The 72,089-nt window shown below is 39.4% G+C and overlaps 4 protein-coding genes across 4 annotated transcripts in view; 3 read left to right on the top strand and 1 right to left on the bottom strand.

The window, feature by feature from the left end:
• LOC140242550 (homogentisate 1,2-dioxygenase-like) overlaps positions 1 to 6,830 on the top strand; it is a 25,693-nt gene extending 18,863 nt beyond the window's left edge. The window contains exons 11-13 of the mRNA XM_072322291.1: positions 4,342 to 4,394; positions 5,575 to 5,703; positions 6,512 to 6,830. Of these exons, the coding sequence (XP_072178392.1) occupies positions 4,342 to 4,394; positions 5,575 to 5,703; positions 6,512 to 6,655 (326 nt within the window). The 3' untranslated portion in view covers positions 6,656 to 6,830. The remainder of the gene's footprint in view (positions 1 to 4,341; positions 4,395 to 5,574; positions 5,704 to 6,511) is intronic.
• Positions 6,831 to 16,456: 9,626 nt separating this feature from the next.
• LOC140242497 (small ribosomal subunit protein uS9m-like) lies at positions 16,457 to 25,840 on the bottom strand. Its single transcript, XM_072322229.1, has 10 exons — positions 25,751 to 25,840; positions 24,503 to 24,623; positions 23,647 to 23,750; positions 22,528 to 22,701; positions 21,484 to 21,569; positions 20,892 to 20,967; positions 19,710 to 19,835; positions 18,979 to 19,130; positions 17,993 to 18,162; positions 16,457 to 16,624 (listed from the first exon to the last, which is right to left on the bottom strand). Exons 2-10 carry the CDS (start codon positions 24,537 to 24,539, stop codon positions 16,533 to 16,535), a joined length of 1,017 nt encoding a protein of 338 aa, XP_072178330.1. The 5' UTR covers positions 24,540 to 24,623; positions 25,751 to 25,840; the 3' UTR covers positions 16,457 to 16,532.
• Positions 25,841 to 29,028: 3,188 nt separating this feature from the next.
• Positions 29,029 to 62,584, top strand: LOC140242486 (nuclear pore complex protein Nup107-like). Its single transcript, XM_072322218.1, has 24 exons — positions 29,029 to 29,194; positions 30,716 to 30,807; positions 32,808 to 32,902; positions 33,958 to 34,074; positions 34,863 to 34,957; positions 35,423 to 35,570; positions 36,313 to 36,469; positions 36,849 to 36,990; positions 39,626 to 39,786; positions 40,809 to 41,092; positions 41,927 to 42,072; positions 43,999 to 44,144; positions 46,137 to 46,185; positions 46,531 to 46,600; positions 47,144 to 47,301; positions 48,072 to 48,168; positions 48,705 to 48,758; positions 49,798 to 49,907; positions 51,215 to 51,317; positions 52,103 to 52,263; positions 53,513 to 53,641; positions 54,697 to 54,810; positions 56,872 to 57,039; positions 59,245 to 62,584. Exons 1-24 carry the CDS (start codon positions 29,042 to 29,044, stop codon positions 59,350 to 59,352), a joined length of 3,057 nt encoding a protein of 1,018 aa, XP_072178319.1. The 5' UTR covers positions 29,029 to 29,041; the 3' UTR covers positions 59,353 to 62,584.
• A 4,930-nt stretch (positions 62,585 to 67,514) lies between these two features.
• Positions 67,515 to 70,993, top strand: LOC140242788 (uncharacterized). Its single transcript, XM_072322545.1, has 3 exons — positions 67,515 to 68,448; positions 69,601 to 69,718; positions 70,774 to 70,993. Exons 1-3 carry the CDS (start codon positions 68,169 to 68,171, stop codon positions 70,961 to 70,963), a joined length of 588 nt encoding a protein of 195 aa, XP_072178646.1. The 5' UTR covers positions 67,515 to 68,168; the 3' UTR covers positions 70,964 to 70,993.
• The last annotated feature ends 1,096 nt before the right edge of the window (positions 70,994 to 72,089 follow it).

Here is a 72,089-nt window from a genome sequence, read left to right as displayed (position 1 = left end):
AAACATGTTGCTGATTGTTACTCTAAAAGTTGTTTATTCCGAAGGTTCGCTAATCTAAAACTTAAGAAATAAGAAACTTAATCTGGGAACAAATTCAATTCGTTTTCAGATTAACAAGCCTTTTCCCAATTTTCACATTACCCAAACTTCAGAATAATGCTACAAATGTTTGGATTAACAAACCCTCTTATATTTTCGGAAGAAAAACATTGGCACAGGGATTTTGCGTGTTTCAGATTTGGAATAACGAATTATAGAATACGTACAAATGTATCTCATGTCTTCTTCTTTTTCCATTATTTTAGGAATAATGAATACCGGACAAACAAAAAATTAAAGATGTCAAACTACGACATAAACTTATGAGAGAGAGAGAGAGAGAGAGGGGGGGGGGGGAAGGTTACTGGTCGTTACTTGAAAAGATCGTCACTCCCGACGGTTAATTATCCAAAAACTGAAAAAAAGGGTTCTTAAATCGAAAAGAGAAAAAGATGAAAATTAAGTTTCGTTATTTCGAAGTCCTGTTCACTCAAAAACATTCCATATTCTGAATGTTCGTTTATCCGAAAACGAAATAAGTAATTTCTTGCCGCGTAATTCAATTTCAGATAAACGAACTTTTCGAACCACAAATCAAATTAAACAAACCATAATTAAATTTGTCGGATTAACAAACATCCGCACATGCAATATGCGTGTTTCGAAATAACTACCATCGCGATAGTGATTCTTATTCTTTTTCGGAATAACGAGCACCACGCAAAGAGACGCGATGCTAAACTAAAATTCAAACCTATTTTTTCTCCTTTTTTACCACCCGTCTATACACGTTTTCTGAACATTTCCTTATGCCCGACTAAAAAAAATAATATTTGCACGTTACTGTGAAAGTTCGTTTATCCGAAAATGAAACAAGCTAGCTCGAGAGTCGATACTCTGAAGGTTTGCTAATTCGACAATGAAAAAAAGAAAAAAAAAGATGTTAATCTGAACGTAAGATTAGCTTTGATTTTCTGATGGTTCGTTAATAATAATAATGACAACAATAAAGAGGTTTTGTAACTCTTTTTTAGATTCATGTCCGGATAAACGCAGCTATGGAATCACAAACATTCTTGCATGTTTTGTTTTGTTTTTGGTTTTTTTTTTTTTTTTGGGGGGGGACGAATCATACTTCATTGTTACACTTGCGATCATCTACATTCATTAGACAGGGCTCAACACTAACTGTGGCCCGGTGGCCCGGGGCCACCACAACGCACGTCGGGCCGACAATATTTCAGAAATGAAGATTTTGGTGGCCCGATCGGGCCACCAAAAAAGTCGGATGTTTGCTTTTACTGTTGGAAATGAACAGCGGTAACAATCGGCTCCGTAAGATGCTAAAATAATTGGAAATGAATATCGGTAAGATTCAGCTCCTTACGATGCAAAAATTAATGTCAGATATTTGATTTTGCGTTCGGAAATGAATAAGGATAACATTCGGCTCAGGAAGATGCTAAAAGTAAATGTCGAATGATCCCTTGTAACGTTCGGAAATGAATAACAATGATATTCAACTCCGTACGATGATTAGATAAATGTCGGATGTTTGTTTTTACTTTCGAAAGTAAATAGCAATAACATTCGGCTCCGGAAGATGCTAAAATAATTGTCAGATGATTGCTTTTACGTTCGGAAGTGAATAGCAGTATTTATTCTGCTCCATACCATGCTGAAATAACTGTCGGGTGTTTGCTTTAAGATTTCGAAATGAATAACAGTAATGTTTAGCTGCGTTCGATGGTAAAATAGTTATTAATGTTTGATGTTTGCTTTGACGTTTGGAAATGAATAACAATAGTATTCAACTCCGTACGATGATGAAATAAATGCCGGATGATTGCTTTTACATTCGAAAGTAAATAGCAATAATATCAGCTCCGGAAGATGCTAAAATAAATGTCGAATGATCCCTTTGACGTTCGAAAATGAATAACAACAATATTCAACTCCATACGATGATTAAATAAATGTCGGATGTTTGCTTTAACTTTCGAAAGTAAATAGGAATAACATTCGGCTCCAGAAGATGCCAAAATAAATGTCAGATGATTGCTTTTACGTTTGGAAGTGAATAGCAGCAACATTCTGCTCCATATGATGCTAAAATAAATGTCGGATATTTGCTATAACATTTCAAAATGAATAACAGTAACATTCAGCTGCGTTTGATGGTAAAGTAAATGTCTGATGTCTGCCTTGACGTAAAAAAAAATGAAAAACAGTATAACATACGGCTCAGTACGATTTAGAGTCTCGACGATCAGTATGTACGATGAATGACGGCGGCGGTTTAGACAAAAAAAAAAAAAAATGTGGAAAAAGAAGTACTTCCTCACGGCTCATTCTTCCACCTCTGTAAGTAGCAATTCGCTTCGTAGAACAGTATACGAAATACACAGATTACGTGTGGCGAACATTACTCGTACAGTATTGAGTTTATGTTCATCCATTATTATTACAAACAAAAACATGCATAGAGAGCGAGTGATCAGCTGCAGGGAGTCTTGCGTCGAACGTCGAGGGGGCATGGAGCTGGCGCACATGTTCGAAGTACGTACAATCAGGGAGGTGGAACCACCTCCCTGGTACAATAGTAAATGTTCCCATACACACACGTTTTTACGCACAGCTCTCACTAGACCGAGGAAGAAATCAGAGCACGAGCACTACTGTAATATATTCACACACACGCAAACACACACAACGCAGTGCGAACCACACACCAGCACAGTGCATGAACAGCCGATGCAGACCAGCTGAGAGCGAGACGTACCATCCAGCTTGCTGTGACCGGATCTACTTTTTGAAGGCACGGAACCGAAATGCGGACAAAAACGTCTGAAAGAAATCTCGTTTATGCACCGCTAGCATTCACAAATTTCATACTTTATGAGGATGAAATGTAAGGAAAAACTGTGAACTACAAGGAGACATGCAAGAAAACTGCTAATAAACTAAATAATTGGACTTGCTAGGCTCCTAAACACAACACTGAAAACAATTCACGGTAGTAGTCTATGGAGCGAACGTGTACTTTCAGAGTACGAATCCAGTGCGTGACGTCATCTGGAAGGGGTATCGGCAGACCGTTCATCGGGGCATTTCGGGTTCACTTTTTCGTCCGATTTCAATAATTAATAAAAAATAGTTGGGATTGTTCTTTTCTCTCGATATTTTGTGTACACCTAGGACAGATGTTCAAATTCAATATTTTCTTCTCAAATTTGTGTTTCGTGCTCTTTGAATTTCTACTTTAAAGGTAGGGGATACCTTTTACAGACCTCCCAAAATGCAGCAAAACATTAAATATGAATCTCAGGGGACTTGTTTAGGCCACTGCTGAGAAATTTGGAAGTCAACAGTTATCTACAATTTGAATAATGCACAAAACTCAACTACTCAGTAGTTCTGTGTGTCAGCCACACTTAAGCCTTTTTGTTGCAGTCTTCTGTATTTTTTATCTATAAACACAAATCTAAAAGTATAAGAGCTGATGTAATAACATATAGAGTGTTTGGCAAGAATGTATATAGAAATGTTTGTAAGTTTTGATGAACTTTCTTCACAAAATATACATGATGGACACACATGCAGTGCATGGGTCTGCAAAGGTAGCCTAGTAATGTACTGGAATTTACGGTGAGCCCCGATAAAAATTCAATTCAAAATCTAACGGTCAATAAAAATGTACGAAATGTTACCTTCCACTTTCAATACTTTATGGGAGTTTCTAAAATAATACACTCTTCAACATATCACTGTATATATACAACTCTTCATTTGAGGCATGCAAATGGGATTCCCTACCTTTAAAGGTATACATTGAAGCATTTGCTTGATCTTCTTTGGAAATGTTTTCAAGTGCAATGGTTCAACGACAATTCTGTTACATGGAACACCAGCTTGTGTTGACCCATAGTTTGATCTGAATTATCATTTATGATTCTTTCTGCCGGTGTGAGCTCTTGATAAAGAGCAAAATAGACTTCACTCCATAGAATGTACTCCATAATAATAACAATAATAATACACAGTAATCATGATATAAACATAACGCGCAACATATCCATTCATAGGTGCTCAAGGCACTCACAGTTAATGAGTATGGATTTTTTGCGGTTGTCAGAAAATAGATTCAATTCAAATAAAAAAAAAATACTGGGTGATGTTAGGTACAGTATTGTAAATAGTAATGGTACCAGTGATTATGAGTGTCCAAGTTACAATGTGTTTGTTCATCAGGGAGTATGAAATTAAGTGAGCTTAATTGGGATGTATTTTCATTCTTTGCAGGAAACTGCATGAGTGAGTTCATGGGACTCATAAAAGGCAACTACGAGGCCAAAGTGAGTTCATTCTAATATGATATTTCTTTCCCGTTTTAGGACAAGTTTTTGGATTGAAATGATCTTATTCTGAATTACTGTTCAAAATTGTGATAACATGTTTTGAAAATTTTTTAAAGTATTGTGATTATCATAAAAAAGTATTATGATTATTATCATAATTATGGCAAAAAGGAAGTCATGTAAGGGCTGAATTGGCAATGGGATATCATCGCTGCTAAAATTTGGATGCAGATTGCAGTGTGTAAATCTTACAAACTGTGGAACCTTACAAACACGAGATGGCGCAGCACAATGCTGTAACCCGAGGTATGACAGTACCCCAGGATATGGCATGGTACATTGTGATTATGTACAATGGGTGATTTCAAGTTCAGTGCTAGTGCTACTTGTAGTGTTGGTGCTATTTCAACACTAGCAGCGGTGATAAAACTGTATTTGAAATCAGTGGGCGATGGGAGGTTGACCTAAAAATTATGAAGTACTTTCGGTAGCTGGTGTTGAATGTCGTCTGCTGAACGAAGCTCTGCCATTTGTGTTGGCAATTTATGTGTGTTTTTCCCATTGACTAACACCTAGCCCCTAGGGATTGTCAAATTGTCATTTCAAGTTCGGTGCTGGTGTTAGCGTTGCTGTGCGAGACTCACATTCACTTCCATAATATTGTACGTGCAGGATGTTCAATGCAAAGTCTATGCTAATGCAGTTGTCGCTTCACGCAGTGTACACAAACAGACTCTACACATTGCTATATAAATCTGAGCCTGGGAGCAAAATTAGGATTGTTGTGTTGTAAAGAAGGGATTAAATTTGTGGCATTTTAATCAGTCTTCCTCATTATATGTCTTAAACAAAGCAATCATGACAACATCTTTTAACTTTTACTAGAACCATATATGCATGCACCATCATTTTTTTTTTTTTTCGTCTCGCAGTGCTTGCAGATTTCACCCTGGTTTGATGCCAACACCTAGTGTGAGGATTGATAATGTGATTGGTATCACTTGCATTAATCTGACTATCAGTGTTGGAGCTGGTTTTAGGGCAATTGTTTGGGAGCATTTGCATGGGTGTGGAACTTTAAATTACCCAATAAGTTTAACCTATGGTAATTGTGAAAGTTTTAATGAGATATCTATTTTTCATACAACATGGTTTCCTTGTGTTGTCTTGAAACCAGGAGGAGGGCTTCCGACCCGGAGGAGCGTCTCTTCACAGCATGATGACCCCACATGGCCCAGACGCCACCTGCTTTGAGAAGGCATCCAATGCTAAACTGAAGGCGGAGAGAATTGCAGATGGCACAATGGTAAGAAATGAGAAGTTTTTTTTACCCCCTTCATATACATCTGCTTTTCAGTGGTTTGTAAGGTGAAAAAGTGTTTCTGTGCCATTCATGTCTCATAAACATATTCATGCAATGTAACAGCTACCACAAGCTATTGTATATGCCATGTATTTAGCAAGTCTTTAATTTTTCACAAATTTGGACTTCCCTACAATTTTGCAAGTGAAATATGCAGTTGTGGAAGACAGTAATGACTGGAGAAATATATTTGCATGCACGTCACATTCATGTCGAGTAATTTTTTGTGTTGTTAAATTTGCAAAAAGCAACCAACTTGCGGAAATCAGAAATAAGAACCCTGCAAAATATATGGCGTATACTGTATGTTACTGATTTTTTGTGCAGTAGGCTTTTGTAGTGGTTTCCAGGAATGGTTGAAATTTGAGTTTTCCGATTGGTGATTCACTGCTTTGCAAAGAAAGAAAAAAAAAATGTACAAGATGTAGACGCCAACGCCAATGCATGACTTGCTGCAGTGTTGGCAATGACAGGTTGGTTAAAGGAACTAACAACGATTATCAAATGTGTCCATTATTTTTCTGATTGAAAAAGATGTTGCCATCCTACTGATGGTGTTTTTGAATGACTGTTCAAAGACAGAAATCATCAGAAACTGCAAAGCAAGTCTTGCAGGATAAATATAGTATTTTAAGGACAAATTCACCTTAATATATGTGTGGATTGAGAGTGAATGCGGTAGTATTAGTAAAATGCATCAGTGAAACCTGCAGTCCTGTGTGTTCTATCTTGTGTCTGTGATTTCTTGCAGGCATTCATGTTCGAGTCCAGTCTGAGCATGGCGCTGACGGAGTGGGGAGACAAGACGTGCCAGAAGGTCGATCCCGGATACTACGAGTGCTGGCAGCCGCTTGAGAAGCGCTTTAAACCGAACAGCACGGAAGCCATGGCCTAGGGAGTGAAAGATCCCAAGAATAGGACGGTCCCGGGAGGGGTCCCAACGTTAGATCCCTCAAAGGATTCATTCTGGCAGTGGAATCTGGGATGAAATCTTGTCCCTGCAAGCAGATTCTCATCACCGCAGGCGACCACTTGTAACACTACTCTGTGATGATTGTTGTCAAATAGAATTTTATCACTTTAAATGATTCAGAGTGTAGTGTGAAACTCCTATCTTCCTTTCTCGTGCTTCACCCCACTCAGTATGTCCATCTTGAATGCTCATCAATTCAGTTTAAACAGACGTCATATATTTGCTAGCTGCATTCAAATATGACACTCGGAAGACACAAATCAATATGCATTTTCTTTGTCCATGTCAAGCATTATTGAAATGTATTAATGGTATTGACAATATCACATAACATTTGGTATCCAAATTATGTCTTCAAAAGAGATGGACCTTGCTATCATGCGGAGGAGAGGATCTTTTGCATTGATCACAAATGAACTTCCATGTAGATCTTTTTCTCTCATTCTTTTTTCTTTTTTCATTTTCAACTACCATACCATCATTATTAACCTTACACAGTAGATTGTGTGTCTTTGAGAACAAATGGAGCTTGTGCTTAGTCAACTTTGCCCCTTAAGAGAACCCTTTTGACCTCTGTGATGATACACACACAAGTAAAGATAAACCACAGCAGCTGTCCTCTTAGATGTGCATTGAATAGTGATTTGTAAATATATACCCAGTGGAATATAATGTCGAGGAGCTATAAAGAAGTTGTATACTATATAGTGCTGAGTCTAAGACTTGGATGACACATATACATGTATGTTGCAAGATGTGTGTGCCAAATACATGTAGGTTGCAGTACTTGGAATTATGTGTTCTTTCAGAGACCAATGTATTGAAGAGAAATGGCTTTGGTTGTTTCTGGTATAAACCCACGATTTGATTGAAATCTTGGCATTTGGCAAAATGTTTAGAGCAGTCCCATGCCCCTTTTAGTCTTGTTTTTCACTTGATCAAAAGCCCACTCCAGACTTTTTAGCTTTAGAGGACTTAACTGTCAGCTTCTGCAAGAACTATCTAGATTTGTGATGATCTTTCCAGCCATTTGCTCTTCTGTATGGGGACCATGTACAGTTGTTTGTACAGTGTACACATTGGCCCGAATTCATGAAGGTGGTACAAATGAAACCATGGTTTAAACCATGGACAAAAACCATGGAGCGCCAAGTGTCGCACAGAATATTTCGTTATGAAATCAGTCATTTTGTCGATGAAATGATTATTTTGTCGACGAAATGACTAATTTTGTAACGAAATATTCCGTGCGACACCTGGCACTCCATGGTTTTTGTCCATGGTTTAAACCATGGTTTCATTTGTACCACCTTCGTGAATTCGGGCCCAAGAGTCCCACACTGCACTTGATGGGTCACACAGGTGTATTCTGCTGATTTATCTTCAGGAGAACTTGTGGTACCATCTGATGAGGATTTTGAATTCTTAGAATGCAAAAAAAAAAAAAAATGTGTCTTTTGTTTGTCCAGATGGCATTCAGTAATTACAGGTGATGAAAGCAACCATTTGAGATCAGCAATGACGTATTCCGCAATGGGTTCCCCAGTATAGCTTTTTGTCTTTGAGCTGTTTGTCTGTTGTGCAATATTACACAATGTTTTATCACATCATACTACATCTTGGTCTTCCCAGTTTTTCTCTTGTCAAATTTGTCTTGTTTACCCAGACTTGCCACAAAAAAAGAAAAAGAAAAAAATCGGTCTTAGACAGAGGCTTTTACCCTTTTCGTAGTGTAGATTTTACCACTTGCTTTGAAATTTGCTTTGTGACTTGTTGTTGCATATTCTAAAGTTTTCTTTTCTCATGTTATGTTTGTGAATGAGCATAGATTTCATGCCTGTGGTAAAGCAGTAGATGTGTAACTTTTACTCAGAGAAGGAAATGGATTTTTCTTTGAATTTCAGTCTCATTGATTTTGGCCTACAGCTGTACATAGCTCTCTGATCATCTAGGAATGCTGTGCATCACAGCACTTGTGTCAAGTTGCAGAGAAGATTTTCCCGAAAAACCAGGGTACAGGACAAAGACTAGGCAGTCTAGTCTTCAGTACCAGACACTTCTATCGATCATGACTGTCTGATTTCAGTGCACCATGTTTCATTCAGGAGACTAATCATGAGGGAAAAAATGAAACAAAACAAACATATCAGTTGCATCATTACAAGCAATCAGAAGGGAGAGAGAACTTCCCTATTGCAATATATCTCATCATCATCTACAGGAATGTATCGTGTATTGAATGTTTAAGATAACAAGCACAGCATCTTATTTCCATGGTGATATCACTTATTACATTGTATCATGAGCAGAGGTTACTTCACAACCCAGTAGAGTTTTGAATATTGTGACCATGGCAGGTCCTCCATTATATTGAATTTTCTGAGACTGTTGGAATCTACAAACAAGCAGCAGTAATCAAATGAACCTTTTTCTCTCTAGCATTGACAGCAGTGAGCATGGCAAATTTGTATTCCTCTTTACACAAGTGAAGTAAAACTTAAATGTATTCAGGAGCAAAATTTGTAGTCAAATTAACAAAAACGTTTTGATGCCAATGCACTTTTGGACCTTCCCACGAAATTAAAAAGAAAACAAACCTAGATTTCTTAGACTTTGAATGTTGCTTTAGATGCTAACATTTTTTTATTTTAGCGAAACAGAATCGTAACAAGTCTTTGGGAGCACTGGAGTGTCCTTGTTATATTGGATATCTCATTATATCATGTTATATCAACTTCGCAATCATGCACACACATTTTGTCTTGTATGCAAAGATCTGCATTGAAGGAGATAGGGAAGTCCTGAAATAAATTTTCTTTTTGAAATATTTTTAGTATCTATATCAAGGAGTTAGTGCATATTATTGTAGTTGTTTTTAACATTTAGGTGTATTTGGGAATTCTTTTCACATGGATGTGGTATCTGTAAGAATCATGGAGTAAGTACATGTATCAGTTTCACAGATACTTAGCACATAACCAAGGTTAGTGAAGTGATTTTGAGTTATGACATGAATGTCTTTACTGCAGAGCAAAATGGCACAAACTCAAGTGTCTACTTTGATTAATCATTAAAGATAGTAGCCTGCATTTGCAGTCTCTTGAAGTTTTTTTGGCTTCATTTTGGCTGAAGATGTGATTTCACATTGGGCAGGCATTTATGAAGTTTGAGTTCAAAACTCATATAGCTTTTACATGTAAATTGTGAGAAATGGCACCCTTAAAGGACAAGTCCACCTTCATATACATAAGGATTGAGAGAATGCAGCAATATTAGTAGAACACATCAGTGAAAGTTTGAGGAAAATTGGACAATCCGTTCAAAAGTTACGAATGTTTTAAGTATCTGCGCAGTCACTGCCGGAAGAGAAGACTATTACAGTGTATGATGTCATATGCGTACAACTATATAAGGAAAATAAAAAAAGAATTTCACAAAACTTTACTTTTTGAATAAAGTGCACTGTTCTTCGACTTGCTACTGACGTATGTTAAGGTTAATATTATTCCCCCTGCCTTCTGAAAGAGAGAAGTCGCATGTTATTTTGTCATGGGAGAAAAATGGAAATATGTTGAATTTTCTTTATTCTTTCTTTATATCGTTGTACTCATGTGACATCACAAGCTATAGTAGTCTTTTCATCCAGCCGTGACTGAGCAGAAACTTCAAAAATTCATAACTTTTTAACGGATTGTCCGATTTTGCTCAAACTCTCACTGATGTGTTCTACTAATATTGCTGCATTCACTCAACCCACATGTCTATGAAGGTGAACATACTGCTTGGCAGTAAAAAAAAAAAAAAAAAAAAACTAACAAGAATTAAAAATAAAGTTTTGTGTATACAGAAGTTATATTTTTATTTAAAAAGTGGAAGAATGCACTTATCAAGCATGCAAAGTCATGACAAAATATTGTACAAAATATTTTATCATTCTTCATGAAAAAAAAAGACATTTGAATAAAGGCAAAAACAAACATTTCAAGAGTGTGCTCTGTTATGGTAGCTCCAGTTGCCTATGGAGCAATGATGGCTGTCATCATCAACTTGTTACACAATGTAATAAGTACTAAGGTGCATTGAATGTTTTGGTGTGCCTACCACAAGTTGAAGTGTTGCTATTAACCTGCCCAAGTATACTCGTGACTCGTCCGCAATGCGTTAAAGTTTCCTTGATAATTGCAGGAGACTCCCTGAGAAAACAAAAACAAAAAACAAAGATATATATGAATATCATTTTGTGTTTCAACAACAGAATTACAAAATGTATTTAGATGTCTGTAGCGTGCAAGAATCTCACTGACTTTAATGTGCAAGTTTTGGCAGCTGTAGAGGTGGCATGCTGAAGAAGGCTGACATTAGAATGGGTCCTGTGGTACCAACCCGGGATTCTCCTCAATTCAAATGTGTGCTCGGAAATTGGACTTTGCAATATTTGGAAACTTGATGAAGTGTACAATGTTATAATGTGTCGTCCAATTTTTACCACTAAAATGTGATCCTTCAAAAAACTACATGTATTGGTGAGCGAAGTGGGCAAGATTTTTATTTTTCAGTGTGTCTCTGTTTGATATTGCTGTGATAATTTCCCAACAAGAAAGCCCTCTAAATTCGTCAGGTGAGAATGAGAAGGGCGGTAAGTTGCCTTTAAACCCATAGTGTTCAAGACTACTTAATGCCCTTCTCATTCTCATCTGACGTAATGGTCAGTAGATGTTGTAAAACAAATATGCCGTAATTGTTTGCCAAACGCAAAATCACTTTTAAGCTTATAGGCTATTGACAAATTATAGACAATTATCGCAATTGATGTGTCAAACTGTAAAACTTCAAATTGTGGGTGTTAAAGACTTTTTGCATCCGTGGCTACATTTAGCCTGTCTGGTTTGCTGCATATGTATCTGTCAATAATGGACGAAGAGAATTTATTGTAATTATACCATACTAGTATACATGTACTATTCTTTGATGCATTTTCCGTCAGCACATTGGGATACTTTTCTCTATACATAGACCTGCCTCCGCTTAATATGGTAACCTGGCTGCTTTTACATATTTTGAATTTGTATCTGACATAAGGAACAAAAAGGTAAATATGTACACACTTTTATCATTTCTGGTCAGTGGGGAGAATTGTTTCAGGTTTGTTTATTTTTATCTTTGATGCTACTTTCTTTGTCTGTTCATTATGCTTTTGAGATTGTGTCTTACAATAAATAATTGGTGGTAGTATTACAGCCAAAGACAGAACTTCTGGAGCCCATTTCTGTATTATTTCACGTACATGTAGCACAATGTTACTTGTCAGAATTGTAATACATTATATGTGTACAGAATTCTAATTAACATAAGCTCTTTGATTTTCATCGAGGTACGGGTCGTATATTTTTATTACACACCACAAACTGCTGTATATATATATATATATATATACAATAATGTGTATATCTATAATATGTGTGTGGGTGTATGTATATACGTACTGTATATATATATATATATTTTTCTCTCTCTCTCTCCTTTCTATGGACAAACCTAAAATGATATTTTAAATACAAAATCAAGAATTTCCAGTATTTTCTGCCAGGATTTCAATGTAATCTTATATAATTATGTGGAAATGTTTACACAAAATTAATGAAGAATTATGAGATGAATATACACCCTTGTGAAGACACAAATGAGACTAAAGCAATGCTCTAAACAGGGCAATGGTAACATCATATTGAATTTCACATTTATTAATCATCATTAAATTCTAATACCATATGCCAGGCTGAAATGGTAGATATAACTGTCAAGAATATTAAAAGGTGTGTTCACTCCAACCCTATCTACCCCCCCCCCCTCAAAAAAAGAGATAGTGTATAGGCAAACAAGAAAACCAAGATATAAAAATGAAAATAAATACATAATTCACTTATTTTTTTCCCAACAGGAACACACAGAATCTATTATTGATAAATGGGAAACAATAAAAAAAAGAACAAATTTTAAAAAAAGACCAAAAATAATAATGGGTGAGCATCTTTTTGGACTATTACTTGCTCTACATGCTGCTGTCAGGTATGAAGATGGGTCATGGTCACGGTGACACAGTAGCCCTCTCTGCAGCTCTGAATACAGAAGGGGTCAGTTTGAGGGGTGACCAAGAGCTGACCCTGCGTTTAGATGTCGGGAGGCTCGGAGGCTAACGACATAAAGTAATATGTCTCGCGGGGCTGATTTTGTCCCTTGGTGTCCATCCCTTCATGCTAGCAGTGACTTTACTGCCTCGGCAAAATCACTCCTCTGAAATATCAACAAGAGACCCGCGGGTCTAGCGCTCACCTGAGTATCGCAAGTTCACCTTTCACGCAGTCACTAATCTAAATTATTCACAGCTCTACTAAAATTTGACCAGGCTTCTCAAGTAGAAGATGAAAATGTACAATAAGGGCCGAAATTTTTAAAGATTCCTTAATTTGGGGGGATTGGGGGCCCCCTGGGGCCCTCTGGGTGGGGCATGGTGCCCATTTTGATAAATTGAGATCCTGACCTCCTAGGGATGCTACCTGCCAAGTTTGACGAAAATCCATCATGAGGTTTTCAGGAAGAAGATGAAAATGTACAATTCAGGCCCCCATTTGGACCTTCCCAACCCCCCCCCCCCCCCCCCCCCTGCCCCCAAGAGGGGCACCCCTGGATTTGCTATGAACAAACTTGAAACTACAGTCATTAATGTACTCACTCATAGTATTATCTTAGCTCTATAACTTCTGATTCTAGAGAAGATTTTTAAAGATTCCTTCATTTTGGGGGTTTGGCCCCCCCTGGGGCCCCTGGGTGGGGCATGGTGCCCATTTTAACAAATTGAGATCCTAACCCCCTAGGGATGCTACCTGCCAAGTTTGGTGAAAATTGGTCATGGGGTTCTCAAGAAGAAGATGAAAATGTATAATTTAGGCCCCATTAGGACCCCTCCCCACCCCCTCCCCTGGGTCCCAAGGGGGGCACCCCTGATTCTGCCATGAACAAACTTGAAACTACAGTCATCAATGTACTAACTCACAGTATTAACTTAGCTCTATCACTTCTGGTTCTAGAGAAGAAGATTTTTACAGATTCCTTAATTTTGGGGGGTTTGGGCCCCCCTGGGGGCCCCCTGGGTGGGGCATGGTGCCCATTTTAACAAATTGAGTTCCTAACCCCCTAGGGATGCTACCTGCCAAGTTTGATGAAAATCGGTCTTGGGGTTTTCAAGAAGAAGATAAAAATGTAAAAGTTTATGCACGACGGACGACGCACGACGGATGCCGGACGAAGGGCGATCGCAATAGCTCACTTGAGCCTTTGGCTCAGGTGAGCTAAAAACTAGAGACTTCACAGAAGAGTACTGTAAAATAACAAACATTTGCCAATATGGAGCCGACGGCTTTTTCCGTGGCATGAAACTTTTGCGAATTGCCGACCACTGAAATATTATGAGTACACTTTATGTAGTGGATTGTGGAGGCAGAAACTGTCGCGTGCATTTTACTGTTGTGAATAGCTGCTCCTCACAAAATTCACAATGTTTTCATGCAGGCAAACATTTCTGGTATTACAGTATAACAGAAGCCACGCTGACAATACAGTGCACTTCCGTTATAATGAACACGGTTACAATGAAGTAAAAATTCAGGCCACAACGTTATCCATACTACTGTATAAGCTCTTATTTTCGCGAGGGTTTAATTTTCGCGAATTTTGCGAATCACAGTTGCATCGCGAATTTAACAACACGCGAAAATGTCTATATGCGCCCTGTTAATAGTGTATTAACATAAACGTCGACATCAATTTGCGAAAACAACATCTCACGAAAATGTGTATGGCCTCGTCATCCGTGAAAATATCTGTATGCGAAAATAAAAGTGTATACAGCATGTATTTTTATTGTTTATTTGTTCAGCTATAACGAAATTTCGATATAAAGAAAGAAAACTGCCAGTCCCGAGGACTTCATTATAAGAGGAGTTTACTGTATGTGCCCTGTTTAACTTGTACTTACTGATGTCCACAAAGCTGGCTGTTAGAGCCCATGTTTCATGCATGTACATAAGGGTGCATTCAAGCTCTCTCCTTAAGAGTACCATACTGTACTGTACTCATGTAAGAGGGGCGCTCAAATGCTCCTAGCGTGTACCGTACTGTACTATAGCCAGCCAAAAGTGGACCACTTCCCGATGTGCTCTGAAAGTGTACCAAAACTGTAACAGAATTTGGCATGAGAACAATGCCCACAACACGCAGATACAATGTACACTGTGTACGTCATAACGTAAAGCGTTAATTCCTTTGTTTGGGACATCTCACGTGCCAGGTGAATGACCCTCTTGCGACAAAATGTGTGATCCCCTCTAAAAATAACTCATGAGGTACTAGTATGCTTTCTCCACAAAGCACTTGAACGCCCCAAATCTGGCACAGTATGATACGGTACGCTTTGGATCGGTTCGATTTGGTTCACTTCTGAGGGCTCGAACACAGCCTAGGCCAGAAAAAAACTAGATATATCGCTATGGCTACTGATATGCCTCCGCCATAATGCATGGTTCTACTAATAGGTCTATAGTACAATGTCTTGACAATGTGTGATGACAGTTTCACACAATTGGCAAAATATTAAAATGACAGGTTTGACACAAATGTGCTGAATGTTCACTTTCCTAGAACTAGGTTCAATTGGATGAATGATTAAAATGTCAGAGTGCAGGTATTTGGGGAACTGATGATTTTTACTTGACTTTTGACCCTTTTATAAGTTTATGCATTGAGTAATTTTCAAGGTATTGAGAAAAAGTATAATTTCAGTATCAAATGGGAAAATAGCATTATCTAAACCTGGCCTTTGACCTTTGACCTCACAGTTCCAAAGAGAATCACTGTTAGGTTGAACATGCATAAATATGTAAGTTTCAAGATGACACCTTGAGTTACTTTAGAGATATGGAGGAAAAAGTGCAATTTAGCACTTTCACTTGACCTTTTACCTTTTGACCTTTGACCTTTTGGCAAGAAACTTCCCCAAAAATATATATTGGGTAATACATGCCATACATCAAGTTAAAAAAAAAAAAAACCTTCAGGCATATTTCATTTTAAGGAAAGTAGTGATATTTTGAAGAGTTGACCTTGACCTTTGACCCCCTGACCTTTGACCCATGACCCCCAACTTCCCTAGATAATCACTGCCCATCGGTACAAGCATATATACTAAGTTCCATGAAGATACCTTGAACCATTTGCGAGATATGGAGAAAAACATGAAATTTCAAATTTTTTTTCACAAAATAACCTGTGACCTTTGACCTTTGACCCTGTGACCCTAAAATCCACACAAAGTATTATCCCCCAAGGATATACCCTCATACCAAGCTTGATGTAAAACCACCACACGGTTCTTGAGATATCGACAAAAACAAAACGGGACGGACGGACGTACGGACGGACGTACGGACGTACGGACGGACGGACGGACGGACGGACGGACGGACGGACGGACGACCCGAAAACATAATGCCTCCGGCCACTTCGTTGCGGAGGCATAAAAAATCCTACAATCAGATCTGTCAGGAGCCAGTGCAGATCGACTCCTCAGGAATCCCTCCACGAGCAAAATATCAATCCTTGTCAGTCGTTAATTGTCACATGACCTTCCATTCCAGCTTGAAGTCAGTGTCCCATCCCATCCTGCATATGGTCACACTCTGGCACACAGTGAATGGGATTATAGCAAAAGTCTGATAGAATAACGGTCATCAGAAACTGGGCGGGGTTATCTCTTCTTCCATGTGAACTTCTTTCTGGCTCCGGCCTGTCCAGGCTTCTTCCTCTCCGTCAGTCGTGGGTCAAGGGTCAATAGTCCAGCTGTCAGGGATAGAGAAGACCAAAGCATTTGACAATTTCCCTCAAGAAGAATTTGTAGTTTCCTTTAACAATTTGCCAACGATTGCCTCACCCACCAAACAAATAACGGTCAAATATCAAATAACAAATAACAAACAACAAAGTAAAAATTTTCGTGGATGGTCCGTGTCCAAGCTACAGATATTTATGCTCACTTACAGATAGTTAAATTTAGTTATACAAATGTAGTTACTTGCGTAAGTCTGCATCTCTGGCCACTCCCTGTGAAATGTTGAAAATTTCAAAATTTCGAAGGCTTGGCACCGTAATTTTGTGTTTCACTACGGATCAGTTACAAACAGTTACATCTACTTATGACCCTGCGGATGCCTGCGTCCATGCCGTGTCCAATTATCCGTATCTATCTACAGCAGACATACATGTAACTCCATGTAAGCCACTGTGTGACTGGAGCTTCAAAATGTATTACCTTCTCTCTTCTAAATCACTCTTCTAAAAATTTGGACAACAATCTCACAATGACTGCTACAGAGAAATAGGCATTTCAACAAATATCAATGCTCAGTTCTCTAAGTATGTTTATACTTGCACTTCTAGAGTTTAACAATGAAAACATTTAACAAAAATCAATTTAATGGTCAATTTGACATCCAAGTGAAAACAAACGTACAAGGGAACCTCTATATAACAAGTTGTTTGGGACTACTGAAATTTCTTCATATTTTTTATCAGGCATCTCGTTATATGATGACATAAATGGTATCACAAAGTACCAAATAAAAATCAGCCATTTTGTTGAATTATTATTATTTTTTTTAAAGGTTGTACCCTGGGTGCCAAAAAGTGGGAAATTATTTTGGTGCTGGAGCTAGCACGCACTAGCCACTGCACTGCACTGCACTGCACTGAAGCATACGCTATATTGCTAGCACAGCATACCATGCATGCATAGTATCACATGCAGTGGCATGGGAATGACTGTAGACGCACACACAGTGCATGCATTTCTGTGCGGCTGTCTTCGAGTGGACGTGAGGTGGCGCTACACAACGTGGTACCCCGGGGTACTACGGTACCCCCGGGTAACGTGTGATGCATCATATGTGGGATAAAAACAAAATAATTTTTACAAAAAATGAATGAGACCTGCAAAATCATTTCATTACATCAGGTATCTCGCTATATCCAACCTTATTACAGCAGAGTTCCAATGTGTCAACCCTCTTACTACCATGGACAAACTATGTGTATGTAACGTTAATGGCTTATGAGTTGGCTGTGCTGTTAGGGTAACAAAATCAGAACATACACATGTAGAGGGGGTACACCGATCTCACATCCCCCCCCCTTCCCTTCTTCGAAGCTCACCTTGCCTCATCTGTTCAACCTGCTGCTGATCCACAAAGCTGCAGAGAGCTCTGGACGTGGCCAGCCTGATGGCCCCTGCCTGGCCGGTCAAGCCCCCATCCTCCACCTCGCACTCCAGGTCAAACCGGCCGAGGGTGCGGGTGAAGTGGAACGGAAACAAGATTTGCTCTCTGTCACACACACAATTCAGACACATCAACCAAAGAGAGAAAGAGAGACAGACAGCACTTTTAGTCTTGGTCCATGCTGTGTATAAATATCTAAATGAGATCTAAAAATCCATTTAATGAGGTTATTTTCTGTTTTCTTTAATCCTTTTTCAAAAACTAATGACTATCAAAGTTATGATGCTAAAGTATTAACAAAAATAAATTCAGTAAATAATATAAAGATCTTTTTTAATGCAGATAATGTGCTCTTGAACATATGATAAAATAAAAAACCCAGACTGACACACAGCTTGTCCAATTTTCATTGTCCGACATTCAAGTGATCCAGAACTATTTGGCATGTAAGTACTGATCATATTCTGAGATGAATTGTTTAATATCTGTTGTTAGTCATTAACATAGAAGTGTGGCTACTCTGGAGAAGTGTTTGATGTTGCATCACTGCTCAGAATCAGAGATAACATGATGAAACTCATTGTCCATCACTTACTCAGCACTGACGATTTTTAGGGGTCTATAAAATTTAGAAATAATTTATTGAATTTTTGTTGACTCTCATCACGGATGACACTGAGGTTTGTTGAAAAAATCGGGAATCAAAATTTCAGGTGATTTTGATACATGGAAAAAGCACAATGCGTATAGACTTGAGAAAAAAAAAAATTGAAATCAGATTTAAATCTACAGAATATCATGCCTGTCTCATAAAGATAGTACTGGGGCTTTTACGATGCTGTACCCAGATACAAGCACTCTGCTAGCTGCATTTCTAGGACTCATCTCACAATATTCCACCAGCCACTCGGAGACACTTACCGAACTCTGACCATGTTGAAGTATACCATGAACTCCTTGCCGTTCACCGTCACCTGACCCTTCCCATGATCCCTCAGGACGACGCTGGCTTTGGCCATCTTCCGCAATCCCTCTGCCGTACTGAACGGCCTCCCGTTTTCATCGTGCTGTATCTGGGGGGTAACAAGAAGAAGACAAAAACGACAAACTATCATAAATGATACCGATCATCTACAGCAAATGCAAACGTAGCAGGTGGTAACATGCCTTCGCAAAATAAAACAGTGAATGCAAGACTTATGAATCTATATGCATTGAGTGATGTCTCCTTCTTCTGGAAAGAAAAACAAACAATTCATAGGAGGTTTGTGCTCAAGGAGATGGAAGACCTGTTTTGTGATGACGTAATAACCTCTTCGAATGTCCACATGATTTTTTTTTAAACATCACTCTCTGTGGAAATGTGACACTTTTAGACTTCCATATCATCATTTTTTCTAAGCAAAACACCTCTCTGTCCTGTCCTGTCACAACACTTTGTGATACTCTTTTACTTTAAGTTACCGAATAAAAGGAGTTGAGAGTCCTGTTAATTGACAAGGCAGAACAACTTTGCAGCAGTGAACTGAAGGCTGTAATCAAGTGTCCACTCCCGTTACCAAAATTAGCACCAAGAACTACAGACCTGACTCTGTAAAGATCAAACAGTGACCTTCAAAGGCGGCACTTCCAACATTTCATGCCAGACTTACCGGAGGAATGACCTCTTTACTCAGTACAGCAACAAGCTCCCTTCTGAACCTGTGGATGTAATCAGCCACCTCGCTGGCATACGGCAGCTGAAGGATGCGCTCAAGTAGATTGATGAAATTTTGATACTGTTTGATTCACAGTTTTGTGTGAGAAAAGAAGGAGGAACAAAAAACAAGAAATTCAGGTAATTTTGGTTTCCTTTGTAATATGTAATATCACACGGCAAATACAGTGGAGGAAGATAATACAACATTGTCTAGATTTCATCTATCAAACAGTCTTATGACAATGAATTAGCAGACGAACTGGAAGCTAAACAATTTTGGTTGCAATGCCTAATAACAAAGAGAGAATGTGAGGTACGAATAAAGATGTTTTTATTTGAGGTTCACTGTCACCAAACAGCTGAACTGCAAAACACCCTATCAAATTAAAGAGTAATTTATATGTTTAATGACTTTCTATGTATGACAAAGTTAACTGAAACATGAGCACAACCGTTTTAAGGCTCAGTCACTATTCTCTTACATAATCATAGGTCTTGCTTAAGAAATATAACACACAAATATCTTTGGTTTGATCCTCACATACCTCAAAAACACATGACTTTTATCAAAACATTTGTCAAATATCATGTTGATGCATAATCATGCCATTCCATGAGGGAAAGAATGATCGCTCCACTTCATTCATACTGATGCTGCATCAATTTCATTTAAACTCATTACCAGCTGCATAAGCAGATCTAGAGGGGGCGCCTCCCTTTCTTTTTTTTTGTTAAAACAAAAGAAAAAAAAAATGAAAGGGAGCATGGCCACCCCCCCCCCCCCCTTTAATGTGTGAAAATACCATCTTTGTTAGTCGATTGTATTGGGAGCAGAAAATTGCGCTGAAGCCTTTGAAAAAAGCAGAACAATTGTGCGCGGAAGGGTTTTTTTTTTTTTTTTTTTTTTGCTTGTTAGCCGATGAAACCTGGAAGTGGCACCAGAAATATTTTTGCTGCCCCATCCCCTACCCCCCCCCCCCCTTTTCACAGAATTCCTGGATCTGCCCCTGAGCTGAGTTATGTTAGTATGCACAATTTCAAGAGTCAAGGATGATTCAGCATTGACAAGTTCAAGTACATCCAATATCTTGAAGAGTATTTTCTGAAAGATAAGAATTTGCTTTGTATGACTTACCTCTTTATCTGTCAGAGCCTCTACAACTATTCTCTCAACACTGGCTTTGTCTATCCACTCACTCCTTGCCAAGTTTCTGAGAAAAGAAAAGAGGTGATGACGTTAGAATTTGGATGAACCCCAAGGAAAGATGGTAGCTGGGCACAATCTTGCAATGGTGGCTGATTTTGGAGTCGGTTATCATACTACAAGCAATAATGGACAACACATTAAAATCATCCAATGTTTGGTACAACGGATAAAGTAATACGACCATAAGATAAAAAGTGGTGTCAGTTCTCCAAGCCAATGGTGGTGTTGACAAAAGGCATACATCTTTACATGCTTTTTATCGTTGCATAGATAATTCTATAATATTCTATAATTCACTCACAATCTACGTACAACGACCTTAACAGCACATACACGACCTTTCTTATGACCAAAGCTCATAGTACACCAAAACCAAGAACAAACAAAAACACAACACAAGAAGCTTTGCTACAGTTTCATACTTCCATATCAGGGAGAAAAAATATGTAATGTGCACCCAAGCTCTTCAGTTTAGCTGTAGCCTCGGCCAGCTCAGAAAATGGCTACCACAAAAACTCACACAGGCTCTGATTGGTGGATGAGGATCCCCTTAGCAACCATCTCATCCTCTTTAGCCAACACCTTCCTCATCTGGGTAGCTGTGTCCTGTGTGGAGAAGTAACAAAATAGCAATTCCACTGATTGAAACAAGGAATAATTGGGAATCTCAGCAACTCTCACTCCTATCTCCTACCAAAATGAATGAGAATGTGAATTACATAATAAATCTGAAGACTATTGAGAACATTTTCAATATTTGCAATTAAAAAAAAAGAAAAAAAAAATCAGTGTTAAAATTACTCTGCCAACTGCACGACTGCTGTTCTGACCGAGTCCATGAAAAAGAAAGATTACAGGATTATACTACATCGTGTTAATTGCACATTTTGTTCTACGCTAGGACATAGCCATTTTCATAAATTAATATTGAGCCTACACATGACCAAAGCTGCGAGAAAAAAGAAATAGGAGTAGTCTGCAATAACCAAAGATTCTGAATACTCTATTCTTGTCAAAAAATCTGTTCCATTGGGAACGTATATTTGATTTATCTCTTTCAAAGCCAGTATAGCTAGTGCCACTTTGTTTGTGTCCATTCAAGTCATTGAACCTACAACAACCACAATTATCATCTACAAAATGTACCAACATGCACTGATGACCTTTGACACTATGAACTAAGCATCAGCCAAGTGATTCTTCAATTCAGGTGGTGTTACCATCCATGCATTGTAGACAGTATAATAACAGGTAGAGCAGAATTACACATGATAAGAGGAAAATTAGAAGAAAATGTAGAAAAGGAAGAAGAAAAAGAAGAGAGAGATGAGGAGGAAGAAGAATGAAAAGAAAAAGAAGAAGAGAAAAAAGATGAGGAAAATGAAAATGACCATAATAATCCCAACCTTCAAATAAATCAACTTTGGCAAGCAGTCTCAATAAATCATTTCACTCCATGTACAGTACATAATTCCTTATAAATCAAGAATGGCTGATTTACACAAATAAGCATGTCTTATTACACCTTACTCATATTTGTGAGGAGAAGGAAATTCTAGCTTACGTGCATCAGGTTGAAATAATTTGGCTTCCCCGTGTAGAAGAGGCTGTCAAAGGGTCGACCATCCACCCCAAACTGGGCAGCCTTCTGCGGGGGATAGTAATCCGTAGGGGGCTTCATCATGGGTCTGGCTTTCTTCTCAAACAATCCAGAAGGAAAGAGATACTCTATGGCTCTCTGTAGGACAGAACAGAAAATCAAAACTTGACGTTTTCTATCAAGGTGCTACATAAGCAGTTGCCCAACTGCCAGGAGCAAGTGAAATCAGAGTCAGGCAAGTGTTTTTAAAACAATGTGAAAAAAAAAAGTACTTGTCTGAGTTGGGCAAGCAAAATGTTTTGAAGTCATCTTTTGTTTTCACTCCCCCCCCCCCCCCCACAAACTCACAGAGTCAACCATACAGAAGCCCAGACATAGTGACAGTAAAGAGATGCAACGCAAACTTGATTTTATTTCAGCAACTTTCCGACACTAATGCAAATAAGTCCCAATGCAATGCAACATCAACATTTGATCTTTAATTTTGTTACTCCAATGTGTTTAAGTATGCAAATTAATGTGTGCTTTTTATTCAAATGATTGTATTCAACGTACACAAAACTTTCTTTATCATTTTGTTATACTTCTGGACTTTCTTTATGGACAAGTGTTCTGCAACAATATGAAAATCTGCTTGCCTGACCAGGCAAGGAGTAAAAAAAAAAAAAAAAAAAAAAAAGTTATGAAGCACCCTGAGCATAAAGAAGCATTAATGGTTCTTTGTACGATTGTCTGTTTGTTTGTAATCTTTGGTGGTAGAGGGTTGGAAGTTTAAAAGCTAAATTGATTGACAAGATCAAATTTTTATATCTTTATATGTGCCTTCTTTGACTGTTCCCATCAGGGGCTGGGCTGCCCTTATAATCTGCCACTGAGCTTTTGCAGGTAATTTGTGAAGTAACAGCTGATAGTCTGAAATCAGCACATTATCAAATTTTAATAAAGCCTGCATGATACATTCACAAGATACCCCCAGCTTTTCTGATGCAATTTTGTGAGCAAGAAGATGTATGTGGACTACAGTTGTATGAGTTTATGCATTACATGAGATGGTGGAATCGATTACTTGGTAGATGTACTCACATCGACATCTTCCTGTGAAAAATTTTCAGGATCCTCTCCCATCATGTTAGCAAGGTGACGGCGCCCTCGCTCAAACGATGCCTCTTCTCGCTGTATGAGAGCATCTACAATCAAAGACGACATCAGAATTTTACACCATGGTAACAAATAACATACACTGTCACTTAATTCTCTTTAAAGACAAAATCTCCTGACTAATAACATCAAGTGACAAAAACAGGTTTCAAACCAAAAATAAATAAGTATATACCTTTCATCTTACTTTAAAGGTGCTGTTTACCAGTAAGACCACCTCCCAAATACAGCTTGTACCCTTCAACATTTCAGCAAGGAGCTTGTAGGAAAGAGCTTATACATCTAATTGTAGCAGGTGCATCAAGAAAAATTATACTTGTGCCTATTTACTTTTACACTCTTTGTCCAAAGGATTTTCCCATTCACATTTTGTATACTCATGACTCTTATTGAAGATTGTTTGCTCACTGCATGTCAATGCCATGCAAGAGTCTGATAATACCCTGTGCATAGGGCTATTCTGAATGTGGAGGAAGAAGAACACTTTTTGCTATTCTCTAAGACTGAAAGTATTCAAAGTACTGATACTCATACAGAGCTGCACTTTTCAAATCTGCAGATTTTATGTCACAGTGCAAACCACTTCATTTCTCAACTTCTTCGCAAACACTGAATTTGTTCTGACAGCGAAGAACCTGCAGAAATGAAGGAGAATATCTTCTTGATACTGTTTGGAAAGAAAAATTCAGGAGCAAATCATGGCAGACACCTAACCTTTTCCCTTTTCAAAATGCAGTAAGCCAATAAGGTCTGAGGAGAAACAGTTAGGGAGGATCATTACCATATGCAGTCCGCCGATCCTGAGCTGCTGCTATCATGGCGGCAAGAGAGTCTGACTGTTTTTGATCCTCCCTGCTGGACTGTGAGTCGGTCACCTGTAATCTGCATGGCTGATTCCTAGCCTGGAGGTTTTACACAGATGCAAAGAAAGAAAAAACAAACGAACTTCACTTTCACGACCAGTGACAGAATTATGTACTAACCTAAGTAGCGCAATAGCAGGTACAGCACATCCAACAAAATAAATACCGTAAACAAATGAATATTTGTTCCACAAAAGTCACAAAATATTTGTACTGGTGAAGAGTAATTGGAGTAGATTGTAGCTGTGTAGGAACGACTATCTTCACACTGCATCTGACAATCAACCCATACACCGACAGGGCTACATCCCCCATCACAGCTACAAAACTGTTGAAAATGTTCACATTCTACCAACAATTTTACTTTATATTCTCAAGGAGTAGAATGTTGGATTTGTGTATTTTAAGTGCTTGTGGTAAATTCATATCGGTCCATACACAGCGATACCTTGCCCCAAGTCCAGTGAGCAAAAATTTCAATTTCTAACTGCAAATCCTGACCATCGCTCCAAACCAAGGAGGTTCGACTGCACGCAAATGCATATAGATTTGATTTTCTACCATGTATGATGTATCAAGAAAGGCGGTCAAATTTTGGCCGGCGGGTGTCGGGGTTGAATTATTTTTGGCCGGCTTGCGCTACATCTAATGTTAGACTAGACGGCAGACGACCTGCCTGTGCAACTCTCACTCATGGAGAGTGAGACTCACTCATTTGGTCCTTTCTCACTCTAAAACTTTATTTCATTTGCATGCATTTCTATTGATCTCACTCATTTTGACTCCTAAATTAAAGCATTAGCCTATGAGTCTCACTCTCACTAGTTTCCAATGTTGGCAGCCCTGCTGTTACTACTACTAGTCGAGTACGTTTAGTCAAACACTACAGTGGAGTCTACACTCGCATATGTGTACTCTCTCACACTCAAATAAAACAAAGATATTTTTCTCGCATTGCCGAGGCCCGGCCCGGCATGATCAGATGATATGGCAGCAACACTAGCCTTGCCCAGCACAGATAGTAAGGTATGGGACTGTGTAAACGCTGCGAACACGGGGTCTTGGCTATTATTGACATGTTTGACTTCAAGAGTTGGGTATACCAAGAGTTGTTCTCTAAGGAGAACATCTCGCATACCAAAATTGTATAAATTGTATTTACTTACACAAATTTTAGATGCTCTGTTCGCGAAAGAACAAGCACGAAGAGTTTTGGAAAGAAGGTTGCCGATAACCTGCCCACCCCTCTGCGCAGCCATTTTCCGACCAGTATTTTCCGACGTAAAAGAAATACACGGAGGGTTATGCAATGTTGGAAGTAAAAGCGGGAATTCAAATATTATGCCATAATCCCCCTCATCTAGAGTGGTAGAGTCTTGTTCAGTTTGGGTGCTGGGTTTTTTGTTTGTTGGTTTCTTTTTTTTTTTCCTTTTTTCTTTGATTTTTTTTTTTTTTTTTTTTTTTTTTTTTTTTTTTTTTTAATAAATTGGAAGGGATGGGGGATAATGGATCGGCCTCAGTTGATTCCTGCCCTGCCAAGTAGACCCGACCGACAAGTTCACCTTCATAAACATAAGGATTGAGAGAATGCAGCAATATTAGTAGAACACATCAGTGAGAGTTTGAGGAAAATTGGACAATCCATTCAAAAGTTATGAATAAAGTTTAAGTATCTGCGCAGTCACTGCTGGAAGAGAAGACTACTACAGTGTATGATCTCACATGCGTACAATTATATAAGGAAAATAACAAGAGAATTTAACAAAATGTTACTTTTTGAATAAAGTGCACATTTCTTTGACTTGCTACGGACGTATTATGTTAAGGGTAATATTATTCCCCATGCCTTCTGAAAGAGAGAAGTCGAGTGTTCTTCTGTTATGTGAGAAAAATGGAAATATGTTGAATTTTCTTTATTCTTTCTTTATATCGTTGTACTCATGTGACATCACAAGCTATAGTAGTCTTTTCATCCAGCCATGACTGAGCAGAAACTTCAAAAATTCATAACTTTTTGACGGATTGTCCGATTTTGCTCAAACTCTCACTGATGTGTTCAACTAATATTGCTGCATTCACTCAATCCACATGTCTATGAAGGTGAACTTGTCCTTTAATTATTGAATGCAGCAACAGAACATTATCAATGAAAGTTTGAGGGAAATCGCGGATATTCCGTTCAAAAGTATAAGTATACCTCGGTGATCCACCGCATCATGCTCGCGTGTGCTGGTATAGACCCTTCATTTCTTCTCCTTTCTCGCCTTTCCCTGTCCTCTTGTCTCTTTCTGTTTCTTCTTTCAAAATAATTTCCTCTTTTCCTCTTTTTCCTTTACTGTGTTTTGTTTTTTTCTCTCTATCTTTCTCTTTACAAGAGAGGTTGCTTGTGTTTGTTTGTCCGTCTGTTTGTTTGTTTGTTTGTTCATATGTATAGGTCTGTAAGTGTTGTACACCGATATATTATGTCTAGCTAATTGCTTTTTGATGTTATTTAGTCTTTTTGTCCACGAGGAGACTGCAAAATACAAGCTTAGCTTTTTAGCATGTCTCCTCCATTTCCTGCAACTTTAGTTTCAATTCAATTTTCATTGTTTACTTTGCTTTTGTGATGAGTAGTATTGTCAACTTCACGTATTTTTCTTTGTTACTACATTGCATTGATGTTGTGTTATTTTGTGTATGAAAATGTTGTTGGAAATGAAATAAATGAAATGAAATGAAAATGAAAAATGAAAGTATAAGTAAAAGTAAAAGAATAGATAAAACATAAATACAGTTCAACATATTTTCACTTTTCTTGCATGATAAAACAGCACTTAGGAGCCTGTTCCATGTAGAAGACAGAGATGAGAAAGTTAAAGGGGACTTATACCCCTAACATACGTCAGTAACAGGTCGAGGGAATAAGCACATTAAAAAAAAATGGGTTTGGGGGATTTTCTATTGTTCTACGTATATGTCTCATTCAGCGATGGCGGCAGTGAAACTTCATAATCTTTTTGACGGATTGTTAGTCGGAAATTGCACCTTAGTAATCTTTCATAGCTGTTGTCTAAATACATGTGTAATATACAAAGTGAAGTTTTTCAAATTCATGAAATTCTTCCGTCGAGATGTTTTCATTGCAACTGATTGACAAATTGCCCTACATCGACGTAAATACTAAAACACTGATCAATTCAGTGCTTATTTACGTCGATGTAGGGCAATTTGTCAATCAGTTGCAAAGTGAAGTTTGTTTGTTTTTTTCAAAAAAGAATTTTAACATTTTGAATTCAACTTTAATCCTCCCATTTCTTAATTATGGCATTCTTGCATGAGGGAACTCACTAAAAACAGAGACAAGAAAAATATACATGATTCAGAAGCGAGTTTTTAGAATCATTAATAAATGCATGCTTTTGAGCACATACTGAATACCTCTTTTATCAAAGTAATCTCCTTAAAGTAGAGGATTTATACGACTATCACATGGGCATTATAATGTATGAGTTAAATGCTGCATGGCCTTCTCTCCAAGGCACTTTGTTCAATGTTCAAGAAAAATAACCAAATTCATGGATATTTCACTAGACAAGCATCTTCTCACTATTTGCCTTCTGTCAGAACGAAGGTTGTTGTTTCTTGCATAGTTCTTTCATTTTTACTGATCCAAAAGTTTGGAACTCTCTTGATTCTGTACTTAGAGAGGCAGGCAGTGTGTCAGTATTCAAACGTAAACTAAAATATTATCTTTCAAATAAATATTGTGATGAGTCATGATATTCTCATTGTGTTTAGCCTGACTAATCTCTTCTGATTTTACTTATGCACGACTTTAACTTTACCGTATATAATCATTATAAATTCATAAATTCTTCATGCATGCAAACGAGGGATAATGCTTATAAAGTATTTCTTATGCTCATTCGACCTCTGTAAATATTTTCATATATTACTACTTTGTAATCTCTATTTCATCATTTTGTCTAATTTCTATACTGTGTGTTGATTTCTTTTGCAAAAATATGACGTGTATATAACCTTTGTAGATATATCTTGAAGAGAGACAAAGAACTTAAATATATACAGTACATGTCAAGGCCTATGTATCCTCGACGAATCATGTATGCTACCAGTTACAGTATGAGGCAACGGCAGCTATGTGTAAATGCCTGTCAACAGAATTTAAATCAAGAGCATGTTTACACTTCATGAGCGAATCATGAAGTATATTTACTAGTAGTAACTGACTTTATAGGCACCCTACCACCGTACCTCAAGCATGTAAGGTTGCTGGAAAAAAAAAAAAAAAAAAGTGTCCGGCAGCCGTATGTGTATGTGTGTGTGTATGTGTATGTGTGTGTGTGTGTGTGTGTGTGTGTGTGTGTTTATATACGTGTGTAAAGTGTGCTGTTTGCACCTGTAGTACCTAGAACTGTGCGTGCATGCTGTACACGTTTTGTTTGCAGCTGAACATGGCAGCCCTCAACAAAAACCCGGCGGGAAGTTCCAGTCTCAGCGTGGAGCGGTGGTCAGTTCGGAAGGGAATCCCACGCGGGCGCTACTTCGACGATCGTCCCGACTCACCAAGCAATCAGGGAAATTCAACAATTGCAGATATATGGGAGGTAGAATATGTCTTATCGACTGTTCAAATCATGTTTCGTTGGTGAACTCGATTTGTATTTGTATAAGTTGAGTTTGATAGAATTCTAACGTGTAGATTCTGGTGGGTATCATTTCACAGACCAGTGCTGTGCATACGCTATAGGCGCTAGTTCACTGCATGCTACCGCCGCGCTGGCTGCACCTGCCTGAGCTGTGCTTGCATGCAACCACGGCACAGCAGCCGCGGCCGCCGGGGCGGGGGGCTGGGATAGGGCATGGATGGTATGTTTTCTACTTAATTGGTATTGGTCTAGATATACTTGGTATTTAGTTGGGAACTCCTCTTGAATACTCCCTCTGGAGTTTTAAGTGGAGGTACAGGAGAGTGGCTGTTTAAATAAATATTTCATTCAGCAACATCTCTTTAAATTTAGCTGACTGAATCATTTTGTGTGGTTTACAGAAGGGGGAAGTAAAAAATGTGGACTTCCAAATTCCAGTCTGGAGGATGGTAAAATTACTCTGAACTACATACCCTGGTGAGAATGTCCGTGCTGCTTCTAATGAGTTTGGGTTTAACGTTAGTGTGTAATATCAGATCTATTATTTAACACCTTGTGAAAGCAAGTCAGATCAGTTCGGGAAACCCACTCACAAGGGGGGCCCCTCCTTATAAGTAACCCGTCCCCCTTATAAGTAACCCCGTCCCCCTTATTAAGTAACCCCCGGGCACCCCATATAAGGAGTCTCCACGCTTTTTTGCAATGCAAGGACTGCGGTAATTCGCTTGATTATGTCTATAAAGCTTCACAAGTTTCCTAGTTACTCACATAATTTGAGCAAAATCGGTTTGAGGCATCATATCTAAAATCATGGATTTAAATGCGATGTCAAACGACCCATGCGAATGCTGAAATGCGAGCGATTACTGGCGACCATGGTAGTCGGAGAGGCGCCCTCTAGCTTTCCGACTACCTACGTTGTACGTTGTAGTATACGAGAGTGAATGCCATTCAAATAACACGCAGATGAGGAGTGAAGCAATAAGGACGTTTACAGACCTGATTTCAGCCACAGATTTCGGTGAGTTTTTGACGTAATTAAACAAAAAATCGCATACCGATTATTGAATGATTATCATAGATTACGATAATTCCTTGTATTTTAGTTTTCCATGATTAATAAAGATATTCATGAAGGAGTCGCACAACCACACTGAAAAATGACAACGTCTGCGAAGGAATACAGGTGCAGCCGCGTCGCTTCGCGACAGCGGCTGCGTGTAGTTACTTCCATCCAAGATGGCATGATGATTATGAAGGATAGCTTAGTCACAGAAAGGAGGTCCTTTCAAACCACAAATCAAAAATCGACATCCCCATGCGACTAAACCTGGAATTACCCAAGTTACCATTTTCCCAGTGTGCATAATTATGCCACAATTGCATGGCTTATTGCCAGCTTATGTTTTGATTTATGACAATGTGAATACAATGTATTAATAATGGACACTGTCGTTTTTTATTGTTTTGTTTTGTCAGTATTCCCATCGTCCAGGCCAAGTTGTTTCATTTGACCCTGAGAAGATGAACAGATCCATTGACCAAAGAAGAGAAAACAGGCATCAGGCGAGGTATGTGTAGGCAAGCTGTTTGCAATCTTTGTTATAAATAGACTCTACTGCAAACTTGTACCCTTTTGGTTTTGTACCCACACCAGAGGAGCGCTCAAACGCTCCGAAAGTGTACCGTACCATACTGAGCCAAGCCAAAAGTGAACGACTTCCCAATGTGCTCCAAAAGGGTACCAAAAGCATACCAAAAGTTCGCATTGAAGAATGCGCGTAATTTTAAACATGCACCCTATATGCCATGATGGAAAGAGTTCATTTTCTTTGTTCGGGACATCTGTAAGTACCGGTAGTTCAAGTGAGCTAGGTGAATGACCCTTTTCCTACAAAATCTGTGACCCCTTCTAAAAATTACTCATGAGGTGCACTTTCTCAACAGAGCACTTGAACAATCCAAATCAGGCACAGTTCAGTCAGTAAGGTTCTCTTTAGTTCAGTTTGCTTTGGTTTGCATGAGAGTGCTTGAACTCACCCTTATATATTGTCCATGTAGCAGCTGTCTTGCCGACAAATGCACAACTTGCTCGGCCTCAGCAACATTGACTACGTCTCACAGTACTGAGAGAGGCTGAGAGCATGGCCTGTTTTATAATCAAACTACTGTCTAACGTTACAGACATTGTGTGAGTGTGTCTCCTTTTGATGTATTAAATTACACAAAACACTCAACCTGCTGACTAGGAGATGCTGCCTACTGTTCACACCACATGCTTTGAACAGGGCTGGTGCCATGATTCTAAAAGTGGGGGGCAGTACAAGTTTATATTTCTGGTGCCACTTTCAGGTTTCATCAGCTGCTGACAGGCAAGCAAGCAAGCAAGCAAAAAAAAAAAAAAAAAAAGAGAGACCTTCAGCGCATTTCTCTGGTGCCACTTTCAGGTTTTATCAGCTAACTGCCACGTATTCCGGGTTTCATCACCTGACAAACGCCAGACAAACAAACAAACAAACAAACAATTGGGCATAACCAAAAATAAATTGATTAATGCATTATAGTCTACACTATTTGTATATGGTCTCAGTGGAAGGAAAATTTTAATGGAAATAACTATTTTCTCTTGAAAAATTGATAATTCTTACATCGTATTCCATCACAGGTTCTTAGTGATGCACACAAGCACTGCAACCAAACTATCTTGTAATTCGCAATTTGTAAAATGATGCATCACTCATTACCCCGGGGTACCGTAGTACCCCGGGTAACCGCGTTGTGTAGCGCCACCTCACATCCACTCGAGGACAGCCAGAGAAAAATGCATGCACTGTGTGTGCATGTACACAACATTCCCATGCCACTGCATGTTATACTATGTGTGCATGGAAGCTGCGATACCACTAGCGTGTGCTTTAGTGCAGTGCGGTGCAGTGGCTAGCACGCACTAGCTCCAGCACCAAAATAATTTCCTCTTTTTGGCACCCGGGGTACAACCTTTTTAAAAAAATTAATAATTATGCAAAATGGCTGATTTTTATTTGGTACCCCGGGATACCATTTATGTCATCAAATATGAATGGCATGTGTGCACAGTATCAACGTACTGTATAAGCCATATATTTCGCGAGTCTAAAATTTTCGCGAATCAGGAATTCCCGACGATTTCGTGAGTGGATAAATTCGCAATCGTTTAGTCTTGTACTGAACGGAGAAATGTACACGCGTACGTCACATCCACATCGGGATCAGAGTCAATATTTTCGCGTGTCTTTAATTTCGCGAATAGCACCTAACTCTTGAAATTCGCGAAAATAAAAACCTCGCGAAATATTCGACGTATACAGTATTTGTATCTGAATGAGATATTTATTTTTGTTTCAGTATTAAAGTGTAGTAGAGCCTAGTATAAGAGATACTAGCAACTAATACACTGTACTGGTTGCTGAGTTACTGTATGTCAGGTTGACGATGTTTCAATCTAAAGTGTGATGTGTTATGGGTTACATGTGCTGTCGGTTTCAGACAAAACTCTTTAGTCCCACTCTATTTCTACTTGTGTTTGCTGCAGGCATGGGGATCTCTCCTTCAGTCTCCTGAACAGATCCATAGAGCCGAGGGAGGAAGTCCGCAGCAATATTCTGCAGCATGATCGAATCAGGAAGTGTATCCTTGACGAACTTTCATAACGTCTCTGAAATTGCAACTAATTGACATGATATTGCCCTACATCGACGTAAATAGTTTCTGAAATGAATGCAAGAAATAGAAACTTGTTAGTTAATGCATTCCTTATCTTTACTTAAGGATAACATCTACAGATTCTTGTTGACTTTGAATGTACAAACTGTATACTGTATATGCCTATGTGCTCTCTGATCATAGGTCGAATAGTGAGCAGTGTTTAAAGGGTGTGTACAGTTCTGGTCGAGATGAGGATTTAGCTTTTAACGTTTTGCGAGATATTCAGAAACCACTCTATGAGATGTCAAAGAGCATGCAGTTCTAAGGGGTATCAAATGTTTATTCGATGAAAATCGGTTTTGAAATGGCTGAGATATCCAAAAACAAGGTGAAACAAAGTTGTGGCATGTTGCCTTTTATTATTAGCACTTTTTGGATATCTCAGCCATTTGAAAACCAATTTTCATCAAATAAACGTTGAATCCTTCTTAAAATTACATGCTCTTTCATATTTCATAAGAGGCTCTTCATTATTGCACTTAAGAATGTTCAAAACATGAATCCCCACCTCAACCAGTACTGTACAGTCCCTTTAAAGTACTGGTATGCTGACTAGAATTGATGTACACTTGTATGCTTGGCCATACAGTTGGCAAACTCTTGTGTCTAGTACTGCTATCAACTACGAGTAGAAATCTTCTTTGCGCCTTGACTTTGCACCAAGGCTCATTGTGTCAAAGTTATTTCTTGTGCATGTGTGTCTGTCTTGGTATGTTACCTATGTACAAGTGTATGTGTAAGAGAAAAGTAGGAAGAGATAGAGATTATAATAGAGAAAGGAATGTCTAGGTCTGAACTTCAAGGTGACCTTCATTTCTGCTCTGAACAAAAACAACAGCAATTACAGACATACAAATTATGTAAACTAAAGTATTATTCAGCAAGAAATTTATAATGTGTGTGTAAAATACCCAATTTTCAATGAAATGGTGGTGATTTGTAGTCCAGTATTCCTTGACCAGGTGACACCATCATAGCAATTGGGCTTCTTGAACATGCTACCGGCATCCAGGGCACACCTGGACCCGTGTCCAACATGTGGCCTTACAACCAGGGCATGCGGACAGCAGGAAGTGAAATGAGACGCAGAACATGTGAGTTGCAAACACTTCCAACCAGGGATGAACAGAGAGCAAGAACATAGTCATGAGTTTAGAAAAAAAAAAAAAGCGATCATCTTCAGAAGTGATCATATTAAGCACTCAGAGTATCAATGTTGGTTTCTAGCTCTGTTGGTTCAGAAATTGTTTTTTTTTATATGCTATTTAAAGTACACCAATAACATGACGTATTGTAAATAATGGCACATTAGCTGCAGCAATAACTGAACCTTTTTTTTCTTTTTCTTTTTTTGGCTTTCGGGGGGGGGGGGGGGAGGAGGAGGGAAATGACAGCCCACGGACAAGCTCAGATACTGCCATGCAAGGGGCAGAGATACTGTTGACTGTTTGGGGAAGAAAATATGTTGGTTTTTATGCCATAAAAATGAAGGAATTATGCAATAGAATGCCTAACAAAAAGGAAATTATTTTGAACATTGAATAGTGATGATTGCCTGAGTGACAATTCATGCAGACATTCAGTAGGTATTGGCTGTCTATACAGATATAAACCTCCTGAATTTTGACCCATTCAGTGGGGGAAAAAGTGCAGTGAATTAACCGTTATTTACAGCACTTCACATCAGAAACTTAATGTTTCAGTTTGAAAATATATAAGTACCTGTGTAGCAATTCCACATCTTGCCAGAATTTTGTAACTCTGTAAATGAAAGTGTTTGAAAAGAGGAGGTGATCAGGCTATAGACGTGCACTGTGGTTGCTATATTGTTGCTTTGTGTATACATGTGTTGTTGAAAACTGTTGCTCTGATTATACTGTAGACACACCCCAGAAACCTCCAATGACGTCAGAGTTTGATGTGTCGGACACCATTGGGATCACTCCTGGGCGATCTTTCCTCACTTCATCGGCCAAGGTTAGTCTACAGCCTTTGGCGGGGGATGCGAGACAATGTGTTGTCGTGTCTCTAACATGCTCCCTGGTTAATGTTTTAAGATATAGCAAGACTGTTGAATGCATAATAATATAGATGGTTTGGAGGGAATTGTGAAAAATCAAAATTATTACTCCTGGTAGCTGATATGAGATAAAAAGGAAGCTGCTTCATCATCATCATCATCATCATCACCATCATCATCATCATCACCATCACCATCACCATCACCATCACCATCACCATCATCATCACCATCACCATCACGATCATCATCACCATCATCATGATCATCACCATCATCATCATCATCTTGCATGCTCCTTTAGAAGGGCCTTTCATGGTTCTATACAATATTTTGTTTGTCATAACAAGACTTTACTTACAAAATGGTCATCCTCTTCAATCCCCTCTTCCACCCCCCCCCCCCCCCAACCCTCCAAACAGCTGTCCAGCTCCGTCCTGGAGCCAACACGAGACCTCCAGGCATCCCTGGTCTCTAGCCCTCACTACAACTCCCTGCTGGACCAGACGGAGATGACGGAGGATATGACCAGAGCTAACTTACTCCTTCAAGAAGATCCTGGACAACTTGGTAAGTGTCAGCGTGTAAAAATCTATCAAAATTTCCACCCCTTTCCAAATCTTGTCAGTCACTGAGCACAAAATACCGTAGCGCAGCAAATATTCGCAGTGCAATGGAATTTTTGCGAAGCGAAGCGGACAGCATTTTTTGCAGCATGAGTTTTTTTTAATTACCACTGACATTCAATGCAATATAGTGTAGACATGAACTTTCTTGTGCATTTTAATTTCGCGTAATCTTGGCTCTCGCAGAATTTGTGAAATTAAAGTGTGTATCTGTTGCTTTAACAGAGATGCTAACTGTTCATTTGTTATTTTTTTGTACCACGGTATCTCAAAATATTGTGCATTTGATAATGGAATTTAAAGTATCACACCCATGTATCAACTGTGTATCCATCACTTTAATGGAGTTCTATACCAACTGTTACTTTTTTAAAGTATTTTGTATGTACGATAACAATATTACTACATGTGTCTAGGGCACGAAGGGTAAGAATACTGTATTGCCATAAAAAAAAAAATATGCCTTTTCAGCCCTCAGAAAACTCTAAATACAGTCTGTGGTAACATTTGCAAAATGTTTTAATTCAGAGTCAAAGATATGCATTTATCGGCTATTTCAATGCCAGTGAATTCACTACCATTTTTTGGTAAAATTGTAATAACGTTTGAATTTAGAATAATCCATGCATATATCATCTTCCTCTATCAATTATTTTACTGTTTTTCGCAATAATTGTTTTCTTCAGCGACGGAAGGGATGTACAATGACTTTCTTGCGGCCTTCAAGAAACATCAGTCCCTCGTGGATGTTTTCACGTTAGTGGGGGAGTACGAGAGGCTGTGTCATGAACAAGTGGCCATGCTGAATCATCTCATTGCCAAGACCGTCCCTGGGCAGAAGAGGTTAGTGACGTCCAGTCAATATACAGCCAACTACCACTCTGAGTTCTACACTACTGTGCATCATGCCAAGTTGCTAATTTTTCTTGTGCTGTAAACTTTTACAATTTGTACATTTTTTATGTGTGCGATTTTTTCCCCCAGATTTTCACTGATTTACTTCTTTGATCCTTCTGCTTTCATACAAAACAACATTTATCAGAATTGAATTTCCTTTTTACCCGTTGAGGACAGACTGATTTTGCTACAACAGGCATTTCCCATAGACACTTGCCCGAGTATTCTCGGAACTCGTCTTCAACGGGTTAAGCAGCCAGAGTTCTTCCTCGCAAAGTTCTGTATGAACCCTCAACATGAATCCGGGTTTGTCTCCTCTCCTCAGCTTCTCACGCACACTTCAAGTTCTGCGTCTCCTCAACCAAGAGAAGGCCACTTGGCGTCTGATCGCCTCGTTGTACCAGGACCGGCAGATGGCGGCAGATGACCCGAATGACATGCTGTCAATTACTGTGGACAGAATCCATGTGAGCCAATCACTGCGAGAAACTGTCTTATTTTATTTTCCTAAATAGAATCTGAGTGTCTGTCCTCTTCAAATGCTTTCAGAAGACTAAAATTAATGTAAAATCTATGACATGTTACTGTTTAAATTGAGGTTGTTTTCTCTTCAATAACCTCCCCTTCATCATTTAGAGATGTACTTGTGTAGTGTTTGATAGTATGGACAAGAAATAAGCAATGAACAATTTTTTTTTTTTTTAGTAGACAGTGCTTTGTTTGGAAGTGTAGCAATTTAATCAAATGCGAACTGCCTTCAAAACAAAGAAGCAGCCCCAAACCAACTGAGTTGGATTAGAATACAATAAGCTCCTGGGAGGGTAAAGTGATAATTTTGCTCTAACGCATGTCACACTGGTCAGTCATAAAGACAGTGGCGTATCTGGGGGGGGGGGGGGGCAAGGGGGGCACGTGCCCCGGGCGCCACTCCTTGGGGGCGCAAAAAAAAACGAAAAAAAAAAAAGAAGAAGAAGAAGAAAAAAAAAAGAAAAGGAGAAGAAGAAGAAGAAAAAAAAAACTCACCCGGAAGGGGGGAGGGAGAATGGTGGGGGGGGGGGGGGGGGGGGGGGGGCCGAAAACCAAATCAAACAAGATAAAAACAAAACATGATGATGACGCGGACAAAATGACAATGTTTAATGTGTTCACACAAAAATTCCATGTTCTGTGAGCTGAAATACAACAATTTTCGGCTCGCTCGCTGCGCTCGCTCGCCAAAATTTATATAAAAAGAACGTAAAAACAAAACGTGATGATGACAAAATGACAGTGTCTATTGTGTGTGTTCACACATGTCATTTTATATTTAGCAGGCAAAATGTTTCACGGAGCAGCGGCTGCAATTTCGTTCTGAAGCGATCGCCAATTGGATCAAAAGAAGGCGCCAACGGTTTCGAACATACGGTGGGGGGGGGGGGGGCGCAAAAAAACCTGAATCAAACAAGATAACAAAACGTAATGATGACGCGGAAATATACAAATTTCGGCTCACTCGCTCGTACTAATTTAGAGTATTTTTTTTTTCAAGTCCTCATTTTGTTGGTATAAATCGTTATCTATAAGGCCGTCACTATATCTTGATTAGAATTGTAAGATTTAAGAAGCAAAAAATGACAAGAGTTTCATGATTTGTAAGCTGAAATACAAAAATTTTTGGCTCGCTCGCTGCGCTCGCTTGCCAAAATTTGTATAAAAAAAGAGACGAAGATAAGAACAAAACGTGACGATGACGCGGACAAAATGATAATGTCTATTGTGTTCACTCATGTCATTTTATATTTAGCAGGAAAAATGTTACACGGAGCAGCGACTGCAATTTCATTCGTTCTGAAGCGATCGCCGATTGGATCAAAAGAGGACGCCAACGGTTTCGACCATACATTACGGGGGAGGGGGGCGCAAAAAAAAAATCAAAAAAGATAAGAAAAAACGTAATGATGACGCAGAAATATACAAATTTCGGCTCACTCGCTCGTACTAATTGAGAGTATTTTTTCAAGTCCTCAGTTTGTTGGTATAAATCGTTATCTATAAGGTCGTCACTGTAATTGTGAGATTTAATAAGCAAAAAATGACAAGAATTCCATGTTTTGTAAGCTGAAATACAAAAATTTTCGGCTCACTTGCTGCGCTCGCTCGCCAAAATTTATATAAAAAAAGATAAGAACAAAACGTGATGATGACGAGGACATATAAAGATTTCAGCTCACTCGCGCGCACTAATTTAGAGTATTTTTCAAAGTCCTAAGTTTTTTGGTATAAATCGTTATCTATTGTAAGGCCGTCACTATATCTTGATTAGAATTGTAAGATTTGTGGGGTGTTGCAAGAAAGTTGCAATCAATTGCAAATAATTGCTAATTTTGAAACAACCATTCTGATTGGCTCAGGGTCTGCCCTATTAAGAAGACATGCATGCAACAATGATTTTGATTGGCCAGTGACAATCAGTTCCAAGTTGCAATTGATTGCAACTTTCTTGCAACACCCCTCTTGGTAAGCAAAAAGTGACAAGAATTCCATGTTTTGTAACCTGAAATACAAAAATTTTCAAAATTCATTACATTTAAATCACCCTCAAAAGATCCCTCTTAAGTGCTTGAAAAAGCATCATGTGGACTTTGTTTAAAGTCCCTACCGGGATGGTGTTGGGGTTGAACACTTTTTCAGAAATTAGGGGCGCAATTTTCGTGCTTGCCCCGGGCGCCGTTTTCCCTAGATACGCCACTGCATAAAGATCATGTCATACAAGACAAGTTTATCATAACATGACTGAAAGCCACCTGAAATACTCAGAGAGAATGTGTGAAAAAGAGATGTTTAGATTTCTCTTTTTGTAAACTTGCTCATACCCCTCTGCTGTAAACAATAATCATCATTGTGAAATTTAATGGATATAATTTCCACAAGGATTAATGTACAATAATGACCTTTGTCTTTTTGTCAAGAGTTTGAAAGGAATTTGTGATAGGTTTGGGGTAAATTCTCCCTTTAATGGCTTGGTCTTAGCCATTGTAATTTTCCTTGTGATAGGCTAACTTCTTATGTGTATTCATGACACACTTTGCCTCTGGATTCAATGTATTTCTTCTTTTTTTTCAGACGGAGCAGTTGAGTGAGCGAGAAATAACGGACCGCCTCTTTGAGAAGGATGCCACGGTGAGACAGCATCAGATCATTGTGGACTGGCTGGAGAGTGTGACCGCTGACCAGCTGGCCATGTCTCAGGACAAAGTGCCCTTCTACTCACAGTCAGTGTGCTGGTCAGTATCTTGGAGGCAGATCTCATGTCCATGTTTAAATCATTGCTATCCTGACCCCATGGTTTGGTAGTACAGAGATAGTGCACAGGCGAGAGTGTATCAGTGCAGATGTGCCACACTCAAGAGTACATGTATATACAAAGGAGTGACATGCACAAGGAGCAGCCAAGTGTATGTGGCCCGACATTATTAGCCATGACAAACTTAAACCTGTGCATTATTTGTTTTATAAAGTGGGTCTATGAACTGTTTTTCAGTTACTAGAAGTACTTTGTATTGCAATATACAGGGACCCTCTTCGATCAGCTGTGCAGACAACCGTGTGAGTCAAAGCGTTGGAGTTCGGACCAGCCATGCAGACCTTTTTTGCTGTGATTGTTAGCTAAAAATATGAAGAGCTCACATGTGACTCATTTCGGTGCTTCTGATTGGCTACATTCTTGAACCCATTATATAATCCAGAATAACCCTTTAGCACCCAAGGGGTACCTTGTAATGCCATGCATGAGCTTGTTCATAGTTAACAATGGTCCTCAATGATTTGTGAAGCAAAGTTTTTTTTTTATACATGAATAAATCTTGTAATTACATGTATAAGAGCAGTTGAAACCAGTTAAGCAGAAAGTGGTAATTTACATGTAAGTGCTGCATTAATGGCTTTTATAGATTTGGTTAAAAAGGATACACACTCACCTTTACATTGTGTTAATATGCAAATAGTGCTTGTATTAATATTTATAACATAGTTTCATGAAAACCTATCCAGTTTTCCAAATACCTGAGTTACAAGTCAATTTCAAGAGAAGGTCTGCAATGATCTTTATCTTCACATGCTTAGTTTGTAACTGTGAACTGGCTTTAATACTTCATTATGACTGTAACATACAGGACCCTCAGAGATAACAGTTTCATTATCACTGAAGGGGCAACTATGTCAAAGCAAGATGCACAGAGTATCAAAGTGGATTTGAACCTAAATAAATAAATAGAGGTATATACCATTGTATTTTTCTCTCCACCAGGGAAAATACCCTCCATGCCCTGCAGCAGAGGGCTGTGTCAGGGTCAACGTCCAGCAGAGAATCGACGGTGAGTTCTCTTGACCCGGACGCCCCGATCCGAGAGAACCGCCCCCTGGCTGACCTGGACAAGGAAGACGAACTTAGGCTCCTCCACAGCGTCTTCTCCATGATCCGGGCAGGCAAGCTGGAGGAGGCCCAGCGGCTTTGCAAAGACTCCGGCCAGGCATGGAGGGCAGCTTCCCTGGAAGGGTGGAGGCTGTACCATGACAGGAACATGGCATCAGGTGTGATGGGGTCAAACCTGTGTTGGGGTCAAACCTGCTTTAGGGTCAAACCTGCTTTGGGGTCAAACCTACTTTGGGGTCAAACCAGATTTGGGGTCAAACCTGATTTGGGGTCAAACCTGATTTGGAGTCAAACCTGTGTTGGGATCAAACATGCTTTAGGGTCAAACCTGCTTTGGGGTCAAACCTGATTTGGGGTCAAACCTGATTTGGGGTCAAACCTGTGTTGGGGTCAAACCTGCTTTAGGGTCACACCTGCTTTGGGGTCAAACCTACTTTGGGGTCAAACCAGATTTGGGGTCAAACCTGATTTGGGGTCAAACCTGATTTTGGGGTCAAACCTGCTTTGGGGGTCAAACCTGCTTTAGGGTCAAACCTGTGTTGGGGTCAAACCTGCTTTGGGGTCAAGCCTGATTTGGGGTCAAACCTGATTTGGGGTCAAACCTGGTCAAACCTGCTTTGGGGTCAGGCCCGCTTCATTGTCACACCTGTTCTAGGGTTAGGCACGCTTTGGTTTCAGGCCTACTTTGAAACAATGCATTTTAAGTTACACCTCAGCTTTTTAGGGGTGCTTTGATGACAAGTTTTGTTCTTGTTTTGAGGTGTGTTTTTTTTGTGGTCTACCTATTCTATTTCATGTTTTCATCTGCCAAAAGGATTAGTTCCCTACTTCTTTTTTTCTTTATTTCAAGCTATGAAAACCTCTCTCTGCATGTTCATTTTTCAGGTCCTGATACTAATTTGATTGACAGTGTGCCCAAAGTAGCTGGTCCATTTACAGGTTAACATATACCTTCCCGAATATTTTTGATATCATTTCTGCCTTCTTCTCAGTCGACAACTCGGGCAATTTGGCACCCATCGAGGGCAATCCATACCGCGACATCTGGAAGAGTGTCTGCTGGAGGATGTCGGAGGATGAGAGATTTCACTTTGTGGAGAGAGCCATCTATGCTGCCCTCAGTGGCAACCTTAGAGAGGTTGGAACAATCCTTGCTAGTCAACCCATTTCAGATAATATACATTTTATCATCATCTTAATATGTAATAAGGTGATCTTTAGATAGTGCAAATTTCCTCTTCTAATTTGTGGTGGGATTTGTGCTTAGTGGTAGTAGAATTCAGAAATACTGGGAGGGGAAGGTGTGTATGACAAAGACAAGGAGGGATGGGAACACATTATATTTGATTTGGGGATACATAAAAGTGCGTTACTGAGGATCATATGATGATATGAACACTCTGTTTTTCCATGTTGTGTCATTTTGTTACAGTTAGGGATAGGTAGAATATGAATGTATGTAATAATTCTTTTCATCTTGCTTTGAAAGTCATTATGAAAAACCTTTTTTGATGTTTGTGAATATGTCTAAAGTCTAGGTTTGCTGATGGTGAAGATGGAATAACCATGCACTGAATTTACATGTCTTAACTTTACCCACAAAAACAACATCAAACAAACATAAAAAACAGGACGATACAATATTAGTTGGTACCCAGAAGATCTGCAATAACATGTGAATGTCTTTTTATACCCCCGCCAAACGAAGTTTGAAGGGGGTACAACGTGTATATAGGAATCAGCAGACGGTCGGGCGGTTGGTCCGTTGCAAATCTTGCGTCGCGAACTACTTCCTCAGTTTTCAACCGATTCCCATAAAACTTGGCACAGATGTGTGCCTTGGGTTGTAGATGTGCAAGACATATTTTTTGACAGTACCCAAAAGTACGTTGCCATGGTAACGGCATATTATGGGCAAAAATGGGTACAAATCTTGCGTCGCGAACTCCTCCCACAGTTTTTGATCAATTTTTATGAAATTAGGTACAGATGTTCATCTGAATATGTTAATGTGCACGACATATATTTCCGCAGTGGCAAAAAGTGCGTTGCCATGGTAACGGCATGTTATTGGTAAAATATAGGGCAAAATGCTTCATGGCAAAACTGCTTCATCAGTGTTCTTCCAATTCTCATGGAATTCATATTGAATGTTTGTCTTAGGATATAGGTCAACATGACACATTTCTTGACAGTGACAAAAAGTATGTTGCCATGGTAACAGCTCACATATTATGAGCCAAAATGATGGAAAATTTTGTGTTGCAAACTACTTCCTCAGTTTTTGCCCAATTTCCATGAAACTTGGTTCAGATGTGTGCCTTTGGTTGTAGATGTGCAAGACGCATTTTTTGACAGTACCCGAAAGTACGTTGCCATGGTAACGGCATATTAATGGCAGAAGATCAAGGAAAGATCTTGCGGATTTAACTACTTCCTCAGTTTTTTGACCAAAGCTTATGAAATGTGGCACACACCTTGATCTTGGTGGGAAGATGTGGAAGACATATTTTTCGGACGTGTCGGAAGCTGCGTTGCCATGGTAACGGCATATAAATGGCAGAAGATCAAGGAAAGATCTTGCGGATTGAACTACTTCCTCTGTATTCGACTGAAGCTCATGAAATGTGGCACACACATTGGTCTTGGTGGGAAGATGTGCAAGACATATTTTTTGGATGTGTCGGAAGCTGTGTTGCCATGGTAACGGCATATTAATGGCGGAAGATCAAGGAAAGATCTTGTGGATTGAACTACTTCCTCAGTTTTTGACAAAAGCTTATGAAATGTGGCACACACAATAGTCTTGGTGGGAAGATGTGCAAGACATTTTTCGGACGTGTCGGAAGCTGCGTTGCCATGGTAACGGCATTTAAATGGCAGAAGATCAAGGAAAGATCATTCCTTGGGTAAGACTGTCGTCACGGGGTGGGGGTATTAATCACCTTAAGTGATATTTCTAGTTTTTATTGCATTTATGATTTGGAAGTAAAAACAAGTATGTGTTGAACGTTTGAATAATTGAAACTCACACAACTCATGTGATTGAACTTTGACCTCCAAGTTACTGCCAGCATGTGACCTGTGGGAGGACTGCCTGTGGGCTTACTTCAAGGTTCTGGTCGACCATGAAGTAGAACGTGAGATCCGAGCCCAGCTGAGGCCAGACAGACCTCTCCAGAACCTACCCCAGGGCTACTACATGAAGGAGTAAGTTCACATTAATAAATCTCGTCATGTGATTATCACAAAACCGCGGCCGTTTTTTTTTGTTGCAAAACCACACATATGGAGGAGTAACAATCTTAACTCTGCGCACCGTTTTGGCAAAGCCACATTACATGATGAATACATTAAGCCATGCACATGCTGTTTGGCAAAGCTAGGTGATTTGATGAGTATGTTGAAGCATTTTATGTGTCTCAAGAGATACATGGATTTGCCAAATCAATTGGCAGCTCTGACATAGGTCTTTTGATTTGGCATAACCATGATATCTCAAAGAAAAGAGATACATGGTTTTGCCAAATCATTTTGAGCCAAAATCAGAAATTGCTAAAATATAACTTCAAATGACTGAAGAACAAATTGTGTTGAAGGTCTACATTTTGACAGATGAGAGACCAAGCATAACTGTATAGGAAAAGTTCAAAGCCTGGAATTGACCAAAATTTGAGATATGTGGTTCTACCAAATCATGGTCAGGCTTAGGTTTGGTAACAAGCCTTTTTACCTTGCTTCGTGTTTTCGCTAATCAGCTCATCTACAGGCTTGCTTTCTTCATTAACAAGTGACTACACTGTTGCAAATCTATTTTTTTTTTTTTTTACTATTATAAAACCAAATGCTAAGCATTTAGCATGCAAAGTTACTAAAAAGTGAATCAGCATGTAAGAGATTAATATTTTATACTTGTATGCATCATGTATTAGACATAAAAGCTAAATTCATGGTATGATATGCATGTGCTATGGATGCTACCTCACATTTGGCTTTGGTGTTGATTATTTATTAGAAGGCAGATGCATATCTCTTGTGATTTTAAAGTTTTATTTAACCCTATTCTAACTGGGGGGGGGGTCAAATTGACCCCCCCCCCCTCGACGTTTCGTGCCACGATTCCACAACGCGCAAAGATTTTGCCGCGTCGTTTCATGACTTTTTTCTTTGAAGTCTCCCGCATATTTTGAGACCAAATTTGCGACGTCCGGGTACACCGTTCTGAAGTTATGCAATGTTTTGCATATGCATGTCAACCCGAAAACCGCTTGAATTCATGATTTCGTGTGCAAATCCAATGCAAACTGTGTTTTTTTTGTTTAATTGATATAAATTAGATTATTTCAACTTTGAACCACTGAAATAAATCATTTCTAATGTAGATATGCTTGAAAAAGTGCCTCCAGCAAATTTTGGCAAAAAAAAACAAAACAAAAGATCGAAAAACAATAAAATACATAAGAAATTAACAAAACAATAAAAAACAAAAGAAAATGATTTTGATTGCGCTATTTTTGTACAAGAAAATTGTTTGATGTGTCTTGAGGAACTCTGACACAAAAATTTAATAATCCTTCAGTCTTTTTGATGGAGTTATTGGTGAAAATATGATTTCATGTGTTAATTTGCAAAATTAATTTATTAAAAAATATGAAATCAACATTTTTCTATTGTCTGACCATGTAATCTTGTAGTTGACATGCGGCTCTATGTACAGGCAAAATTTTGCGGCGATCACGCGATCGGTGGCGGAGATCTGAAGGGGGGGTCAAATTGACCCCCCCTCAGTAAAAACTTGGTCTCAGTTAGAATAGGGTTAAGGATGAATGCTGATTATTAGTGTAAACTCTCATCAGATTTTGGGTGTGGATACATTAGGATTTTTGAGGATAAAAAATGACAAAAAAGTGTACCTATTAATTTACATCTTAAGACCATATCGATAAACCCTTAGCCTAATTCTTACTAGCTGAAAGCATCGTCTAAAGATTAATAAAATTTTTGAGCATGCAAGTTATAGAATATCAAACATGCACTGAATCATCTAGGCTGCATAATTTCAATACCATCCTGTAATTATTTGTGGTCATACTTCATGTAAGTGGACTGGAATGCATTGAAAAACAACAACAAATGGTTTTGAAACCTAGTTACCATTGGTATTGGTACTCGTCACTACTCTTGAACTTTATCCTTTTACAGCTTGACACCATCACAGATCTTCCAGGAACTCCACGCTCATCCAAACCAGGTGAGTGCACCCAGAGTTGGTGCAACTGTCAGCCAAACAGATTCCCTCTCTGGTTTGATTTTTATGATAATGCACCCAAGCAGTGTTTGTCTTTTACAACTGTACGTGAACTTTGGTGCAGCATTATTTACAGAACCTTTCCCAGTGGGGCGTTATGTCACACATGCCCCTTTTTTCGTTGTAGAGTCTTGTAATAGTAGAGTGGAAGGCTGATCTGTCAAGTTTCTGTACTTATGGTCAAGTAGAAACAAGACCAAGTAATCGCTTAGGAGAATGTGACAATTATGCTTTCTTTGCAAGGTTTCTCCATTTTCCTGTATTCTTATTTCTGTGTTTTTATAACAGAATGTAGAAGCTCAAGCCAAGGAGAAGATGCATCTTGTGCAGAAATACATCATTCTGGGAGATGTCGACAGTAAGTAAAGAGTTGGGGGGAGGATTATTTTTTGCAAGTGGACTTAGTTCGGTCAAGGATTAAGATATCCTCCAAAGTTTTGTTGGTGTTAAAAAGCTTGATGTACTGCCACGCAAGCTAGTTTCATTACTGAAAGATATATTTTGCTGGTAAATATGTAAATATATTAAGAAACAAAAAGCAAAAGAAACAAAACAACAACAATGACAACAACAACAAACAAACAATGAAAGAAAGAAACTCCTGACAGCATTGCTTTTAGTACAGTTTCCTATTAAAAAGAGTGCAGCAAGAGATTCAGTTGCATTAGTATTATAAAGTCCTTAAGCAGTTTGACACACAGCATGTATGATACAGTAATAGTGGAAATGAAGTTTAATGTGATGCAGGGATAGGGAACGCACTACATTTTACACACAAGTGCACACACACACACACACACACACGCCTTCTGGCAGCCTAGGATGGGTACTAATTTTCATGAGGGCATGGTCACTGGTGGTTTAGGTGCTAACATGTGAACACTCCCTGTTTGTCCACCAGCTCTGTTGGAGGAAATGAATGACTGGCTGTGTGAGACCAGCTCTCGCCCCTCCCATCACCTGGTCCGCTTCATGGCCCACCTTGCCCTCATCCTACGTGCCTTGGGTCTGCAGACCAGGGAGGAGATATGTACCTCAATCATCGAGGCCTACGTCAAGGTACCTCATTAATCTCTTTAAAAGGAGAATGATACCCAAATACTGTGTGGATTGAGTGAATGCAGCAATATCAGTAGAGCACATCAATGAAATTTGAGGTAAATCCAAATGTCCAGTTAGAAGATGTGAATTTTTAAAGTTTTGATACAACCATCACTGGATGAGAAGACTACAACAGTTGGTGATGTCACATATGGACAATGACATAAAGAAAAAATAAAGAGAATTCCACAAAATTTGATTTATCATGAAAAGTACACATTCCCTTGACTTGTTACTGACATAAGTACAGACAGTAGTATTCCCCATGCGTGCAAAATAACTCAAAAAGTTACAAACAGATTTGAATGAAACTAGCGGGCAAAGTTGATATTAACACAACTAAGAGGTGATTGAATTTGGTGGTGATCTCGGAATTTGTATGGATTTTTGAAGGATATTTTATCTTTTGGCATATAGGGTCAATGAACTTAAGAGTTCAAGCTGTTTGTACTTGAGGTTTGCATTCGCTCACTATATAAAAAGCGTGCTCTGCTCAGGTGATTCACCGCGCAGCTGGAAGCTGATGATGTAAACAAAATGCTTCTATATTCATTGGGAAACAAGGCAATGTTCAGCATGTGTGTATGGGTGGAAATGAGCTGCTGGGTGGAGGCCTGCGCTCTCCAAGTGCTTTTCTAGTTATGTACATGTGAAAAACTGAGGAGTATTTGAAGACTGTGTAGGTGGTCAATGAAGACGGTGTCATCTTTTTATCTGCCCTCGCCCAGGACTTGTTGGCTGACCAGAGGACTGAACTGGTGGCTACGTACGTCGCCCAGCTTCCCCCTGACCTGCAGGTCACGTGGTATGCCAAGTTCCTTGAAGGTGAGATGAATTCACAGTGGCAAGAATCATGTCATTAATCGTTTGTGTGTGGAAGATCATTTTTATGCAGTAAAAAGCAGCAACAGATGTTTTGGCATATTAACCCGTTGAGAATGAGTCCCAAGTATACTTGGGCAGGGGTTTCTGGGAAATGTGTGTTGTAGCAAAATTAGCCCATCCTCAGTGGGTTAAAAAGAGACATGAAAAAATACTAAAAGAAACCCAACATATTAAAAATCAAAACACTTCACACCCCCCCCCCCAAAAAAAAAAAAATAATAAAAAAAATAAAAAAATAAATAAATAAAGGAAAATAAATTATCATACTTTGTTCACCCATTTTTTAGGCAACACAAGTTTTTATGTACTGAGCATTTTATGGTACTTTTATATTGCATATTCATTCATATGCATCTGTAAATATCACCATCACTAGCCACTATCCACAATGTTGTCTGAATGCTCCTTTGAATTAAGATGGGGGGAAAATGTTTGGTTACTGTAATCAGGTTTATCTTGTCCTGTCTTGACCGTAGGTGTGACCGACCGAGACCAGCGGCAGTACTGTCTCCAGTTGGCAGAGGATGCAGGTGAGTCCACGTGTAGTGGGCATATCAGTAGCAAGCTTTGGATCTGCAGTATGAACGCTAAAACGACGCTATTAGGCTATAAATGGTGTTCTGCACATGCACCAGACAGCTCTTTCCACTGTCCATCCCGGGAGACTGCGTTGTCTAATAGTGTTTGCATCTCAGATCTAAAGCTTGCTATTGGCTTGGAGACTAAGTAGCGACCTGGTGGTGACTTGAGTCTCGCTGGTTTGTGGAGACATCTCCGTGGTTTGCAGGGACATCTCCTTGATGTCTCATAGAGATTAGCTGGGTCTCTGGGGAGTAGATGGAGAATCGTAAGTTCTTCAATTTTTTGGGAGATTTTATCTAGTCTCCAGCTTGTCTCAGAAAAGTCTCTGTGACTTCTTGGAGATGTCTCCTCTCTTTGAGAACTCGTAGTGACATACTGGTGACAATGTGGAGACATCGCAGAGATGTCTCTGCAACTGAGAAGACATCACTGAGAAGTCCCTGCAACTGACGGATATGTTGTGGCAATGTTCCCGCAACTTCCAGGCAAATGATTTGTAAACTAATTTTAAGTTGTCCCAGAAGTCACCCTTGAGTAGCCCTCTTGGTGAGAGCACAAGCCATCTGTAAGGAAAGATGTCTACTGCTGTAACAAACTGACATCAGTCTCTACTGGATGCCACAAACCTGCTTACCTGCTTACCCTGGGGGCGGGCAACTGAACCTCAACTGTACAAAGATTAAAATCAATGGGTACTTGCCTGTTACGAGCATTGAGCTTTGCCCAATGCCCATTTGGGCATGTACTACACAAGAAGTAGGAATGAATGTGTAGGATGTAGGATGTGTAGGTGTAGTTACAGAGATTTGCTTTTTTGCAGTTACTCTCGATGACCATGATTGTTTGCTTGATCTGTATTATTATTGACACCAAGTGAAAAAGACGGGTAGCTCCTTCTTTTTCACTGGTTGTGGTCTTTTGCATAACATTATGTTTCTGATGATTGTTCAATGATGTTACATTTTTTTTTTTGTTTCCTCAACCAAGGTTTGGATGTTGCTGCCATAACCAAGAGGGTTGTGGAGACACTGAGGTTCAAGGAAGAGGAGCAGCCTGATGTTGCAGACTCGGCGGCATATGACAGCGCCACCTCCCAGGTTTGTCTCCTTTTTGTTTTTTCTGACAGTTCTGTAGTATTTGAGGATGTAAATAAGCAATACTTGATGACAGTGTGGTTCATGCTTCAGTGTGGTTCATGCCTCACACTTTCATGTGTTGCATGTTTGTTTGTTTGTTTTTTTGCAACTTTATATTATCAGCCATGAAATGGACACAGGTTGTCTTCATTTCATTTCGTTCATTTCACTTCCGACAATGTAAAACATTTTCATACACAAAATAACACAATATCAATACAATAGCTCAACAAAGAAAAATATGTGTTGTTAACAATACTACGCATCATAAAAGCAAATGAAAATTGAATTAAAACTAAAGTTGCAGGAAATGGAGGAGACATGCTAAAAAGCTAAGCTTGTATTTTGCAGTCTCCTCGTGGACAAAAAGACTAAATAACATCAAAGAAGCGATTTGCGAGATAATATTTAAAAGGTGCACAACACATACAGACCTATACAAACAAACAAACAAACAGACAAATAGACGGGCAAACAAATACAAGTAACTTCTCTTGTAAAGAGAAAGATAAGAGAGAAAAAAACACAGTGAGGGGAAAAGAGGAAATTATTTTGAAAGAAGAAACAGAAAGAGACATGAGGACAGGAAAAAGGCGAGAAGGGAGAAGAGATGAAGGGTCTATACCAGCACACGCGAGGCACATGGTACACTGAGTAATATAATGCCAGCATATCTTACACTGATTGAGCAATGTCTTGCATTTTATATGTTCATTACTGTATGCTCACATGTAGTTGGACATTACTTTTTTATGTTTATGTGTATATTTATTGTTTTATTTTTGTAAATGTCCAAAAGAGCTTTATCAATGTGTGCATATTTTTGTGGTATGAAGCTAAGACAAAGGCATTTTAAGTTGAGGTTGAATCCAGAGACTCCAACCCAAAGTACCTTCTGATCTGGAGATTCTCCCGCCTGAAACCCCTAGCAAACGGGAGACTCAAAGTTGATGTGTGCGAAGCTCGAAATTCCCAGGGTTCTAGATGCTCTCTGGTGCTATCTAAGGCTTATTTTTTCAACATACGATAGAAATATGTAAGAAATCCTTTCCAACGGGAGACAAAGAGCCAGGGCGGGAGAAATTAAATCTCAAACGGGAAAACGGGAGATTTTGCAAAAACGGGTTTTCGGCAGGAGATCTCCCGTCAAAAACGGGAGAGTTGGAGTCTCTGTGAATGTTCGGGCTGAAAATTGGTGAAACTTGAGATATCTGATCGTACTTTGAATGAGTGTGCTGATTTTTGTTTGTTAAAAACCACTCCTTCAGGAGGATCGACGGAAGATTGAAGCCATTGACTGGTTGGTGTTTGATCCATCTCAGCGGGCAGAGGCTGTGAAGCAAAGCAACGCCATCATCAGAGCTTTCCTCGGTGAGATTGTTGTCAACATATTATCATTTGTGATTGTAAACTGCAACTTTTCATATATTTTTCTTTTATTTCTTTTTATGTATGCATATATGTTTTGTGAGAGTGGAGACTTTTTGCAGTTATTTTTTCGCATTTGCCGAATAAATGGCCTAAATTGGCCTCAATCAATCAATCAATCAATCGCCCAATTACAGTGTATTTGTTTATCATTTCACAGGTGAGAGTATTCCTACATGCATTCTAGTACCCCCCCCCCCCCAAAAAAAAAGAAATAAATAAAATAACAACAACACACTAAATGTTCTCATTTTTGGCATTAGTTGACCGAAGTACAAAAGTTGGAAAGACAAAGCAAAATATTATATGATTATGATACACTGTATGTAATATGTATTTGCATTTATGAATGTATGTGTGTTATGTACATGTTTCAGAGATGTTTAGTGTTGGCATATTTTGGAATTCAAAATTTAGATTATCATGAGTGATATCATGGCGCAGTGTTTTGCATTCATTTCTGACTATGAAATGCAAGCGTGGTATAATTGTATCTGAAAATTCCCATTTCTTATCCACAATAACAACAGCATCACCAGATGCAGAACTCATAAAATGTAATGCACGTAGGGCTGAGTTTGTAGAGTGTCCGTTATTCTTTCCTTCCTGCAGAGTTGATAAACCTTTACATTGGGCAAATGTTTTGAGGAAACAAGTGCCATGAAAATCAAATAATTTGTTTTGTTCCTGAGCATCTTTTCCCTCTTGTCTTCTACCGCTCTCTGCAGCCACCAAGAAACATGATGCCGCTAGAGCTGTTTTCAGGAAGCTTCCGGAAGATTCCATCGACATCATCCATCGGAACTGGAGAGCCAGGCTGGGGTCGCTCCCTCTTCCTCCCCAGGATGACAATGCCATCCGGGAGTATCTCTGCATCAAGGCTTACTTGGTGAGTTTCCTCATGTGGTCTGTCTGTTTTCCCCTCTCCCATTTTTATGTGGAGTATGAATAGTATGCAGATATGAACTGCTTTTCAGGGCATATTCGACAGTTTCCCGAGGGCGTATCCAGGCGATTACCCCCAGAGGGCAATTACCCCCAGGCTAAATACTGGTTAGTGGTAAGGTTAGAGTAAAGATTAGGGTTAGGGTTAGGTTTAGGGTTCAGAGTTTGGAGTTTGGATTAGGGTTAGGATTAGGTTCAGGATTAGGATGAGGGTTAGGGCCAGGGGAAGGGTCCGGGATGATTGCCCTGGGGGTAATTGCCTTAGACCCATTATGGAGTAGATTGCTCCTTGGGTCATAGCATGGAGTTAAGGTCCTGCTATGACCCAAGGAGCAAGCTACTCCATAATAGCATGGGGTTGAGATCCTGAGAGGCAGTGATATCAACAGTACCCCAAATAAAAGAAGACTATATCTGATTTATATACTGAATAAAATTAAATGAAACTTTACTTGGTCAATCGCGACTGTGCATGCCAGTTTATACATCAGTTGCTGCCATAGTTACTTACATTGCAATTGCATCAGACGAGGGTCACCTCTCATGCTATGTACATGTACATATACATACGCATCACATACATACTGCTTATGTACCAAAATAGGGTAATCTAGTGCTATGGGGCAGTTTAGCACTATGATGCAGTTTGGTAGTAAGAGGCCGAACTCGGAAGGTAATTGTTTAATTTATGCCCCAGATTCCAACCAATCAGAACTGAGTCTGATATGAGGTATCTGATTGTTGATAATGGAGGAATTTCTCTGCATCAAGGGATACATGGTAAGTTTACACTGGTATGTGTTGTTGTTATGGAGGAGTACCTCTCCTCAGTGCAAGCTTGATGAGTTTACGTCTATCATGGTGGGTGGGGGGGGGGGGAGAGGCAGTCCTGGAAATATTTTGGTGTACATCATGATAGTGATGTCACTCCTGGATTACACTTTGCCTACCTGCAATGGAGGAGGCAACACTGCTCTCAGACACTGGGCAGACCTCCATGAAAATGTGGAAATGAGTTTACTCATGTTATTACATGACAGATCAACCATGAAGAAATCGCAAATGTTGACACACCTTATCTGGGTATGCTAGAGATGGAAGGAGGTTTTACCTTGGAGTGCCAACATTTTCATGTTGGAGACTGGTCAATACACTGAACCACGCATTTTTCCTTTTTGTGAATTGATATCCAGGATGCTCTTGATGCGTACAATGACTGGTTTGCCCTGTATCACCACAAGAAACCAACTGAGCCCTCTCTTCCAGGCGATGCCAACTTTCACGAGAGAGTTCGCTTCGAGCATGAACACAAGGAATATGAGGTATGTCTGTGTGATAAGAATATTGTGTTTCTGATTCTTTTTTTGTTTGTTTGGTTGTTTTTTGTTGCAGGAAAGTTTTAATTTATCAAAAGCAAAAATGAGGATTAATTTTTCTCAGTGTGCTGTCTACATTTTCCTGAGCAAGTATTTCAGGTTTGGATGGATTTCTTTGCTCGTTGAATGGCTACTTTTCTGAAATGACATTGTCTTATGAATTGGTGTTAAAAGTGTTAGGAAAATGTCAGACATTATTTGAACAATGTTTACTCAAAAAGTCCAAATTACAGAAGAAATTCAGGCAAACGAGAGCAGTTGCAGTGAGCCAGGGCTTGCTAAAAAATGCCTGGCTTGGTCCTGCAGTTTTATGTATAGACCTTGATGCATAATGCTACATTAACCAGTCAAATACTGTAAAAGGGGAATTTTTTTGCACATTTCGCACAACCAGAAAGTTAGTAGCATGAAAATAAAAGCATGTGAATATTTTTGCTTGCCATTGTTCTAGTAATTGATGTCTATATACCACAGAGTGGAATTAAAAATATGCAAATTGATTTCATCTGACCGAGCGCGGAAAATTTACTCTGCAAAAATATCCACTTTTACAGTACTAGGCATGATATTCTGTAGATTTAAATCTGATTTCAGATTTTTTTTTTTTTATCAAGTCTGTAGCACATTTTGCAATTTTTATGTTTCAAAATCACCTGAAAATTTTGATTTCCGATTTTTTCAAATAACCTCAATATCATCCTTGCAGTACAGGGGAAGATACAAATATGCAGTGAAATTCAGAGTTGCCAATTTGATGATGCAGCCAAATTTAGAGTTACCAATTTGATGATGCAGCCAAATTCAGAGTTTTTAATTTGATGATGCAGTGAAATTTAGAGTTGTGATGATGGCCATTGTGATTATGGCAAGATGATCATCTCCGCTGCAAATTCCCTGAAGACTTGATGGGTGTAATGAGAAGTCACAGTGATGTAGTGGGTGGCAGTGCTTGTGTCGAGCCATGACCCATTTCTGTGCTTGGTTTCTTGGACCCTTCCCAGATGGAGCTGGACCGTTGGCAACAGACCCTCATGGTCCAGACCAAGGGCGTGTCAGACACCATCTACAACGTCCTCCTCTTCCTGGATGGAGGATGGATGGTGGACCAGAGACAGGTCAGTGGACTCGACTCGTATCATTTGTTATAAAAGCATACCCTGGCCACAGTTAGACTATGAAAAACTATGCATAGTTTACTTCCCATGATAACTTCCCCTAGTTTTGTTATAAAAGCATACCCTGGCTACAGTTAGACTACGAAAAACTATGCATAGTTTACTTCCCATGATAACTTCCCGTAGTTTTGAGCATGTGATTACACTACTGATAAAACTATGTATAGTTTACTTCCCGAGAACTTTCATAGTTTTTAGCACGTGATTGCACTACCAACAAAACTATGCGAAGTTTGAGCGATGTGAAATAACCTATTGTTTTGGTCTTTCACATGCATGCTCTACACAGGCAGAAATGTGCACCCTCCTTGAATATAAGAGATGCAAACGCGCAACAGCAAGCAAAGTAATGCGCAGCGGGCCTTAACATCGTGAAGTGGATGTGATTATAAAGGCATGACAGACAAAATGTCACTGCCATTCCAGAATGCATGCAGCACACACATATTCTCTACTGTATTGTCGGATGCATGCATTCTGCCTGCATTCAGAGTGCACTACCTTTTGGTACTTCAAGGACAAGTCCTCCTTCCTGTACATGTGGATTGAGTGAATGCATTGATATTAGTAGAACACATCAGTGAAAGTTGGGGGGAAATCTGACAATCCGTTCCGAAGTTATGAATTCTTAAAGTATCTGCACAGTCACTGCTGAATAAGAAGACTAACTACTACAGTGTTTGATGTCACATGTGTAGAATGATAAAGGAAAATATAAAGAGAATTTCACAAAATTTTATTTTTTGAAAAAGTGCATATTTCATCGACTTGACACTGACTTTCTTCATGTTAAGGGTAATATTATCCCCCCTGCCTTCTGATAGAGGCTAGTCAAGTATTCTTTTATTATGCAAGAAAAGTTAAAATATCTTAATTTTCCTAAATATTTTCTTTATTTTGTTGTACACATGTAAGATCACAAGCTGTAGTAGTCTTCTCATTCAGCAGTGACTGATCAGAAACTTTAAAAATTCATAACTTTTGATCGCATTGTCTGATTTAATCAAACTTTCAATAATGTGCTCTACTAATATTGCTGCATTCACTCAACCCACATCTCTATGAAGTTTGACTTGTGCTTTAAAATCCCTTTTGTTACCTGAAGAGAGGCAGCCAGTCGCATTCCAAGAATGGGGGCGATTTAAATGCTCTCTTCAATCCTGGTACCGTTAGATTTTGACAGACAATATACCCAGTGGCATGCAATACTTGAGTATTTTCGGCTGCACTCCCGTAATGCCCGTCATATTTCAGGGCCCAATTAAACCGACCTTTCCCCAACAGTGGCCAGAATGGGTCAGAATGGACACATTCTCAAAGGCATGCAATTGAGATTAGAATGTATTCTGGATTTCAATTCTGAATGCCAGTGATAACTTGCCTAATGTGCCTAAACTTTTGGAAGTTTCAGCCCTGTGTGGCCACTCTATACACCAAACAATGCAAAGTCTCGTGGGAAGTGAGTAACTCGCCAAGTGTAAGGAGGAAGTTACACAGGAAATTTCTGTGATTCTTGAGAAGTTTGCTGTCAGACTGTCCAAACTACACATAGCAAAATACCGGGAAGTATAACTACAGCCTAGTTTTGTGTAGTTTTACCAGGGCATCATACACAATACAAGTATTCATCCTTTCTGTTACACTGATCATGCCATTGTTTTATCATGTTGTATTGTCTGCCTTTTTTTTTTCTTTTTTTTTTTTTACATTGAAAGATCTGTGCCCATGCTTCCATGGGAGAGCATTTCAAACGATCCCCTGCTGTAAGATAAGGAATGTTAGCATGCATTTTAATTTCACAAATTTAGCAACAGCCAAGATTTGTGAAATTATAATGTACACAAAAGTTCTTGTCTACACTATATGCATTGAATGCCAATGACAATTCACGAAAATTTCATGCCGTGAAATATCTTGGTTTACAGTATTCCATTATTGATGCTGATCCTTGGATAGATTACTGATGCTAATGAAGAGTATTAATGCTGACCTTTGACACAGGAAGAGGAAGTTGACGAGGTGCGCAAGAACCAGATGGAGAGGCTGAGACAGCTGTGTCTGCCAAGATTGTGTCTCCTGCTGCATTCTGTCCTCCATGCCACACAGCAGTATAAGGACTCTCTCGTCCTGGCTGACATTGTGGCGTCTGAGCAGTACCAGCTCTACACGGTATGACCTCATGCCTCCCTTCTGTGCTTATTCTGGCAACCAAAGCATTTGTCTTTCAGACTTATGGACTAACCCCCCTTTCAGATGGTAGAAGAATCTCTCTTTTAATCATGATTGTAATCTCTTCAAATAATTGTGATTGTAATTGAGACATTTCCAGCGTCTGAAAGCAAATCATTGTAATCTTGATTCTATAACACTGATTTGCTTAATTCGTGGTGAGCACTTTCCATCTGAAAGACCTGACCTCCAAAATGTGATTGAGGAGGCGGAGTGTAGCTTGACCCTTTGTTTTCTTTTCTTCCACCCACAGACCATGCAAAATGTAATGCAATCTTCCTATGCTGCACTTACCAGTGCACGCTTTGCAAATTTGATGGACAGGTCATGAAGTGCGTATCTCCAAATTCAAATCAAGATTACTATCGTGATTCAGAGGCATGATTACAAGAGAGATCTTCCTGTTACCTGAAAGAGCTCATTGCCAATATTGTTTTAGGATGCCAGTCCTGTAACCATTAAAGAGTTATACCAAGGTTGTGTATGTTTAGTGGAATATATGTACACACACACACACACTCATGTTCCAGTGTTTATTGAAGGTTAGAAAACTGTAAAGATTATACAGCATTGCCCAAATTTACCCTCCTTGTGTTATTCTGCCCTTTATGATCTCTGACTTTTTGTAGGTAATATGATGGTGCACCGCATATTTATGTCTGTCGTGAGAGGAATAAATCATAGTAATGGTGGTAATTATGATGATGTATCATGGTTATAGAGTGCGTAACACCTTTAAAAGGTTTCTACACACTGTGTCCCTGTCTGTGTAAATCTATTTATGCATCTATTTGTCCATTCATCTCTTGCTATATACATGTATATATTTATTTGTCTATCACTCTTTATCTCTATTTATTGGCTCACCTGAGCCAAAGGCTCAAGTGAGCTATTGCGATCGCCCTTCGTCCGGCGTCCGGCGTGCGTCGTGCGTACACTTTTTACATTTTCATCTTCTTCTTGAAAACCCCAGGACCGATTTTCATCAAACTTGGCAGGTAGCATCCCTAGGGGGTTAGGAACTCAATTTGTTCAAATGGGCACCATGCCCCACCCAGGGGGCCCCCAGGGGGGCAAAACCCCCCAAAATTAAGGAATCTTTAAAAATGTTCTTCTCTAGAACCACAAGTGATGGAGCTAAGTTAATACTATGAGTTCGTATATTGATGACTGTAGTTTCAAGTTTGTTCATGGCAGAATCAGGGGTGCCCCCCTTGGGACCTAGGGGAGGGGGGTGAGGAGGGGTCCTAATGGGGCCTAAATTGTACATTTTTATCTGCTTCTTTAGAACCCCATTACCCATTTTCACCAAACTTGGCAGGTAGCATCCCTAAGGGGTTAGGATCTCAATTTGTTAAAATGGGCACCATGCCCCACCCAGGGGGCCCCCAGGGGGGCCCAAACCCCCAAAATGAAGGAATCTTTAAAAATCTTCTGTAGAATCAGAAGTTATAGAGCTAAGATAATACTATGAGTGAGTACATTAATGACTGTAGTTTTGTGTTTGTTCATAGGAGATCCAGGGGTGCCCCTCTTGGGGGCAGGGGTGGGGGGGGGGGTGGTTGGGAAGGTCCAAATGGGGGCCTGAATTGTACATTTTCATCTTCTTCCTGAAAACCTCATGATGGATTTTCGTCAAACTTGGCAGGTAGCATCCCTCGGGAGTCAGGATCTAAATTTATCAAAATGGGCACCATGCCCCACCCAGAGGGCCCCAGGGGGCCCCAATCCCCAATAATTAAGGAATCTTAAAAAAATTTGGGCCCTTATTGTACATTTTCATCTTCTACTCGAGAATGCCTGGTCAAATTTTGGTAGAGCTGTGAATAATTTAGATTAGTGACTGCGTGAAAGGTGAACTTGCGATACTCGGGTGAGCGCTAGACCCTCGGGTCTCTTGTCTATTTATCTACCTATTTATCTGCCTATCTCTGTCTATCTATCTATCTATCTATCTATCTATCTATCTATCTATCTATCTATCTATCTATCTATCTATTTATCTATCTATCTATCTATCTATCTATCTATCTATCTATCTATTTATCTATCTATCTATCTATCTATCAGACTATATAAACACATATTTACCACACATACAAACATGCCTTAAAAATTGTTGTCTGATTCTTTGGCTGCTTCTAGGTCTTCAGCAAGCCAGAGCTCAGGCAGCTTCTTTCCAAACTACGAGAGTCTTCTCTTCAGCTTCTTGACCAGAATCTGGACGCCCTTGGATACGAGATAGCCTCATGATGACAGTCCATGTGGAACATCCGGAGCAAGACAGCACCCTGAAACCCATAGATACCAGCATCTGGGCACATTCTGAACAGAAAGGGCACTCTATGCATAGCTCCATCTTTCAGAGATCACCAGAAACTCTTACTTCAAGCTCAAGTTAGATTGAAATATTTGTGAATCAGGGCCTCAGACAAGTTGATACATATATTTGGTACTTTCTTGGTTTGGGAAGCTAAAACTCTGTGTGTGGCAAGTGAAATGTCAGAGCACCTGCATATCAAATGTGGACAATTGGCCGATTTCCTGTCCGGGCCAGTTAAGGAAAGGCTCTACTTGTAATCTTGTGTTATAGTATGCCAAAGTCTGAACATCAATGCAAATACTTGGTTTTTAATAGAAAACCACTAAAAGAGTGTATCTCAAGCAGAGATATTGACCACAAACTGTTGGTGTTGGGAAGCCATGTTGCAGGCTGAGGAGAATGTCTTGATAATTGGACTGCCCTACAAGCTGACTTTGTGAGTGTTGTGAAATAATACGCGATTCATGTGGACCAATGGCCCAGATGCATTTTTATATGAATAGGATGCATGGTACCACGTAATACAGGGAAACTTCATTAAAACAAGCTGCCTCAGATCACTGGAATTTCCTCTTTATACCTGGGGTTCAAACAGAGGAATATAAATGGAATGGAACATGCAGAGTTGCCTCGTTATTTCAGGTATCTCCCAATATGCACCCTCGTTATAACAAGGTTTATCCGACTGGCAGACAAACTTGAGATTTGCACTATGAGGGTATTAAAATATAATTGTGAAAAATTATCATGTTCAGTTTTGTTCTGTTTTCGCATACATGTACAGTAGTTTGTGTGATGAGCGTCTGTTCATAATTATGAACGACTCCAATTTACCGTCTCTGATCATACTAAATCAAGGAAATTATCTACATTTAGTAGACATCAAACCAGCTGTGGTTCATTTGAGAGTTTTGACATAATTTGCTTCTATATTGCCCATACAGAATAGGAAATGCATGGTTTATTTTTCAAAACGATACAAAAAGAAAATGTAAGAATTCAAATGTTTGAATCAGTGTGCGTGCTGCTCTGCCTGTGTATGATGCATAATTTGTCTAGAGAGACATAAAGTGGGGTAACAAGACCTTGCATCTCAAATTTGGTGAAAATCACTTTTTTTTTTCATGAATTATCAGATACAATTAGTTGAGTGTCTGAATCCTAGTTGTCTCACCCCAAAAAAGAAGCCACAAGGGCATGTCAAAGGAAAGGCGATCCCTTTGTTATAGTGCTTTGGCTGCCATATTTTTTCACTCATGAATTTTGACATTTTTGAGATACGAGGTCTTGTCTGCCCAGCATCGATAAGGCTAAACCAAGGTGTTCATCTTTTGTTTCCAGATTTCATGTAAGAGAGATACTGTATATGCCAAATATATTTAGTGGGTCTGATTTCTCGGGGAATCGAGATGTCCAGACCACCTCACCTATATAAAGCTAGATTGCATAGGTTCTTAGTATCATAATCATCATTTGGTGAAACTTCTACCATTTTTTATTTGACTTTACACTGTCAAAGTCACCTTCAGTGAAGTATTGAATGGCTCTTAAAAAGACATTCAGAATTTGATGAAAAGAAACGAGCTGAAATCCTTTACAAAGAGATGCTTTGCATGCAGTACTTGAGAGGACTACTGTTTAGTCTCAACTCTTTATGTGCCACGTTCGCACGTCCGACTCAGTCAACGGCGTGCCAACTTCGCATATTCTGCTCAACAAACAAAGCCGCCAAAACCGATCGATAAATCGCTAATCCCGCGGCACAATGAAAGCATTTCTCGTGCTTTTGTTCCTCTCATTATACGGCTTGCATTCTATGTGGTGATTGACTATCAAGCGGTGTTCCCAACTAGATTTGCTCGTACATTCTAAGTTTCTGTCACGGTTTTATGTGCAAAAGTCATGCCTTTACAGTAATGTAGCAACTGGTCATTCAAAAGAAAAATTAAAAGTAGATTCGTCATACAATTTATATTGAAACAAAGCTTGGCATTCCTCGTTAACTTTGCCTACTATTATGCCCATCTTAACAGAAAGTTGTAGAAGTTATGCAAATTGGAAAAACAGAATTCTTTCTCAAAGCATGACTACCTTTGTGTCTCAGAATAACGTGGCACACAGGGGGTTTCCACCATGGCACATAAAGAGTTAAGAGTATAGGATTACATATTAACCAAATTATTTTTGTACACATACTACTTTAACAATTGTCATCGCTGTCACGGTTTAAGTTGGCAGAAGTAACTTTTGTTGTGTGTCTGCATCGGAGCTGCCCGGTCTTCATAATGCAGGGAAAAGTTCCCTGAAAATTAAAGACCTAGTAATATGGGGAGACAATGCAGTGGGAAGTTGGTCCTACTTGGATATACAGTCAACCTTGTCGAAGTCGAATCTATTTGGACTGAAGAAACAACTTTGACTTAGAGAAAACTTAGAGAAAATTTGACTTATGAGGGCTTAAACTCAAGAGAATATAAAGAGAAAGACTTGAAAAGACTTTTGTTTTAGGCACGTATTCGATTTATGCGAGGTCCACTTGAGCAAGGCTGACTGTATCGGGAAATCCCCATTAATGAACTGTGTACAGCTTTATCACTGAACTCTACGTAGCCACACATGCAGCAGAATAATATCTCAACTGGAGTTGGATATTATTTGTTAGCATATGCATCAGTACACATTGGCTGACACTAAATTCTAGTTGTGGCTTTCAAATGTACCCCTGTGGGCAGCGAATAGAAGATTGATTTAATCGGGCCAACTCTCTCTCCCCCATGCTACTGGGTCATTATGATATCTCTTGGTTTTCTGACAAGAGATTTAAAATTATTTCTGATCCAGGAATTTTTTTTTGTGCACATCAAGATACAGGTGTACATGAAACATGCAAGAATCTCACTGATTACACTTGGAAACTCCTTGATGTTGATTAGTGAATGTTGACAGCTGTGGTATATTGTAGAATTGTGCACAAGAGGTGGATGTGATCCCCTCATACCTTTTTTTCCAAGTAGGCCCATCAGATGGTTTTACTGCTGCTTAGAGTCTGGAGATGCATTTTTTTTTTTTCAGTGTGAAATTGTAATATTTGATAATGTGTAAGATAATCCTTGTATATAAACTTTTGTTCATGAATAGGAGAGAATAAATTGAACAGACAACGAGGATAAAATGAAACCAAACACATGTGTCATCATTTTTCAGTGTCTAGAGAAAAGCATATGAAGTATGTGTATATGTGTGTCTCTCAGTCTGTTTTGTATGTTTTGCTTTGTACTTTAGTTATTTATCCTTTATTTATTCTTTATTAATTCATATATTTCATCTAATCAAAATGGTGGTATACCTATTTATCTATCTATATAGCTTTGTGTATGTGTGTGCGTAGAAAGATAAGAGTGAGAGAGTCTGAGGGTGGGAGGAGGGGGGGGGGTGAGGAACTCTTGTTACCCATTCACAAGTCAAACGTCCATTTTATACGAAGACGTACGGAACCTCAAAAAAAAAAAAAGTTTAGGAAACGTTCTGAAAACGTTTTGAAAACGTCGACTTAAAAAACGTCGACTTCGTCTTTAATGAATGTTTAAAAACGTTTTTATTTGGTCTGCTACGTATTCGTCATTGGTTTCTTTATCATGAATATTCATGCCTGTTTATATGAATATTCAAATAAAATACAAGATTCGAATACTAGCGGAAATACATGTAGATAAAAGACAATGAAATCTAAAGATTTATGCTGTGTTCAAACTTTCTGTGTTAAAAATAAACTTACCTACGCTATTATTCAGTTATTCACAATTTCAAATTGTGTTATGAAGAGGTATTTTCATATGTTAATAGGCCTAATTATGGTGTGTGTCACCATGTCTTCATGCATTACAACATTTTGCTAGTATATAAAATAATGTGATACAGATTCATCAATTGGGAATATGATGTAAGGTGGTAGAACATTAGGAACTGGTTAGGACAGGATTATATAGAATTAGGGTACATTAATCCCAGATTGTGCCTGTATAATCTCATAACTATATATTTATACCCAATAAAAAATAAACATTAGACGTTCTTACAAGGTTTTCTGGACATTCTAGACGGATATGAAAGGTTCTCTAAACGTTCTGGAACGGGTCATAAGACTTTTAGACGTTCTTAAAAGCGTTTTGTAACGTTCTAGACGGTTTTCAAAGATTTTCTGGACGTCCACAGAATGTTATGAATATTCTTGAAAGGTTTTACTGACGTCTATAACGTCCAAAAGGTTTTCTACAGGTCCTTAAAAATTCCGACAGGTTTTTTTTTTTTTTTTTTTTTTTTTTTTTAATGTTTAAAAATGTTCTTGTAACGTCCATTTCAAACGTTTCAAATACGTCGAAAACCTTCCACAAAAAGACGTTCTGAAAACGTTTTGACAAAACGTCCAAATAATGAACTTGGAACGTTTCAAGAATGTTCAGGAAAAGTCCAAATGTTAGCTGGGATGGTATAAGGGCCGGGTTGATGTGCTGTGGACAGGGGAGAGATATCCTATTAGTTTGCGTCAGTATTTGGACGACCACAGGAGTTCTTGCCGCCGATGTTTTGTTTCGTTTTTCCTCTACACCGGTAAACTGCTTAATCCAGACAAATACACTTATGATGAACCAACCAAACACAAACATTTGTGCCGCCACCCATTATTTTGCTCCGTCAAGGCGTCAACACCATTGTTCCACCGATTTCACACACTGTCCATGACTGCAATGTCTTGCAAGTTGCTTCTTTGATGCATTGTATAGGTATTTTACCAATAGTCTTCCCCTATTGACCGATTCTGTGACGCGCTATGTGTATTTTTGGCATGGGCAGCGCCATTACTGCGGTGTCTCAGCCGACCCCCCCCCCTTCTCTCTCCCCACCCCTCTCACGCGCGCTTAATGAGAAACTGATGCATGGTTGTTTTAGCCAATGGGCGACTCGTACTGAGTGCGCGAATGCTTGCTTAGTGCGCGAACCTTTGTTACAAGTGCGTGATAAACATGTTGCCCGTGGGGTGGGGGAGAGCAGGGGGGTCGGCTGAGACACCGCAATTTGAGCTCATGGCTGCGCCCAGTGCCATAAAATGTCTGCTGCCCTCAACGAACCCGAATCGGTCAATAGGCCTACCTCACTGCAATGTTTTGCTTCAACGAAGTGTATTTAGTTATACAAGGGGGTGATGTTCGTTATTCCGAAGGTTCGTAAATCCGAAAAAAAAGTCGTTATTACAAAGGTTCGTTGTTGGAAACACAAAATTCCGATCCGTATATATACCTGCAGGCTCGCTTATCCGAATATGGAATAGGTTTCCTTAATTCGAGCATTATTTTGCTGCGTAATTCTGATGGTTAGATAGTCTGAAGGAGAAATAAGATTTGTTATTCCGAAGGTTCGTCAGTCCGAAACTGATAAGATTCGTTAATCCGAAATATAGACAGTGCTTAATAACAAACCTTCGGAATTACGTACCTTATTTCACTTTTGGATTTACGAAGTTTCGGAATAACAAACCTCCTTCATTTTCGGATTAGCAAACCTTTGGAATAACGTGAACCTCCGGCCCAACGAACACTCGGAATAAGTACCCTGTTTCATATTTGGATTAATGAACCTTCGGAATAACGAACGTAATAGTTCATTGAATACTAGTAGGGCCTACAACACCCGACAGCCAACCAAGTTCCACCGCTGCCGGAAATGGGAACAAACATCCATGCAAAATCGATTCATCACCATGGTCATTTGGATTCTTTTTGTTTGTTTGTTTTGTTTTGTTTGTTGTTGTTGTTGTTATTGGGTTTTTTGTTTTGTTTTTGTTTTGTTTTGTTTGTTTGTTTGTTTGTTTGTTTTTTGTTTTGTTTTGTTTTGTTGTTTTTTTTTTTGGGGGGGGGGGTAAAATTCTATTCAGTGTTAGTACTGTTAGCAATAAAACGATCCACCAGCGGGCTGCCATGTGTAGCTTATGGTTCAAGAGGCGGGGGTGGGGGAGTGTGTAATGATGGAATTTTGGGCAATAATTATAGTCTCATGGGCGGATCCATGAGGAATCGGGATGGGGTGGGGGGGCTGGGGAGGGCGGAGCGCAATATAAAAACAAAGGGGGCGCACGTGTCCCCTTCCATTTCTTTTTCTTTTTCTTTTTTTTTATCAAAAAAAATAAAAATAAACTACGAAGGGGCGCGCGCCCGGTGCGCCCCTCCTGGATCCGTCACTGAGCACATGCAGTCCATGGTACAAAATACAGTCTGCATAAAACAATAGGCCTATTATTCAGTGAAATGTGTATGTTCTATTATGTGTTCTCATTAATTTCAATAGGGTCTAGCTCATTAATTTCCTTTGGAACTGATTGATTTATTATACATTTTGAACATGTTCAAAATTTTTCGCTGATCTGAAAAAAAAAAAAATCCCGCTTACTCCGTCGTCAGAGCGATGCTGCTATGAAGGATGCTTCCTATTTATAAAGCGATCCCTGTATACGCTTTTCCCGCTCTTTCCCAATCTTATGGATCGAGATCAGGGGTCCAGATCGTGACAGTGGAACGGCAGGGGGCTTAAGTGCATCATTTAAAGTCAATTATGTCTATATTTACTCCAAAGCAAGAAGTCTTTTAGTTTCCTTTTTCTATTCTACAAGCAACCAATTCCGGTCTTTTATTCATTGAATAACAACAGTGTTTTTCTCTCTCTCTCTCTAAAAAAAAAAAAAAAAAAAAAAAACTCTCAAAATGCGACTGTTTAAAACATGATTTTTTTTTCTTCAAAAAGTCCTTACCGTGGGGGTAACCCGGCTCTCCCACTAATTACCCCGCCCATCGCAAGTTGGTCGCTTCGCTCCCTTGCCGCTTGACCTTGATAGCTGAACGGGCCATAGGCACTTTAATTCAAAGTCAAAAATCACAAAATAAGAGGTGTGTCATTTTCTGTTTCTATTTTATAAGCCGACCAACCACGGTCTTTTATTCATTAAATAACAATGTTTAAGCAAGTGTTTTTCCTCTAAAAGTGCTCTGGCAAAATGCGACAGTGTTAAACATTACTTTTTTTTCTTTTCAAAATCTTATCGTAGGAGGGGGTTACCCCTCCTACCTCCCCACTCCCCGCTCGGTCGCTTTGCTCCCTCCCCGCTCTGAGATCGTGATAGTCGAAGGGGGACCATTCAAAGTCAGTATTTCTAAATTGTCAGTTACACAAAAAGTGTTTCATTTTCCACTTTAGATTTTGCAAGCAAAAAAAAAAAAAAAAGGGGGGGGATGCAGGCCGTTTATTTATCGAATTGAGGTCATCGAAATAATATGTTTAAGTTAGTGTTTCTCCTCGAAAAGTTCTCTCAAAATGCGACTTATCAACATGATTTTTTCCTCCAAAAAGTTCGGGGGGGGGGGGGGGGTAATAGTAGATCGAATTCCCCCTCCACCGTACCGGGTGCACCCCCCCCCCCTTCAACATCCTGGATCTGCCACTGCTTATGTTTGAATATTTTGTTGGGCGTGTGACAAAACTCAAATTTCCATGTTTGTGTTTTTAAACATAGTTTGACATACAAAGAAATGAAATGAATACTCCAGTAACTATCTAGGGTCTAAACACAGTCATGATTATGTCACATAGGCTAGGCGCGCTCATTCATTTTAAACAGGTTTGTGTCTCATTTCTGGCAGTATGGTGCAAATCAAAAAGCCAGGTCTAATAAAATCGCCAGCACCTGGAATGGAAAAAGCGAACCTTGTTTTTGTTTTGTTAAAACTACTCATGACCTTACCCAATTCTCGAAGTACGACAGGTTCACAGCGAGAGTTCAATCACCACCATTTCAGTTCTCAGCTTACACAGGGTGAGTTTTGGTCTGACAACACAGCACCATACTGAATATGCATGATATCTTTTCAACAATGTTATGAATATGAATGAATGCAAAACACGAGGGTACGGTGTCGTACGTGAGATTCACGCCAAAACAGACGTTTAGACCCAGCTGGTGCACGCTTCGACCGACCTCGCGATCGTCCATGCTCAGACACTTTCCCCGCACGTTCCCCTCGTCAGTTGCAGGTTCCCTGATCCCCGATCCTCGCGACTGCCTCGCCTCAGGCCTGCATTAGCATCCCGGTGAAATTTAGGAAGCTGCTGTACAGCTTAGCTCGTCAGATTTTGGTGATCTAGGTCATAGTACGACTCCGTTTTGAAGTAATCTGCCAAGGTAAACCACATCACTGCAGCTGGGTTCCATTTTAGGCGACGTGTTTCACGTGTACCACCACGGTGCGGTGGTTTGCTTTCAACAATAGACGTAGTCTACGTGCATTTTACGTGAATCCATATTTTGACTAGGGAGGTGGGAGCTAGACCTTGGGTGACAAACAGAGACATTTTCGGAAATCTTTAACTCTTGAAAACTGACCAGATTGGCTTTTGACATTCATTTTGTGCTTGGAAATGCTGAAGACTAACGTACCTGGTCGAAGAAGTTGGGAGATCAGCATTTACAAGGACGGTGCACGTTGAACAGCGTCTTTGCCCTTCTTGGCAAGTTTCTAACCATCAACGGTGCAACGTGAAATGCGAGGTTTGTTTACATCGTAGCGACCCAGCCAGTCAGGTCTAACGTTAGTAGGCCTACTAATAGTTAATAGTCTAGTAACATTAGATAATTGTAGAGGCTCGAGACACCATTTGGTTGACTTTTCACGTGCCAAACTTACACACATTTCTAGAAGGGACAATGCAGTCATCAAGATTCTACCCACTATTCCGCGGGACATTTTCTTCGTTGCGAGCAGTCAACAAGGCTGGTGGTACAAGAAATGTTTCACTGGCTGCCTACCGAACCAGCAACGCAGTCCCACAGAGTCGCTTGGGGATATCCCAAGAACTCGGCAGTCAAAATGTCTGGACCAACCCGCGTCTGCAGTCATTCAGCACAAGCAGAGCTGTACTTTGTGATGCACAAAAGATCAGTCCAATCGAGAAGCAAGCTGCAACCAAAGAGCCTGTAACCAGAGGTGAAAGTCTAAAAGATTTTACTAACGGTTACATTTAGGTTGTCGGTCATAAAATTCTCTACTCTGAAAAGTCCTAACATTGTTACTCTTCGATAGATTTAATTTTTAGAGTGGCGAATTTTATTGTCTTGTCATCACTAAATGTGCTGCTCTGAAAATTGTTCTTGTCTTCGTTAATGATATACATGTAGTAATTGGGTAAATTGGGTAATTGAGTAATTTAGATACTGTAGATGTCAGCTAGATGAACCTTTTAAAAGAGTCTAGATTCGAGTTAGAATCAGAAATCTTTCTTCACTTAATTCCTACAAGATGAAACCCCAAACATTATCGTGATTAAGGATTAACCCGTGACATTAAGTTGTATTATTAAGTTAGGATAAAAAGTGTAGTATGGTTTAAAGTTGAAATTCGGTGTCAGCTGTTGTGCATACATCATCAGATGTGAAAGAAAGATATTGTGTTATTCAGAGGGGTGAAGGTTCAGCACCCTGTGTGAGTTTGTCTCCCTCTGGCAACCAGGGACAGGCTTGAGTGGTGGTAGTGTGCTGCCCGGAAAGCAGTAGATGACGGGTTCGAGTTTCACTGTTCCTTTTTTATACCTCCGCCACAAAGTGGTGCTGGAGGCATTATGGTTTTGTTGTTGTTGACATGTTTGTTAATTTACAGGGGCCTGTTTCATAAAACTTGTCATCAGTGACAACTGCCACATTTCTATGACAAATTTGCTCTCAGTCAATCAGATGCAATGATTTCAGTAGCTTGTCACATCTATGACAACTTGTCACTGATGACAAGTTTTATGAAATTGGCCCCAGATCAGCAGTTGCGATCTTAACAAATTTAGTCTGTAGAGGAAGACAAATTGAAGAAACTCACACAGTGAATCTTCAGATGTGTTCATAATGCGTGTCACACTCGGTCTCAGTGCTACATTGTACATGTATCTTTTGTAAAGCAAAGATGCTTGGCCTCTGCCAACAAAACACATCTCATGCCTTTGTTGAGATTAGTTGAGCTTATAGTTGAGCTTAGATATTTCCTACAAGTACTTGGAATTAATTGCATTGATGTGATACCATGAAAGATGATTCATTTGTATTTGTTAATTTTATTTTTGTTGATGTTCTTGTTACTGTTGTTCCATTTCAGTCCAAGGCAGCCCACAGCATGAACACTTCGGTGCCAGAGCAACATCCAACTTCGACAAGAGGCTTCTTGTATTCTTTGGGAAGTACAAAACTGTCGGTGAAGTGCCTGATACCGTCTCGTAAGTCAGTCAAGCGTCCAAATGACTCGTAGCCGTCATGTACATGTATGTGCATTATACTGGAAACAATACGATGTAGAGTAGAATAATAAGGCAGATGTAGGGGGATCTGTGGTCTAGGCTGTGGACTCTTTGTTATGCCATTTTTATTCATTAAAGCAGCTGCTCATCCTCACGGTCCACGTTGTGACCTGATCCTGAGAATGTGTTTGCCAGGAGAAGAAAAGAGTCCCGTCCAGTTGCTCTCAGCAAACAATTTTTCCCATTCAGAATATTGAGGAGCATATGCGCAAATTATGAGTGCATAAACTTTTGACCTTTGTTGTTACCAGAGGGCAATCAGCCAGGACTCTTTCTTTCTTTCTTTTTTTCTTGATGCCATCACCAAACTTGATGCATACGTACAGTAAGGTTTAGCAGCTTGAATTAGGGCATTGATCTCAAAAAGACTCAAGAAGCTAGACTATTAAAGGGGGCTGTCACTCATTCATTTCTACTAATTGAAACCATCACAACTTGGATCTTTTCAAGAAATCCTTCCCTTTCTGTGCCATATGTTCTGTCCTCTTGATCAAATGTAATGGACTGTTTTCCAAAGGATCTTAGATTTTGAAGATTGGTGTGAATGTAATATCCTTAGACCCTTTATTTTTTTACTCAAATCACATTCACAGGATATGCAAAAAGGAGGAAAGGCATTGCTGATGTACTGTAGCTTGTAGATGTACTGGTAACACCATTTGATGTTATGAAAATGCAAGCTTACATGTACTTCGTCAGATTTTCAGCACATTTATTTTACCTTTGAAATGTGTTGCTCATCTGTAGAATGAACATGGAAATCTCATGTTTAAAACATACAGTGTACGCAAGGTAGTAATCTAGGTTGGCCTCATTTTGATAAGTTAATGATTTATGTGGACGATATAGAACAGCCCTAGCCCTTGGATAGATTCTTACTCTGATGTTGCGTAGTAAATTAAATGCCTCATCATCAGCATTGATGTTCACTCCCCCCCCCCCTCCTTTTTTTGTTTGCCATTTATCTCCACCAGCGTTCACTTGGTGAACTCTATGCGCAACAAGTTCCGCATCTACGTCAACATCTTCATCGGCATTCTCACCATGCTGGGCTGCGTGGCCATGATCTACAGGGGGCACCAGAGGGCCGGCAAGGGGGAGACACTGGCCGAGCAGAACATGCGTCGTCACCCCGACCACTACAAGAAGCAGCAGGAAGCTTGAACGGAGGAGCCGTCGAAGGCCGCAGGAGCTGACATACACACACACATGCCCTTTGACCCATATGCGCTCATACATGTACGTGGCGAGTTGTAAAAATCAAAGGTCTGTGTGGGCTGGGACATGTAGTATTTCTCAATGCAGATAATCGCATGAAAGGTTCCATAGGTGACGATCACAATCTCCTTTCTTGTAGTTTTATTTGGGAAGAGTTGCATGGCATGCATCCTGTAGATTGAAAAGCTCCAGCTGAAGTATGCTTTGGAGTGTGTTGTATGACTTATCCTGGAAAATGATGGAAAGAAGATTGCTAGCTCTTCTTCAGTGCAAGCTGCAGTGCAAAATTAAGTGATAATTATTCTTCGTATTGTGCCAAGTTTGAGTGATCATAGTCTGCGGGATATCTGTCGCTTTAAAGCATTCGAAGAAGCAAATCATTATACATGTAATTAGTATCTGAAGCTGCAACAGATTTGTTAGCCCTTTGTGGATCTATATCACTGCTGCATGTATGTCCACTTAGTTTTCATGCAATGTCTGACGGTAGCGCAGGCTAGGTAATGAAAACTGCCAGTCTTCTTTGAACATAGAATTTCATGGAAGATTTCATAATTCATCATTTGAAAACTGAAACAAGCCTTATATTCACCGCTTGGCCAACACCAATTATATTTTGTAACTATTCATTGTTCTTTTTTAACAATTAGAAAGAGACATACTGATATATCCTCATCCCACAACCTTGTCTATTGATTGTTATTGGTATTTTTAGTGTACAAAGTCTGTAGCAGCTATTGATTCATGCTTCACTTTTTCAATGTCTTTTTGATTGATTAGATGTAGAAAATTTTCTCTGAAATCATCCAAATGATGCATATTTTAAGCAAGTGCATAACTTTACAAATGCAGTTTTTAAACCAAAACAGAATGACAAGGAGTAGAATGTACTTAGGGCTGTCCATATACATGTAGTCCTGTCCCTAACTTCAACCCTCCCATGTTTGGGTAGACTCTGCTCCAGGTTTGCTCATTCGCAAGACAGATTTACTCACATGCTTGAGTTGTCTTTACAGCTAATCACCTTTAAAATGGGGGAATTTACCGCTGAGTATGAATGTGACTTCACTGA

Source organism: Diadema setosum, chromosome 19 (genome assembly GCF_964275005.1).
Source record: "Diadema setosum chromosome 19, eeDiaSeto1, whole genome shotgun sequence".
Classification (NCBI taxonomy): Eukaryota; Metazoa; Echinodermata; class Echinoidea; order Diadematoida; family Diadematidae; genus Diadema; species Diadema setosum.
This window is presented reverse-complemented; position numbering and strand designations above follow the sequence as displayed.

What these genes read in the sequence shown, in the direction of transcription:
- LOC140242788 (XM_072322545.1), top strand. Translation starts at nt 68,169, where the DNA reads ATGCAGTCATCAAGATTCTACCCACTATTCCGCGGGACATTTTCTTCG. An exon ending in CAAAGAGCCTGTAACCAGAG is followed by an intron (nt 68,449 to 69,600) that starts GTGAAAGTCTAA and finishes GTTCCATTTCAG; the next exon opens with TCCAAGGCAGCCCACAGCAT. An exon ending in GAAGTGCCTGATACCGTCTC is followed by an intron (nt 69,719 to 70,773) that starts GTAAGTCAGTCA and finishes TATCTCCACCAG; the next exon opens with CGTTCACTTGGTGAACTCTA.
- LOC140242486 (XM_072322218.1), top strand. Translation starts at nt 29,042, where the DNA reads ATGGCAGCCCTCAACAAAAACCCGGCGGGAAGTTCCAGTCTCAGCGTG. An exon ending in CAATTGCAGATATATGGGAG is followed by an intron (nt 29,195 to 30,715) that starts GTAGAATATGTC and finishes TTGTTTTGTCAG; the next exon opens with TATTCCCATCGTCCAGGCCA. An exon ending in GGATGGTGGACCAGAGACAG is followed by an intron (nt 54,811 to 56,871) that starts GTCAGTGGACTC and finishes CCTTTGACACAG; the next exon opens with GAAGAGGAAGTTGACGAGGT.
- LOC140242497 (XM_072322229.1), bottom strand. Translation starts at nt 24,539, where the DNA reads ATGATAGCAGCAGCTCAGGATCGGCGGACTGCATATG. An exon ending in GGATCGGCGGACTGCATATG is followed by an intron (nt 23,751 to 24,502) that starts GTAATGATCCTC and finishes CTTTGATTGTAG; the next exon opens with ATGCTCTCATACAGCGAGAA. An exon ending in AGGCTCTGACAGATAAAGAG is followed by an intron (nt 19,836 to 20,891) that starts GTAAGTCATACA and finishes TGAATCAAACAG; the next exon opens with TATCAAAATTTCATCAATCT.